This window comes from Eriocheir sinensis, chromosome 42 (assembly GCF_024679095.1).
Source record: "Eriocheir sinensis breed Jianghai 21 chromosome 42, ASM2467909v1, whole genome shotgun sequence".
Lineage (NCBI taxonomy): Eukaryota > Metazoa > Arthropoda > Malacostraca > Decapoda > Varunidae > Eriocheir > Eriocheir sinensis.
The window spans coordinates 4,329,977-4,402,065 of NC_066550.1; the positions used below are offsets into that span (position 1 = coordinate 4,329,977).

Below are 72,089 nucleotides of genomic sequence, written 5' to 3' on the forward strand. Positions count from 1 at the left end.
CACTCACAACACTCAAACACGACGAGTGAATGAAGTCAAAATTTCATTGCGCAGAACATCCCATTCTCAGCAAAGTGTTATTTTTAGAGGATCTAAATTATGGAGCCAACTCTCCGAAGAGATAAAAAAAATAAACCTATTCCTTTTTAACAAAAAAGGAAATAGCATTCGGAAGCTGTGATGCTGAGTAATATAGATTATTATTTATTTATGTACCTATTTATTTTGTTTCTTGGCAGTAGTTTGTGTCCGTAAGTGTTGTATCAAAATCTGCTTGTAATGGCTATTTCAATTTGTTTAATGATTTTTCAAAATATTGCTAATGGAATTACCAACAATTATTGTTTTAATTATTAGTATTATCATTGTTATTGATATTTACTGGTAATGTTACCATTGTTGTCATCAATTATTATTACTGTCACTTATTGCTATTTTCATTATTAATCAGTGGTTAGCACAGTCGGCTCACAACCGAGAGAGCCCGGGTTCGATTCCCGGGCGGAGTGGAAAAATTTGGGCGGCTTTTCCGATAACCTACGCCCTGTCCACCCAGCAGTGAATGGATACCAGGTATTAATCGGGAGTTGTGTCCCGTCTCCTGGGATCTGTTCCCTTCTCCTATAATTCCTTCCCCTTCTGTCTCTCTCCGGCATATGACCACAGATGTTGCGCCGACTAAACGAAACTTTCCAACTTTCATTATTAATAGTATTTGTAATTTACGTATTGTAATTTACAAGTTACTATTACTATTATTATTATGTTTACAATGTCTATTACTGCTTACTGTATTATTATTATTATTATTATTATAATTATTTTTACTTGATAAAGCAATTTCACTTAATGTAATACATATGTATTTGTCAGTGTGTGTACAGTATATAGATGCGTATTTGTTGTGTAAGGATAGATGTGCATGTATATATTTATATATTTGTGTATGTGTGCGTGAATGACCTAGAAAGTAGAAATGAATGCTGTAAATTGCTACAGTTACGACTATACAACGTAAAGAGCATATAAACTATCAGAGAGCAATAGCTCCACTGGCAAGGGCTTATTATACTTTAATTGTATTTTGTTGTAAAGGTTATTCTTGTAATGTACTTAAAGGGCCAATCAATCAATCAATCTTGACCGAAGTCACTGAAGTTAGGGTTGCTTGAAGACCTGGATAGCATGTGGGTAATCTTCCGCCACTCGGCGGTAGGACTTAAACCTGTCCCCGGCTATGTCCGCACGCTGACCACTCGGCCACCGCATGCCAAAAATCCCTGGTTCAATCACACTTGTTTTCGTGCTATCAAGATTTAGAGGTAGTTTACAAAAGGTACATGAGTATTCAAACTCTTGCTAATCATGTTATATTTATTTATGTTCGGAATCGTGTCAAAGCTATTCTTTGACTCCCCAAAAACTCTAAAAAAAAAAAAAAAATCAATCTTGCCAACTCTATTTTTTAAGGAGACGATTGGCACCTGGCTAAAAATATCCACTGCACTTTTACTACATCTTTTCCACCACTCCCTAATTCTGATGGTTCAGGTGTCACACATCTGTTTCTATGGATAAATGTTTCACTCAAACTCTCTCAAAGAATTCATCTCTGGTGGGTTAAGGGCATATCCCTCCTTATTACAAACTCTGGAAGACTCCTTCGCCTGTATTTTCTCTTTCCTATGACTTTAACTCTTTCAAGATGGAAGAATCAAGACACCTCTCAAATAGTTTTGAATAATAATCTTAAAATTCTTTACCACTATATTCCTTTTGAGGAACAGTAGTTATATGGGTTTTATTCCCAATTTTAATGTTTGCCCTCGTATTCTTTCTCTAGTTTGAAAATGGGCCATACTCGTGTTTAACTCCCGTTCTTATTTGCTCTTCAGGTCTTCACCGATCAACTCTTTGGAGGAGCTGCTTGAACGCAACCTTGTGCCCGCCATAAGAATGTTGAGCAGCCCTTACAGTTTCTTTCTGGTGGGTGTTAATGTCCATCTTACTTTCTAACGTTTGGTCACTCTGCCAATCTACTGCCACCCTTCCACCACTCGGATCCTCCAGCCTTACAATGTTCCGTCATTCATTGTCATCCTATTAACATTCTGAACCTCTTTCACTGTCCAGTGAGTCCCTGTCACTGCTTATATACAAATGGCTGAAATATTACCTACTCCCCGTCAAATCAAGCGCCCCCACGGTGCAGTGTTTAGCGTTCCTGACTAAGAATCTGCGGGTCTGGGTTCGAATCCCGTCCATGGCAGTCGGTGTGCAGCCCACTCAGCTGTTGTTCATCCTCCCTCTCGAGGTGATCGATAAATGGGTACCTGGGGAAACCTGGGGATGATAAACTGTAATAACCCGGGTGTTACAATGGCCCTGTGTCGGGTTGAGGGTTATCTCCCACCACAGGCTCCACAGGAAGGAGATGAGCACCGCCGCCACGCGCTGCTATAGCGTATGCTCCCAACTTTACATTTTCACACGTCGAATCCATTCATTGTTCACACACGCGTGGATGAAGTGCTGCTTTACCTCCCGTCAAAACATTGCTGTCTCACAGCATACATACGTGTGGGTTGAGTACTGCCTTACCTCTTGTCGGATCCTGTCATTAATGATATACATGTATTTGATGTTTTTCCTTTTTTACTGAAAAGGTGGCAGCTCAAGGGAAAAAGAGACGATACCAAAACGCACGTTGGCATTGTTGCTCCAAATAGAGGAATGACAGTCAGATTCGGTAAGATGTGTCTTGATATTTCCATTTTGAAAGTATTCGAGTAGTAGGCAGGAGGAAATACAGTTAGAGCAAAGCTATTCTAGGGTTTACCAGCGAAAAGGATGAAATAAGGATGTTGGCTAATTCTTGTATAAGGGATTTGGATAACATAGGAATGAGCTTAGGTAAGAAATTGTGCGCAGTGAGGCTTCAGGAGGTGTGTTGGCATGTAGTAGTCATTAGCATTGAAATACCAATATAAGACACAATGAGAGACAACATTGTGCCGGAATTTAAGAGAAAGATCTGTAGGAGGAGGGGAACTGATGGTACAAAAAGCTTTTAACTCTTAAAAAAAAGGCGAGTGCGCGCGTGTGCGTATAAACCCCACACACATAAGATGGATACTCCGTACGAGGGAGGACAAGGTCCTTGTATATCAATAGTGTCTTGGAGAGGGGAATACTCTGGTGAAGACGATAGAGAACACCTAACCCTGAAGAAGTTGATTCAACAAGAGATATGAAGATTTCAAATGAGAATTTGGGTTAGGGATACACCGAGTATGATTAGTGCAGAACAAAGGGACAGGTATTACTATTATTATATTATTATTATTATTATTAATTATTATCAATTATTATTATTATTATTATATTATATTATATTATTATTATTATTATTATTATTATTATTAATAATAATAATAATAATAATAATATATTATTATTATTATTATTATTATTATTATTATTAATATTATTAATAATATTATTATTATTATTATTATTATTATAAGTGACGAATCAGTTAGAGAGAGAGAGAGAGAGAGAGAGAGAGAGAGAGAGAGAGAGAGAGAGAGAGAGAGAGAGTGCAGACACTAAACAGCCTGTCCAGGAGCCCTAAAGCACCTGGCACGCCAAGAGTGTGAAAGTGAAAGCAATGAGAGAAGTAGGAAAAGGATGAGATAATTCAGAATTTATATCACCGGGAAAATGACTGGAATATAAATAAAGCTTTTTCCGATGCGGACCCATGATTGTCAAATAAATTTATTAAATCTAGCAATGCAGTTGCTATCTTACGTTCCACAGTGTCATGAAATTTTACTATGATGGCACATACTGTATTGGTGGAACAGTCCGTTGTTTCATCGATTATGATGCTAAATTTGTTGCTTTGCAACTTCTCACTAAATTTCCCTGCTACGTAGTTCCCGAAGACATTGGCTTAGGTGGTGCACTTGGTGTTGGTAAGCGAGTGTTCTACTGCTAGTTGGTCCACGGGTAAAGGAAAAAACTACCAGTCAAGGTTATTTTATTACAAAATTTACATAGTCATTGGGATAGACGAAACAAAAAAGACATTGTTCTGTGTATATGCATTTATGTGAATGTTGTGTAGTGTAAATGACATTGGGGTGTTGGTGTATGTGGTGTACAATATGTGTGTGAGATCTGTAGCAGGACGTGGACAAACAACTGAAGATTAACATTTAACGATTAAGATAAACAATGAGGACGCCACGGGACAACAGGGCGCACAGGACAGGGCAACGATGAAAACATTAATGACGAATTATGAGTGTGCTGCCACACCATTTTATGAGTCACCGGGGAAGAGCAAGCGACCGTTTTCAGCGGTGGCTTGCTACACACTTAGTCCTTTTTAATGCCAAGTGGGCCGCTATTTGGGAGTTCGGAAACATCATCTTGTTAAGTTCCATGATGTCTTCACAGAAACTAAAATAAGGAGAGGAAATAGTATAAAAGTAGTTATGGTTTTAGGACATTAGATGCATTTTTCTTGAGAACTATGTAGCAACAAAAATTATACAATATGAACCATGCTGGCATATTCTTTTGACTTTATATATAAAAATAAATTTGCAATTATAGATATGTTACGGTGTTTCATGATTTATATTACTTTTACACGCAGCACGTAGTAAATCAACAATTACTTTACCTGAATGGTAAGTTGTGTTTACTCATAAATACCAAAATGAGAAGAGTTGCATATGCAACACCAAGTGTTCCAGCATCGCGGTGTTGAGCCATGGATGGTTCACCCACATGAGCATCCACAAGTCCTGTGCCTCCACGTTGACGTTTGCAATGTGTATCTGTAGTATTATAATATAATGTTATATGTGTAAGATATTATCCGTTTGTAAGTACATAACAAACAACAAGCAGGGGCGGATGCATCGTGGAAGCCTGCCGCGCGGTCGGGTCCCCCCGCTAGAGTCCCTTTATAGAGAGAGTCCCGACATAGGCGGCCCTGTGCATAAGGGAATACCGGTCAACTCGGCCCATTGCCAACTCGGCCCATTGCCAACTCGGCCCATGACCAAGTCGGACCATTACATACCAACTCGCCCATTACGTATTCAACACAACGAAACACTTGCTAGAAATTACAGTAGTTAATGAAATTTAATCTAATCTCTTCAAGTGCACAATGCCTATTTACACGGTACAGTAAGCTGCATTCAGTTGCTAAAACCAAAAGTAATAAAAATAGAATAGAGATATGTATAACACATACGCCATACCTTCCCATCTGAGAGGAGACGCAATTGCAAAGTTACTAGTTTGGCCTCGTCACTAGGTAATTTTATGAGTAAGTAAAAGCTAAGTTGTCCTTTGCGCGCCTTCCTATTTAGCCTATTATGCCAACCTTCCAAATCGTTATTTGTACGGATACTTCTACCAAATACGCACCACGCTCTGGGAGGCCAAATGTCAGAATGGATCCAGGTGTTTTTTTATAAAGTCTACAAGACTTATGAGGGCGTGAGAGTCGTTTGCTTTCCTGTAAAATCTTAAGGTTCTTCAATATGCTCTGCAGGGACTTTCCTGAGATATTTATGCGTTTCAACATCATTTGTGTAAGGTACTTGTAGGCCCATTTCTTGAATTTTTCCGCCACACTGCCTGCCCACAATGAAAGCTGCATCCTCGAATTATAACATCTGGCAGGATTTTGGGAATCGCATTCCAAATGCTTGCCTCAGAATCAATAGTAATTACCTTTATTTTCAATTCCCCACCTTAAAGATCTTTAGTTTTTGCAAACACCTTTTTGTAATCTCTACGTCTTTTCCCAGACATTAGTGCAAACAGCAGTAACACTTGTTTTAAGTTCTTGTCACTTTGTACGAATGTATGAATACTACAAAGTTGAGTAATGGGGCGGCGGACTATTTTATAAGTTGCATTTGCGTAACAATGGTTTGCCTTGCTTAACAGGGATAGTTGTTCTTCTGTAGCAAATATTAGATGCCGTCGGCCACCAACAGAAATGTCATACCGAAGGAAATTTTCAGGAATGTGAGCATGACTTATTTCAAAAGAATCGAGGTGATGGTCCGAGTTGGTATTGAAAAATGGTCCGAGTTGGTTCACCGGCCGAGTCGGTAATCGTGAATGGTCCGAATTGGCAATGGGCCGAGATGGACGCACACCGCATCAGGCTGCTGGGCGCCATTTTTGGCTCTTCGAACACCGCACCGACTTTGAACTGAGGTAATAAAAACATAATTTTACCTATTTTGGAAGCGGATTCGGCTGCTTTTTAATGTAGCAATGCCTTGCTGCCTAGCCTTCGGCTGTAGCAACATGCCACAGAGGGGATACAAAGTGTATAATTTAACTGCAAGGCCGCTGATAAGACAGATGTGTACTAACAGTCAGTCGTCTTGGGAGGAAACCATCGGTTATGACAGCAAGACACACACACTGCCATTGTGTGTGTCTTGCTGTCATAACCGCCCTCCCTTTGTACTATCTATGGAAATCATTGTGAGAGAGGCACAGCTACAAGGACTGAAACAATCGTTCACATCGATCAGGTCCAGCCATCGAAGCTGATGAGGGAAGCTGTCGCCCTTATGGCCAAAATTATTGGATGTGATCTCTCCTACAGGGCTCTAGCTGTTATTACAGACTTACAATGGATATTTCACACTCATCAAGGCCACAGTCTAATAGACTGGACGTGTTACAAGAGTTTAATGAACAGAAGCTAGCTTTTTTTTTTTTTGTTGTTGTTGTTGTTGCCTATTGCGCCGGTAGGCATCTTCCTGGTGGGGCCTGATGGTCGGCCCAAGGCGTCTTCCAGGTGGGGCCTGATGGTCGGCCCAGCCCGTTCTGGCGCAGGCGAGTGTTTATAGTGGCGTCATCTTGCATTGGCTCATGCTGCCCCCCCGGAACTCGTTTTTGATTCGCTTGGACGGCTTCCTCTAGAGTCCGGGTTGATGGGTGGTCTTCAGGACAGCATGTGGGTAGTTTTAAGCCACTCGGCGGTGACTGAAAAATCCGAGTGGTAGCGTGGGGATTCGAACCCGCGTCGTCCATCACGCGGTGAATGTGAGCCCAGTACGCTACCACCTACGCCACCGCCTACCCTAAGGTGAGCCTACCTGTCCTGGTAAAACTCTAGAATCACACCCAACTCACTCTAAAAGTTAACACATTATTTGTTTAGATTGTATTTGCTAATCATCACTCTGGTAACCGTTTCCATTATTATTACTCGTTTATGAGATTATAAAATGCGGAGAAATATTACTTATTCAGCGGTGATAAGTTAGGTTACTATTTGCTCATGTGAAGGGTCTTCAGCTAGAAACTCCTCTAGCTTGGGTTATAAGTGCATCTTTATTTAATAGCCTAATATATAAGGTTGCACAGTGGTCATTTTCATGGGTACCGATGTCATTATAATATGTTGAAGATATGTGCATTTTCCTACAGTATTCTCTAAACCAAGCTATTTTGACCCTCATGCAACACGTTTACATGGCCTTAGTATTTTACTGTATTTTTTTCAATCAACAATAAGTATTTAAATTAAATTAAATGTTATTGGATTATAAACAATACCTTGGAATCGCACAGAACATTTATTGCAGCAATAGTGTGTGTGTGTGTGTGTGTGTGTGTGTGTGTAATTTACCTCTTGGTTTGCTGCGGGTCTCTCTCGAGACAGCCAGCCGTTCCCCTACGGAAGAGCACAGAGTTCATAGTACCGATCTTTGGGTAGGACTGGACCACTCGCACACAACACACCGCGACAATGAGGTCACAACACCTTGCCTGATGTCGCGTACCTACTCACTGCTAGGTGAACAGGGGCTACACGTGAAAGAAGAGAAACCCAACTTATCTTCACCCGGCCGGGGAATCGAGCCCCGGTCCTTCTGGTTGTGAGGCAGACGCTCTATCCACTGAGCTACCGGGCCGTGTGTGTGTGTGTGTGTGTGTGTGTGTGTGTGTGTGTGTGTGTGTGTGTGTGTGTGTGTGTGTGTGTGTGTTAAATGGTTAACACAATAAAGAGAGCAGCATGGCGAGTAATGGAATCAGGGCCCCCTCCACCCCCAGATAATTAGTTTACACTAATTTTCTCTCCATATACTAAAGTTTACTGCAAGCAGGTAATGGAAAGGAAGCAAAGTGCCTTTGCAATGATGGAGCTTGGGTAGTGTCAGTCACGTGGCCCATGACAAGTATATCAAGGCTCATGACGTTCAGGAGGCAGCGTCCCTCCCTGCAGGCAAGGGTCAGCTAGCGATGAAGGGATATGCAGGACATAGAAAGACTTCCCCGACTGCTGCCGATAATGTTTTACAGCGATAAGTATTGTTAAATCCATCCATGTCGCCATGGCCAGCACTCAAAGAGAAGCACCCAGACTTGTGTGAAGTCTCTCAGTATCCTCTGAGCGCTGCCGCCTCTCAAGGTCGTCAGCACCCCGCCTTGACGCGCCTATATCACAGGCTACATGGGTTACTGAGTGCCTATACTGAGACAGTGGCTGATCGTAAGGCTAATAATAATCTCCTGTCACCTTCTTACGGCACATCACAACTGCTGGTGACCATATTATGGTAGAGTATAAGGGCGTAATGGTGGGTTGGCGATACCTATGGATGTAGACACAAACTGTCTTTTATTTATTTTCCCAGAGATCGTTGGCTGCTGGCTCCCTGCTGGTTGTTAGAGGAAGGTGTGCAGGTCTGACACAAATGTGCTCAGTTTCATTGGACGACCCGTATGGCTGTGAAACAAATACAAAAGAGAGCGTGTGCTAGCGTTTAAAAAGCGCGGCGAAAACAGGGCCAATAATGGCGTCCAAATCTTAGGTTGTCGGGACACGCTCTATCAAGGGACTATCAAGGGACTCTTCCTCCAGCAAGACCGGATCGGGGTCGAGGCTCACGCCCCGACCACGACCTCTAGTTCTTAATTTGTTTTTGGCGTAGGGTAGTTTTTTTTGTTGGGGAGGGGTTGCAAGCCCCTCCCCCAACCAGCCCAGATCAGGACTGCTCGCCATAGGGCAGGGACGCAGGACCCCTGGCGTGATAAATCCCCCGGTTACCCAAAGAAAGAAGCATGGACAGAAGAGAAAGAGAAAGGGGAGGAAAGACAACTCTGGGGAGGTTGAGGGCGCTGCATTCCTCATCCAGATAGATCTGTCCCTAACCTTTTTGACATAGGTATACATAATAAGCAAAAAAGTGAACTTATACATAATAAGCAAAAAAGTGAACTTAGACTAGACATAGAGCCATGAAACTTAGTGTTGCCGAATGGTGGGTGATCATTTTACCAGTAATAATCTCAACACGCAAAAATCCATATATTTTCGCGATTTTTGCGCACCATCCCCACCATCCTGCTAGCAGTGTAAATACACGTGGGTGAAATACTGCCTACCTGCCGCGCTCTGTGGAAGCTCCGTTCCGAGCCTCCCTCTCAAGCTAGCACTATACATTGCTGCTGGTGTCACGACATGGATGGGCAGAAGGCTCGTTGGCCTGAGACGACATGGATGGGCAGTACTTTGAGCAATTTTTCATGGCGGACCTCTCCGCGTGCAGCTCCTAACTGCTGGGTTACGAATAATGAATGGTTCTTTTGACAGTCAGAGACTGTGGTACGGATGAGGGGTAGAAAAGCAGCTGTTTTTGTAATATCATTACAGAGAGCTGCTCAAAGCTGGAGGTGAGGCCAAGATCCGTAGGTTGCATAAGTCTTGACTGCCGTACGGCACTCTGGTATCATTCCTCCTGCCTGGAAAATGGGGCTGGTCATCCATATCTTGATCTTAATTTATAATGCGCAGGGCACCCATTCAGGTGCATAACACGCATTTGTGTTGGCTGTTGGGGGGACGGTGGAGCCGGGTGTGCAGGGGAGGGAAGTGAATCTGGTGTAATTGTTAGTGTTGGTGTGTTGTGGTGACAAGTGAGTGTGTATTTGTTTTCTGAATGAGTCTATTGTACCGCAGTCTAAAATCTGTTGAGGGAGGCTGTTCCAGTTGCGTATGGTGCGTGGAAAGTATGAGTGCTCGTATGCGTCAGTGTTAGTGTGATATATTTGGTATTTATGGATGTGTGTGTTACGAGTACGTTGACTGTTTGCCTTGTGTAGGTATGTTTGTGGGTCAATGTCAATGTGAGTGTTTGTGATCTTGTACATAAGTGTAAGTCTGTGTGCTTGTCTGCGTATGTGAAGAGGGTCCATGTTTATCTGTTGTTTGATCCGTGTTGTGATTCCAGGCGTTCGAGTGTAATTGTTTGTAATGAACCTAGCCGCCTTGGTGTTGATTTGTTCTATCCTATCAATGTTTCTGTGTGTGTAAGGATCCCACACCGTGGAGCAGTATTCCAGTGTTGGTCTCACAAGTGTGTCATGAGCTGTGTGTTTAATGTCAGGTGTTCAGTTATGTAAATTCCTCCTCAGGAACCCCAGTGTTCTGTTGGCTGTGGCACTGATGTGGTCTATGTGGGTGTTGAATTTCAAGTTAGTTGAAAGATGGATGCCAAGGTACTTGTGTGTGTGAATTGATTCTAAATTTGAATTGTGGAGAGTGTAGGTGTGATGGATGGGGTTGTGCGCTCTGGTGAATCTTAAAAGTTTGCATTTGTCTGGTCGGAAGTGCATCTGCCAGGTGCGTTCCCACCGCTCGAGGGCGTCCAAGTCGTTTTGTAGTAGTCTGCAGTCGTCAGTAGTCTTTACTGCTCTAAACAGTAAACTATCGTCGCCAAATAGTCTAGTGGAAGAGTTAGGCGTTAACAGTGGAAAATCGTTAATGTACAGGAGGAAAAGAAGGGGGCCTAGAACGGTGCCTTGTGGGACACCTGAAGAAACAGGGACAGTGTCAGATGAAGATCCGTCAAGAAGAACACGTTGAGTCCGGTTAGTAAGAAATGCAGTGATCCAGTGTATAATAGGTCCTGAAATACCGTAGTATTTCAATTTCAATGTCAGTCTTTTGTGTGGAACTTTGTCGAAGGCTTTGGCAAAATCTAAAATAATAGCGTCAACTTGTTTGATGTCACGTCGGTCAAGTAGCCTCGCAATGTCGTCATATGTAGTAATGAGTTGCGATTCACATGAGCGTTTGGGTCGAAAACCGTGTTGTGAGTCAGTAAGGATCTTGTTTGTGTCAAGGCGATTCATTATGTGTTTGTGTATTATGTGTTCGAAAATTTTACATGGAATCGATGTTAGGGAGATGGAACGATAATTGCCTGGGTCAGTCCGGTCACCTGTCTTAAACAATGGATTAATGTTTGCCAAAAGCCAGTCAGAGGGTAATGAGGTGGATGATAGGGATTAGGTGAATATGGCCTGAAGGATGGGGGCAAGGATGGGGGCAAAGGTTTCAGGGATGAAGGCGGGAATGTTGTCGGGGCCAGTGGATTTAGTTGTCAAGTCCTTCCAGTAATTTCTGTATTCCGTTAGTCGTAATGTCGAGGGGGGGTATCGGGGAAGGGCTGTGGCATGTTTGGTGTCAGGTTGTGTTCTTGTGTACACCGATTGGAACTGTGTTGAGTATTTGTGCTTTGTGTTGTGAGCTGGTTACTAATGTGTTATTGTTGTTCACCCGTACTGTGAGGTGAACAGCCTTTGGTCTTCAAAACCTTCACTCACCGTATTGGGGCACACTATATCCGGCCCTGGTTCTCGCCGGCTTAGGACTGTGTAGGAGGCTACCTATGCCTAGTTAGGCTCATCACGCCCCACCATGGCCACCCTCCACAGGGTGAAGGTGAAATATAAACTCAATGATGGAGCAGAAAAAACAGCCATAGAGAGAAAACTCCTTGAATGCCTAGCCAACCAGAACATCTTGGTGGCAGACATAAAGGAGAGCTATGGGGGCTACTCCTTGTACGTGGCAGATGACAAGTCATTTGACCACATATATCTGGACACAACAGCCAAAGTCCTCGGCGACGCGGGCTTCACCCTATACATCCCCCCAGAGGTCAAATGCCGCAAGTGCATTATCATCAAGAATGTACAGGGCTTGGCTGACCATGATGTGCTTCATATCAAACAAGATATTGAACGCATACAGAGCTGGGCATCCGTCACGGAGGTCATTCGCTTCCCGAAAGGCCACACGTATAAAGTCATGTTCAGAACACAAGACATGGCTGCCACGGCATGCAGGCAGGGACTGAAGGTCCTAAATCTCAGCCTTACGCCAGCCCAGCTGGAACAGTTTATTCCACTCACCGTGTGCTTCAGATGCTACCAGATTGAAGGACACACAACAAAGGAGTGCACAAAGCCACAAGACTACAAGGTGTGCTCAATCTGCGCAGAGACAGACCACACGTGGCAGGAATGCGACGCAGGGAAGCAGAACAGGAATGCGACGCAGGGGAGCAGAAATGTGTCCTGTGCTCAGGCCAGCACTCTTGCATGGCCATGAAATGCCCCAAAAGAAAACAGGCACTAAAAGTCAAACGTGCCAGGGTAAATGCCAGCAAGCTGAAACCTAAGCAATTGTATTCTTATGTAGCCAACAACAATCATACTTACCTACAACCCGGCTCATTAGAAAACCAACTGAAGGTTGCAGCTATTACAGCTACTGCCCTATCTCAAGAGCAAAGAACGCCAGGCACATACCAGGATGTCATAAGGACACTGAGCATTGATAATGGCCTCCCATCACCGGCTAACACGAAATCAGCAAACACAGCCTTGGCTGAACTCGCTCAGACCCTTCAGGCCCTAGTCCCAAGTCTATCAACAACGGCCATTCAGACCCGCCCCCCACCCCCAGCGGCAGGCTCGGCCCAGACTGTCACCCCAACCCAAACAAACGCTGAATCACCTCGTGGAGAGGTACCACACCAGGACCAACACAGAGGTGCCAACAGAGCAAGCACTCGCTCCGGGCTGAGGAGCGAGGCAAAAGGAACAACAAAAACTGGCCCCTAATATTCACAACCAAGTCATTCACACAACCTACCAATGAACTAAAAATACTACAGTACAGTGTCCACCATTGGCACACCAAACGCATCAATCTAATAAACACGTTCACACATGAGAACCCAGATGTAATCCTTATAAATAGCCATGGCCTCCCCAACACCCATGCTCTAAAGATACCGGGTTATTCATGTTATCAGCGGAACAGAAAAGGTGAACAACACGCTGGAGTGGCAATAGCAGTCGAAACAGGAACCCAGCACAAAATATATGACGACTTCCACTACTACGACACCCTTTCAGTTAAATAAATGACTACCCTCGGTCCCAATAATATTGCCACTACTTACATCCCCCCACGAGAGGGCTGCATCATGTCTCCTGACTTCTGTAAACTGCTACGCATACCTAAACCCATGTATTTCCTAGGCGACTTAAACGCATGCCACACCAGCCTTGGCCATTCCAACACAAATACAACTGGACGAAACATTATGAAAATCATCACCACCTTCGGAGCCCAGCACATAGGTCCAAATTTCCCCACGTTTATAGGCCACTCAGCCCTCACCACGCCTGACGTGATTCTAACGAATGGGAAAACATACAACAACACCCACGCCAGCCAGGGGCCACTAACAAGCAGCGACCACCTCCCAATACTGTTCACCATCTCAACCACTCCCGTTGTCGTGCCCTGCCCACAGCGGATGAACACAAAAAGGCGAATTGGGAGCAATATAAGAACATTATAGACTCAGAACTACCTGACCTACATCTAGAGGGGAAAAACACAGATGATATAGAAACCGCTGTCAACACCTGGTATACCGCTGTCAAAACTGCCCAAGCACAAGCAATACCCCTCACAAGGCACAAAACACTGTCATACCCCCACCGCAACCAAGAGATTACGGACGCACAGCTACGTTTTACCAACATCCTCCGATACGCCGGGCGGCTGCACCATTTGGTGCACTATTATCCAACGCGACATCAGCAAGGCGTTTGGTAAAGTCTGGCTACAGGGCCTGCAATACAAAATACTTTAACTCGGACTGCCAGAGCTAACGGAAAAACTGTTATGTAGCTTCCTTGATCAGCGCTCAGCTTCCATTCGAGTTAAGTCAGCAATATCCTTCCCGTTCCCCCTGCACAGCGGCGTGCCACATGGCAGCGTGTTATCACCAACGCTCTTCATCACCTACACCTCTGACATGCCCCGGTCTGATAACAGAAGCTGTATGGATATATATTATGCTGACGACGTGACACAAATAGTGACCTCCAAAGGTACCCTAGACCACCATGACGCCCTGGTCGAGTGGGAGGCGAACAGACTTAACACATTTGAAAAAAAATGGAAGATCAAAACAAACATAGACAAGTTCGCTGTGGTCGCACTCGGCAGGAAAAAAATAAATGACATACAAATACAGGGCAACACAATCTCCCACCAAAAACAATGCCAGATATTAGGCCACACAGTGACATCCACCGGCCTGATCGTTAAACATGTCAACGACAAAACCATGAAAGTTAAAACAGCCCTCACATCTCTAAACAAATTTTGGCACTTCACAGAGCGGCTCAAACTGTATCTGGTAAAGACTAAGATACTTCCTATACTAGACTACTCACCCACCCCGACACACATGGCTTCCCACACCAAGATGTTACAGCTTCAGAGGATGCAGAACAAAGCGCTGAGATTTGCCACCGGACAGAAATACCCGTACACGGAAAACACAGCAGCGCAACACCGCAGACTCGGAGTACAACTAGTCAGGACAAGGCTACGGGAGGCCGCCGGAAAGATATGGGAGAAACTAGACCAGCAAGACGACGTGAACTACACCCACGTCAAGGAGCTTGGCGGCAGCACGAACTTGGTCCATCCCTGGTTTCCGCGCAGCTTGAAGTCACTTCGAGAACAACCGCCCACACATCACTTCACACAAGTGACGCCATAGCTTAGCTTAGCTCTCTACACACAAACAATTCAAACACACACACACACAGCACGCCGGGGGTATACAAATAAGGTGCCCGATAAACAATAACTACACCAGAACAACTAACGAACCTACACCATACAACTGTACGCTCCTACTGTCTTTCCTATTCCCCACCTGTACCTTCACCACTAACCCACTTCCTCCTCGTACTATACCCTTGATTTAAAAAAAAAAAGAGAGAGAGGAGAGAGGAGAGAGTGAATGAGTGAGTGAGGGAGGGAGGGAGGGAGGGAGGGAGGGAGCGAGCGAGCGAGCGAGCGTGCGTGCGTGCGTGCGTGCGTGTGTGTGTGAGACACTGCCAGCGAGGCAGAGGAGGTGGGCGGAGTTTGAAAGCCAGCCGGCAAATCAGAGAGGAGCGCGGCGCGGGGCTGAAAATCTGTGCTACTTTTCGTGAATATGCGATCCGCATACCCATGATACGAGAGAACTTATTAACATACTCACTTTAGGTTTGATGGTGTTTGTAATATTTTATAATATTGTGAAAAGTAGTGTTTGTTTTTATTTTTATTTCTGGATCCCTAACCAAGACCGCCGAGCTGAAGTAAACACTCGCCATGACCACCTTCGCTCCTAGTTCTAGAGTTCATTGGTCCTCCGGTATTGTGTACTCTTTAATATCTAGAGAGTCGGGAACCATCCCGAGTTGTGGGACCACAGCCATCCACATTTATGTAAGTCTACGCTGGAGAAAGTTAGATGGATTGATCTATACACCATGGGTCTCCCTTCTCTTCAGCCATGACCGAATTCAGACTGGTCTTTTCTTATGCACTCGTTGAATGACGGCAAGTAATGCCGTCACAGCTGCAGCTCAAGGGCACACAAAAAAAGAAAACAATAATAAAAAAAAAAAGCCCGCTACTCGCTGCTCCTAAAAAAGAAATAAAAGAGGTGGCCGAAAGGAAGATCAAATACGGGAGGAGAGGTGTCCTGATACCCTCCTCTTGAAAGAGTTCAAGTCGTAGGCAGGAGGAAATACAGATGAAGGAAGATTGTTCCAGAGTTTACCAGCGTGAGGGATGAAAGAGTGAAGATGCTGGTTAACTCTTGGCTAAGGGGTTTGGACAGTATAGGGATGAGCATGAGTAGAAAGTCGAGTGCAGCGGGAGGAGGGGAGGCATGCAGTTAGCAAGTTCAGAAGAGCAGTCAGCGTGGAAATATCGATAGAAGATAGAAAGAGAGGCAACGTTGCGGCGGAATTTAAACAACAACAACAACAACAGCAGAGCATCAGAGCTTCGAGCAGCTCTGCTGTTGTTGTTGGTGTGACTCTTCCAGGACGTGCCACCGCCTTTTATTACGCTGGGCATTGACCTGCCATGAGTGGCGAGACTACCGTGTGCAGGTGTGTGTGTGTATGAGTGTGTGTGTGAGTGTGTGTGTGTGTGTGTGTGTGTGTGTGTGTGTGTGTGTTCCAAGACACTGCATTATGCATGCATTGTATCATAGACTTCACAATCTCTTGACGGGAAACGGGGCGCGGGGCCGATTCGCAGGGGGCCGATTTTCAAAAATTTAAAATTTAAATATTTTCAAAACCAAAGCAGCTAGCGACCTGAAACTAAAACAGGCACCTCCCTTAGGCATATATGAGTCTCCATGAGCAGCGGTATCAAAAAATTCAAAGTCGTTCCCTAATAAAATCCAGATTAATTGTTTTTTATATAAGTATAACAAAACTTAAAAAGGCTATAAAATCCTCAGATTTTACGCTAGATGCACAAACATCACCAAATGCAGAGATAATCACTTATATTTTCAGAATCAATAGCAATATTTAGCATATCTTATAAGTTTTTGCCCGAAAAAGTTTTTAACATCTAATAAATCACTTAATTTTCACATTAGAAACTTAATACTTGAGGAAAGCATGCAGAAACATCTTAATTTTACTCAACAAAAGCAAAATATTCATTTTTCTATATACAATCACAACTTATTTTGGTTGAATTCCGATGTCACTATTGCCGCAGCACGTCTTGCCGGCTATCTGGCCCTCGTCCCTGAACAATCACTTTAGCCTTTTGGCCAATGACTTGTGGGCCCCGGTCAGTTTCCTGGACTTGTACACGTCCCTGTTCCTCGCCGTCTCCTTCCTGCCCTCCTCGATACTGCTCCTCTTCCTGCCGGTCGGCTGCTTCAAGGCCTTGTTCTTCCTCGCTTCTGAGGTCACGTCCTTGGAGAAATTAGCACCGAAACAGTTGAAGAGGGACCTGCTGATGTGCGGCAAGATGGTGTTGGCCAGGTTGTGCCCCTCCTGGCACCTGTACCCCTGCAAGGTCGGGTCTGAGGCCGCCAGGAACTCCAGGAGGTGCCTGAACCCGTCCCTGTGGCGCATGGCAAGGAGAGGAACCTCAACCTGCGCTCCTTCTTGTCCTCCCTGCACATCAGGGAGTCCCACAGCGACATCCCGAAGGACGCCATGTGGGCCATTGGGAGAGATGGCCGCTTCAGGACCGCCCGGCCCGTCTCCAGCTCTCCCCTGTCGACCAGCTCGACCAGGGCGTCGAACATCACAGAGGGCGGGTCGCCCCTCTCGAGCTCCACGGTAATCTTCATCTCCTCCTGCTGGGCAAGCTCCTGCTTGCAGCACTCGGCCACAGAGGAGTTGGCCTGGACCTTCCTGGCCAGGTAGCCGGCGTAGTTGCCGACCGCGGCGAGGAGCAACTCGTCCGTCGGCGGGTCCGGCTGGTCGTCGGCCAGCTCCCTGGCAAGCTGGGCCAAGATCACCTCGTCGTCCTCCTTCTCCTCTGCCTTGGCCCGGTCCAGGTCGGCCTGCACGTCCCCGGGGAAGAACCCGACGAGCTTCAGCAAATGCAGGCGCTGGGCCAACCTGTTGCTCACCATGAAGTTCTGCACGCTCGTCCAGTAGTTGGCGCCGCACATGGTGCGGCGCTTGCCGAAAGAGTGCTCAGTCGGGTCAGAGTTGGCCTTCCCCATGCACACATACTCGACCCCGTAGGACGTAGTGAACAGCCCCCTCACTACCACACTGCACTGAACACACCACTGCACTGCACACAACACTGAGTCACTGCACTGATGGCGTAGTACGGCTCCTCCACAGTTTACTCCACGGGGTCGCGGCGTCCTCATATCTTGTCTCCTCCGTCACTTCCACTCGATCCACTGCCTTCTGTGTCTTCTTGTATCGTCCTCTGGATCCTTGCAGTTGTGGGGAAGGGTACAGAGACGATGAATAACTGTAGGTCCTTTACTTGGAGAGTAAACAGAGGCAGGACAGCGATAATCCTTTACAGAGGGGAAGTGCCCAGCTGACTGCGTGCCTAAGGCGAGTTAGGCGACGCGGGAACTGAGCTGAGTTGCCATGTAGGCACTAACTAAACGTACATTTCTTGTTTCCTAATACGTAAAACTGTGGACTTCACTATCCTTCAGTTATCATTCATTTTACGTAAAGATTTCAACCTAAAGTTACGCAAATTTGCCATTTTTTACACAACGTTTTCAAAGTGCACGCATGGTGCTATTTTATATGTTACCTTGAATCCTCGACCAAATCACTCTAGAGACACTCCTGCCTGCTTGTATGCACTAAAACTTGAAGATTTCGTCCTGTTTCCACTTAAATTCGGAGTAAGAACGCAGAGTGTGTTTGAGTTGTCGCAGTGAAAGTCGCCATAACAATCGGCCCCTTACGCGAAGCCAGCGCGCCAAGACTGAAGAGATTTCCCGTCAACTAGTTGTGAAGTCTATGATTGTATGTAGAAAAATGTTATAGAAAATCACCTATTAGTCACCGGAAAGATGGGGGTAAGGGAGGTCCGAGAGTGCATGATGTAAGCTAGGGCGATGACATGTGGGGGAGGAGGAGAAGGAGGAACATGAAAACATGTTTTCTTGCTACTGAGAGAGAGAGAGAGAGAGAGAGAGAGAGAGAGAGAGAGAGAGAGAGAGAGAGAGAGAGAGAGAGAGAGAGAGAGAGAGAGAGAGAGAGAGAGAGAGAGAGAGAGAGAGAGTTTGTATTTCATTTGAAACTATTTCAGTCTTGCACCAACAATACATCTCTGCTTCATTGTACGAAACTGTTCTGCTATGATGAACATTATTTATATACCTCATTTTCAACCAGTCCCTCCCTATTTGTTATATTCCCTTCACCCTTCGTTATCTTGTATCTTGCTCTTTTCTCTCGCCTCCTCCTCACAAACATTCAGAAGAAAAGTATGACAAAAGCAAAATGTTTGGCAGCTGTCGTGTTTTGCTTTCGTTCTTTATTATTATAGCTCTGGTGCGCAGGAGTTATAACTATTGTTATTTCACTTATTGCCAAAATATTGTAGTATAATGTAGCGGATAACAACATCGCATATTCTACGCACATACACTGGTCTTCATCTCTCCCTCCCATCCGCGGAAAGGGAAGGGGCTAAGCAAATATCCCCCATGTGGGTGGCGTAACGTCTTCTCCCAGATACCGTAGTGTTATCCATTTTCGCTCATGAATTACCTCCCCATACATTTTCCTATGAAAAAGTCAAAGTGCGACATGATCAGTGAATCCAGGCGAAATGACTTATCAAAATCACTAAACAAAAATATATGGTGAGTTTTATATTGATTGAGTTTGACCGCACGAATACACACGATATATATAGAGAGCGAGCGAGCGAGAGAGAGAGAGAGAGAGAGAGAGAGAGAGAGAGAGAGAGAGAGAGAGAGAGAGAGAGAGAGAGAGAGAGAGAGAGAGAGAGAGAGAGAGAGAGAGAGAGAGAGAGAGAGAGAGAGAGAGAACCTCCCTCCTATTTCCTCTGTTTTCCTTCCCTATCGCACACCCCTCCCCATCCTTATTTTATCACGAGAACTTTACAATAAGATAGGTCTTTGCCTGGATTGTGTTGGTGTAAACATACGCATACACAAATCCATCACCCCTGGTGGTTATCGCCTGGAATTTTCATCGATATGAGGTTTTATATTATCCAGGGGTGGACCTCTTCCTCACTCTCCAATTCCAGACAACCATATTCCTTATCTACTCTTTCCTTCTCTTGGTGCTTGTCTTTCCTCTTGCTCTTGTACTTTTCCTCTTTGTGATTCTCTCTGGTCTGTTGTCACTAGTGCTTGGTGCTGGATCACGACTAGTAGAGGGGTGATCACGAGAGGTTGGTGTAGGATCACGAGAGGTTGGTGATGGATCACGAGAGGTTGGTGTAGGAGTGGTAGGTGTCGCTTCACTTGTACTTGGTGTTGCTGCTTCATTCCCATCCTTGCTGACTTGCCTCGCTGTTGTCACTCTTTCTGCCCCTTGTTGTCTTGCCTCGCTCTGTGGCACACCCTCTTGATCGTGCCACTCGTTGAAGTGTTTCATGGAACACAAACCAGGCTTCTCAGGACAGGCTGGACAGAAGTAGGGGGTGTCTCTTCTTACCGGGTGACACATCCTACATCTTTTTCTTTTGCCAATTTTTTCCCATTTGACAAAATGGTGTGAAGTGATGGTGGCTTTCTTTTTCTCCTCTTTCTTAGAAAAGACTGATGCTCCTGGGTTGTGCTCTAGCAAGAGTTCTCTTGCTACAGTTTCTAAGAAGGGCATGAATCCTGCTGTGGAGTTGGTCTTATTTTTCCATGCAAGATATGCATTTAGGGCAATCCGCAAAAAAAAATGAATTCCTAATTTCTTGAACCAAGCCAAGCTCTTACGTTCAGAAGCATATGGCTCAAGAAACTGGTCAGCCTTGTCCACACTTCCCATCATTTTATTATATTTATCAATGTGGAGGGGCTTGTTGTAAAACACTGGCTGGTGTCCAAAGTGCTCCCTCACTCTTTCTACCATATCAGCCTTGTATTTTGTGGTCAAGACTGTTATGTCTTTTTTATCCTCCCATCTCACAATCAGAACATTGCCTTTCCTTGCAAAGATTGCCTGGTGTTTTTCTAGGGGAAGCTGGCTTATTTCTCTTGGGGGGCCTCTCCCGCTTCTCACTACACCGGTGATAGTGGTGTTTCTGTCCTCAAGGTAGGTTGCCAACCTCAAGCTCGTATACCAGTTGTCAGTAACAACGTGGCGTCCCTCATCAAGCAGCCCTGACATCATGTATACAACAATTTTTTCTGATTTTGAGAGGATTTCTGCTCCTGGATCATCAAACTGATATGAGTTTTTTCCATAATAGAGCTCAAAGTTCCAAGAAAATCCTTGCCAGTTAGGGTCAGAGGGGCACAGCACAAATATTTTCAGTCCAAACCTGGCTCTCTTGGACTTGATATATTGTCTGAACCCTAGTCTTTCTTTCCAGAGCACTAAAGCCTCATCAACAGCCACATGTTTGCCAGGTTCAAGTATGGCCTTGCACTTGTCGCGAAGCATGGAAAGGAATGGCTCAATTCTGGTCTGTGGCTTATTTTTTTCCACGTTTTCTGGAGGTGAAAAACGCAGAAACTTTAGGATGCTAAAAAATCTATCTCTACTCATGACCTCCTTGCAAAAAACAGGCGGCCCACACACTAACCAATCCTTCCTCCAATACTGTGCCATCACTGGGAGCTTCACTAGTCCCATGGTAATCAATAGGGCTATAAAAGAGTACATATCATTTTCTGTCACTCTTCCACTTCACTGAGTTCACTTTGCCCATTTTTTCAGGATGTTCAGTAAAAAACATTGTAGCTCGCTTGTTGGCCCACTCACACAGCTTCCCTATTATGTCTTTGTCAAGGAACTGTTTGAATGCACCACTAGCACTTGTAAATTGATGTTCATGAGCTGCACGTATGCCACACTGATTACTCATATATTCAGGCAGCGGGTCTTCACGACTGTCATTGAATATGTCAGCAATGAGCCTCCATCCTCCCTCCATTTCTCTGGCTTCAGTATCACTGATCTCTTCGTCGTCCTCAGATTCCTCTGACTAGTCGTCATCGCTGTCGTAATCCTCAAAATCAGGAACAAAATCTTCGTCACTTGAGGACTCCATAGCTGACTTGGCAGTGCTGTCCAACTCTGCTGCTGTCTGTCTCAAATCTGAACCTTCCCAAACGGGGCAAGTTGACCCTCCCTGCCGACAAACGGATGTCCGATGGATATCCTTCATACATCCGGTTTGTCCTCCTGTGCGGACATGATTCGACAAATGTGGACGGTACGGACGGGACCTTTTTTTGTCCACATTATCCATCCTTTGTCCACAATGTCCGCCTGTCTCTTAATCCGTCTAGAATCCGGAATATCCTCCTGAGTCTGAATCCGCCTTGCGGCCGCACTATCCGCCTGTTCCCGGATCCTTCTAGCGTCCACAACAGCCGTATGCGTATGTTTCCACCTACTATTTTTTTTTTTTAGTAGCTGCCTCAACGTCCGCCTGATGACGGATCCGTCTAGGATCCGGTACATCCGCCTTTGTCTGGAATATCCGCAATATCCACTAATCCCTGATCAGTCAAGGTCTAGGCTAACCGTGTAATTTATTTTAAATTTTTACTGTGTAAGCTATAGTTTCAGCATGTAGTCTGTGTAAATCATAATCTATGTTTTTAGGTTGTTAGTCTATAACATTTAACTTACAACTGGTATTTGTATTCCAATCACTAGAAACTCATCCACTACATCCGTAAATAAAATAAAGTATAAGATATTCCACTTAAAATATAACAAAAAGTAAAAATATTTCACTTATAGTTTATTTCATAATGGGAATACTTTATCAACTAAAGTTTTATATTGATGAGACCTCTTAAAGGTTAGACACCAATTCCAGTTGCAGTCATGCTACAAAGTTTGTTGACATAATGCAAATAATAATAATAATAATAATAATAATAATAATAATAATAATAATAATAATAATAATAATAATAATAATAATAATAATATCTAGCTCACTTTGATAATTATTGGAATTGAAACTGATTAAAACTATATTTTTCTTTATTGTCACAAAAAGATGCAGTAACTTTACCATACTAGAAATTACACAACATCGCTATAACTGCATTGACATAGATGCCATTAAAGGTTAGTATGAACGTTAGTATGCCAGAGCGATACTGGCGGTTAGTATGTTAGTTATATAGAATGTGTTAGTAAAAGAAAAAAAGAGGCAGAGGAAGTGAGAAATATGTGAATAAGGAAGAATTAAACATTATGTCATTGCAGTACCGAGATTACTGATACATTAGGACTTAATACATTTATTCATCATCAGAAAGCGTCGAGTTTGCATCCGATACACCACTCCTGTCGCTGTCACTGTTTGCTACAATACTGTCTACGTCTCCATCTGAGTCACATGGGCCCTTATCTAAATTACTTGGAGAACCTCTAGATATAGTGGTATCTGTGCTGTTTGAGGCAATAGCAATGTCATCACGTATGTTGTCTGTAACAGCGTTTGGTTCACCATTTCGTCCACCTCGTGTTTTTTGCCCGAGGCGTTAAACGGAAGCCAGCTCGGTCGCTTTCTTTCCGCAACGCCTCGGCAAGGTGTGGAGGCGACATTCTCGTCCACCCCCAAATCTTCATCACAACTACCATGATGATTCTGACGAAGCGATGAAGTTCGTCTTCCATGCTACGTTTTCTTGGCGAGTGCCCCTTGAGACAGTAGTGCACCCAGACACTTCTGGGGGCTAACTTGTGGATAAGCTGTCGAATGCAATGTGTCAAGCCACGCTTCGTCCCAGCATTTGGCTTGGAGCACAGTTGCAAAAAGGCCTTCCTCAGTGCCATCCTGTGGGATTTGTGTGGCTCAGTGTTGGCCTTCCCATCGAAGAAGTGTGAGTGTTTAGCCAAGATCTGCAAAACATAAAGGGAGAGATTTAATTGCATGCATCTAATCTTAATATTACTTCTGCTGTTTTGTTTGTCACACACACACACACACACACACACACACACACACACACACACACACACACACACACACACACACACAAACAAACAAACAAACAAACAAACAAACAAACAAACAAACAAACAAACAAACACACACACACACACACACACACACACACACACACACACACACACACAAACAAACAAACAAACAAACAAACAAACACACACACACACACACACACACACACACACACACACACACACACACACACACACACACACACACACACACACACACACACAAAGCTATACGTACCGATGATAAGGAGAGGGAACGTCTGGCTTGTGATATGGCCTGAACTTGACTGATGCAAACTTAAACGGCCGGCGCCACGCACGGTCCACCGAGGCCGAGATGTTGCGACCTGCCTTGACCTTGTAGTAGTAGTAGTAGTAGTGTACTGTTGCCTCCAATTTAAGAGGTAGAAGACTATCAGTATGAGGAGGAGAGCTGATGAGACGAAGAGCCTTAGCCTCCACTCTGTCCAGAAGAGCTGTGTGAGTGGAGCCCCCCCACACATGAGATGCATACTCCATACGAGGGCGGACAAGGCCCCTGTATATGGACAGCAACTGTGCAGGGGAGAAGAACTGGCGGAGACGGTACAGAACGCCCAGCCTCGAGGAAGCTGATTTAGTAAGAGATGAGATATGAAGTTTCCAGTTGAGATTTTGAGTTAAGGATAGACCGAGGATGTTTAGTGTTGAGGAAGGTGATAGCTGGGTGTTGTCAAAGAATAGGGGATGGTTGTTTGGAAGATTGTGTCGAGTGGATAGGTGGAGAAACTGTGTTTTTGAGGCGTTGAAGGACACCAGGTTCTTCTTGCCCCAATCGGAAATAATAGTAAGGTCTGAGGCTAAGCGTTCTGCAGCCTCCAGCCTTGAGTCGTTAAGTTCCTGAAGGGTAGGTCTTCTATTAAAAGAAGTTGAGTAATGCAGAGTGGAATCATCGGCGTAGGAATGAATAGGACAGTTTGTTTTGGAAAGAAGATCATCAATGAACAACAGAAAAAGAGTGGGAGATAGGACAGAACCCTGTGGGACACCACTGTTAATAGATTTAGGGGAAGAACAGTGACCGTCTACCACGGCAGAAATAGAACGGTCAGAAAGGAAACTGGAGATAAAGGTACAGAGAGAAGGATAGAAACCGTAGGAGGGTAGTTTAGAAAGCAAAGATTTGTGCCAGACCCTATCAAAAGCTTTTGATATGTCCAGCGCAATAGCAAAAGTTTCACCGAAACGGCTAAGAGAGGATGACCAAGAGTCAGTTAAGAAGGCTAGGAGATCACCAGTAGAACGCCCTTTGCGGAACCCATACTGGCGATCAGATAGAAGGTCAGAAGTGGAAAGGTGCTTTTGAATCTTCCGGTTAAGGATTGATTCAAAAGCTTTAGATAGACAAGAAAGTAAAGCTATAGGACGGTACTTTGAGGGATTGGAGCGGTCACCCTTCTTAGGTACAGGCTGTATGAAGGCATACTTCCAGCAAGAAGGAAAGGTAGATGTTGACAGGCAGAGGCGAAAGAGTTTGACCAGGCAGGGTGACAGCACGGAGGCACAGTTTTTAAGGACAATAGGAGGCACTTCATCAGGTCCATAAGCCTTCTGAGGATTGAGGCCAGAGAGGGCATAGAAAACATCATTTTGAAGAATCTTTATAACAGGCATAAAGGAGTCAGAGGGGGGATGAGTAGGAGGAATATGCCCAGAATCGTCCAGAGTGGAGTTTTAGAAAAGTTTGAGAGAAGAGTTCAGACTTAGAGATAGTTTAGAAGGTAGTTTTGCCTTCAGGACTGAGGATTGGATGGAAAGTTGAAGAAGTGAAGTTGGAGGAGATGTTTTGGCTAGATGCCAGAAGTCACGGGAAGAGTTAGAAAGCAAGGTTTTGACATTTTCTGTTAATGAAAGAATTTTGGTTAGTCGGAGAATAGAGTTGGCACGATTCTGGGCAGAAATGTAAATTTCATAATTAGCATTAGTTTGAAGGCTCTGGTACCTTTTGTGAGCTACCTCTCTATCACTGACAGCACGAGAACAAGCGTGATTAAACCAAGGCTTTTAGCGTGAGGAGTAGAGAGAAAGAACGAGGAATGGATGCCTCCATTCCAGAGACAATCACCTCTGTGATGCGCTGAGCACACAGAGGGGTCTCTATCCTGGAAGCAATAATCATTCCACGGGAAATCGGAAAAGTACATCCTCAGGTCGTCCCACCGAGCTGAAGCAAAATGCCAGGAGCATCGCCTCTTCGGTGGGTCCAGAGGGTGTACAGGAGCGATAGGACAGGATGCAGAAATAAGATTGTGATCGGAGGAGCCCAACGGAGAGGACAGTTTGACAGAATAAGCAGAAGGGTTTGAGGTAAGGAAGAGGTCTAGAATGTTGGGCCGATCTCCAAGACGGTCGGGAATACGTGTAGGGTGCTGGACCAACTGCTCTAGGTCGTTGAGGATAGCAAAGTTGTAGGCTTGTTCACCAGGATGGTCAGTGAAAGAGGATGAAAGCCAAAGCTGGTGGTGAACATTGAAATCTCCTAGGATGGAGATTTCAGCGAAGAGAGATTGGGTCAAGATGTGCTCCACTTTAAAATTCAAATAGTCAAAGAATTTTACATAGTTGGTAGAGTTAGGTGAGAGATAAACAGCACAGATGTATTTAGTAATAGAATGAAAATGAGGTCTTAGCCAGATGGTGGATACCTATGAAGAAACAAGGTCGTGGGCACGAGAGCATGTGTTGTTATTGCGTACGTTGACTCAACATCAAGCTTTGAATTGAAATTTAGGATAGAGAGTAGGAGGGAACAGAGTAGAGATTACTGTCAGCAGCCTCAGGAACCTGTGTTTCGGTAAGGAAGAGAAGGTGAGGTTTAGAGGAGGAGAGATGATGTTCCACAGAATGAAAATTAGAGCGAAGACCGCGAATGTTGCAGAAATTGAGAAGAATGTTGCTCATCGGGTATTGCTTTCTCTGGCGCCTGACAGGCTGCAATGTGGCTCAGTCTCGAGGAAGCCTTTGTGAAACCTACTTTTCCATGTATGTTTGTCAGTATGCTGGTTGAATGGGCTAAAAGAGCCCACCAGAGACGTTCGTTAAAAGAATTTCTCAGTGGTGGTGGCCAAAAGATCGGCTACACCGGCTGACATCAGGAGCCGTATGTTGAAGAAGAAGACTGCCGTACCTCTTGCATCGTGAAGGCAAAACGATAGTTTTAGGAAAGTCAAGGCACCGCGATCGGCCACGAAAATAAATGAAGTATCTGAGGTAGACCGACCTCTAAAACCTTCATCTAAGTAATGTACAATAATTGTTCTACTCATTGCAGAAGCTATTTATTTCCTTTGGTAAGAAAGTAGTCGTCGCACTGATTAACCCTTTTATAACTGGGTATTAGGCAGTATTGTGAATCAAAGTAATCGAGCAGCATCAATAGGCACACCTAACATAACCCTAGCCGATCCAGGATTCAGTACGTTTCCTAGCTTGTAGGCGGTAATGTTATAATTGCATTTCGTAAAGAATCCTTATAACCAAAAACTAACTAAATATGAGTATTCTTTTTCTTGAGCAGAACATTGAATAAACAACAGAACAATAATATGAAAACGTTCATATTTTATACGACAACTTTGGGCCGAGGAAGCAGCGCACGCCATTTTGCGGGTATGAGCTACCATAAATAAGCATATTTTTAATGCAAAAATCAGGTGATGTCACTTATTGTGACTTCCTGAGCTTTTATATTTCTCTATTTGTGTATATTTCATGGAGGCATAACTTACATTTACTAGTGACACGAATTTGTGACTTTATCTAGATAATCACACTAAAATTTCACTCGGAATCAGAAACCATAGAAATATTACCACTGTGTGTATGAATGAATACAAAGATAAGCACATACTTTGATTTAACTTCAGGATGTCTCTTGGATCATCTATAAATATAAACAAAAACGGATAGGCTACTCTTTAGCCCACTACCATTCGTGACACAAAAACAGTCCCTCCGCCAAGTTTGAACCTCACATTTGGCGATGTGGCGATGCAAATGTCCGACCACGTTTTTGCCGATGATGCAGTAATGCTCAGAGTCGCTGGAGATACTGGTGGTGGCTCTCAAGGCGCTGCACGGGATAGCGGAGCCATTGAGATTTCAGGTGGCTTGGGTCAAGATCGAAGTAAAGGTGTTTGAACGTTTAATGGATGAAACAGCGTATTAAGAGATCTTGGAAAATTTCACATACTTGGTAGCAGAGGGCACAAGAATGGTGGTTCTCATTAAGAAGTCTTACGATCGATTGGCTTCACCCCTGGGGTGATGGACTCCCTCAGCACGAGAATATGGTGTTCTCGATACCTGTGCAAAATAACAGATATGAATCGTCAGGTCGATTGTGTTCCCTGTCTTGTTGTATGGTTGAGAGACTTGAAAAGGCGAATTGATGCTTTTGGTAATAATTGCCTCCACAGTATTACGGAATATCACTGGAAAGACTGTGTGTCAAATCGGCGATTATTCCATAAATGTTATTCCATAAATGTTATTCCATAAATGTTGGAGGCCACGACTACTGTAACCACCATTATTTCCTTGCCAGACGGAGGACTCGGGGCAGCTCGGGGCTCAGGTGCGGAAGGTGATGGTCGTGTTTAGTGATGAAGAGGTGACGCAGTGGGAGTTTCTGAAGAAGGTAGCAGACGGTACATACGGCTTTATCGGTGGGTGGTGGTGTGTGTCTCGGTGTTGTTTGTTTGTGCATCCAGGTGTTGTTTCGTGCATCTGTTTTGTTATGAATCAATGCCATTTTTTTTATTAGTATTTTATTCATTTTTCTAATATGTACATTTGTGTATTAATTTATGCTTCTGCGTGTTCATCAGTGTGTCTAATATCGTATTATCTGTTTTACTTAATGCATATTCATGTGTTAAACTTCAGTTTATATTTTAGACATCATTGGGTGACTTTATACCATATACCACCAAACATCAGTTTTCTTTTTCTTTTTAAATACTAATATCACGATAAGCCGCAAAAAACTTGCACGATTAAATGAAATGTAATATGAATTGAGGTTAGGGACATTTGGTTACAATTAAACTTGTGTTTTAGCGGAAGAGTAAGACATGTGAAAATATATAAACGTCAGGATACCGAAAGATAAAAGAAAGTTGATACATTCTCACAATTAATGTTAAATCCCAGCATCAGAGCCAAGCAATCAAAGAGCTTGCAGTGCTATCAGACAAGGGAGTGGCAATAGAGATGCTGGGCATTGGTCGCGTCTCCTCATCGCTGGCTACAGCTCCCGTTCTCTCCTGTTCTGTCTGACAAACAAAGTTTTACATGGAACGATTTTTGCTTCTGAATCACAGACCCAACTATGTGCCTAGCGCTGGGCAGTACATGAATCATCTTTTCTTCTTATGCAAGAAAATTTGGCTGAATTTTACTTGTGTAATTCGAATATTTATGTATAGAGCAGATTCGTTAATGATAGTCGAGTTTTCCTTCTCCTGAGAGTCATGTATCTTATGATAGCTGATCGGAATGGAGCCTTACCTTTTTTTCATTTTGCTTATGGTGAATATTAATTTATGAATTCATGGCGTTCTCAACATTTTTTTCTGCATAAACACTTTAGCAACGATATGATTACTTTTCGGTATTACTTTTCGGTAGAACCACATCTCTCCTTTCTCACAAAAATCCTTAAAACAATAGAAAATCTCTCCAACGGACTTCTTCCCGTTGCATCAAGGATTTGTCACATCGTTTCTAATTTAGCTGCTGGAACATTAACCAATGGAATACAAATGTTACTTAGCCACTCGAGCACAACTGTAACCCGACGCCAATTTGAGGGGAAAAGTTTTTTTTTAAATTTATAATAACTAACTATATATATATATATATATATATATATATATATATATATATATATATATATATATATATATATATATATATATATATATATATATATATATATATATATATATATATATATATGATAATAATTTAACTTTCAGACACGGCGAGCTCAGCCATTGGAAGGTCTGGCCAGTACGAGAAGGTGGGAAAGCCGTGTCTCTTTCACATAGGCCGTAACCCCGTCAGGATGGACCTTGATGCCTTCGCTTACCCTAAAAACAGCCCAGTGAAGCAACAGTTTGATGAAGTGTGAGTATGAGTGTGTGTTTTTTTTTGTTTTTTTTACAACAAAGGAGGCAGCTCAAGGGCACACACAAAAAAAGAAAACAATAATAAAAAAAAAGCCTGCTACTCGCTGCTCCTAAAAGAGAAACAAAAGAGGTGGCCGAAAGCAAGATCAGATACGGGAGGAGAGATGTCCTGATACCCTCTTCTTGAAAGAGTTCAAGTCGTAGGCAGGAGGAAATACAGATGAAGGAAGATTGCTCCAGAGTTTACCAGCGTGAGAGATGAAAGAGTGAAGATGCTGGTTAACTCTTGCATAAGGGGTTTGGACAGTATAGGGATGAGCATGAGTAGAAAGTCGAGTGCAGCGGGGCCGCGGGAGGAGGGGAGGCATGCAGTTAGCAAGTTCAGAAGAGCAGTCAGCGTGGAAATATCGATAGAAGATAGAAAGAGAGGCAACATTGCGGTGGAATTTAAGAGGTAGAAGACTATCAGTATGAGGAGGAGAGCTGATGAGACGAAGAGCTTTAGCCTCCACTCTGTCCAGAAGAGCTGTGTGAGTGGAGCCCCCCCACACATGAGATGCATACTCCATACGAGGGCGGACAAGGCCCCTGTATATGGACAGCAACTGTGCAGGGGAGAAGAACTGGCGGAGACGGTACAGAACGCCCAGCCTCGAGGAAGCTGATTTAGTAAGAGATGAGATATGAAGTTTCCAGTTGAGATTTTGAGTTAAGGATAGACCGAGGATGTTTAGTGTTGAGGAAGGTGATAGCTGGGTGTTGTAAAAGAATAGGGATAGTTGTTTGGAAGATTGTGTCGAGTGGATAGGTGGAGAAACTGTGTTTTTGAGGCGTTGAAGGACACCAGGTTCTTCTTGCCCCAATCGGAAATAATAGTAAGGTCTGAGGCTAAGCGTTCTGCAGCCTCCAGCCTTGAGTCGTTAAGTTCCTGAAGGGTGGGTCTTCTATTAAAAGAAGTTGAGTAATGCAGAGTGGAATCATCGGCGTAGGAATGAATAGGACAGTTCGTTTTGGAAAGAAGATCATCAGTGAACAACAGAAAAAGAGTGTGAGATAGGACAGAACCCTGTGGGACACCACTGTTAATAGATTTAGGGGAAGAACAGTGACCGTCTACCACGGCAGAAATAGAACGGTCAGAAAGGAAACTGGAGATAAAGGTACAGAGAGAAGGATAGAAACCGTAGGAGGGTAGTTTGGAAAGCAAAGATCTGTGCCAGACCCTATCAAAAGCTTTTGATATGTCCAGCGCAATAGCAAAGATTTCACCGAAACGGCTAAGAGAGGATGACCAAGAGTCAGTTAAGAAGGCTAGGAGATCACCAGTAGAACGCCCCTTGCGGAACCCATACTGGCGATCAGATAGAAGGTCAGAAGTGGAAAGGTGCTTTTGAATCTTCCGGTTAAGGATTGATTCAAAAGCTTTAGATAGACAAGGAAGTAAAGCTATAATAGGACGGTAATTTGAGGGATTGGAGCGGTCACCCTTCTTAGGCACAGGCTGTATGAAGGCATACTTCCACCAAGAAGGAAAGGTAGATGTTGACAGGCAGAGGCGAAAGAGTTTGACCAGGCAGGGTGAGAGCACGGAGGCACAGTTTTTAAGGACAATAGGAGGCACTCCATCAGGTCCATAAGCCTTCTGAGGATTGAGGCCAGAGAGGGCATAGAAAACATCATTTTGAAGAATCTTTATAACAGGCATAAAGGAGTCAGAGGGGGGATGAGTAGGAGGAAATGCGCCATATAGAGGTTAGGATAAGATATTGTAAGATGTGGATTTATTGTTCATATACAAAGGAAGCCGAAGGTTTTTAATACAAAAGATTAAGAAATAAGGTTAGTGTACTTATACAGAGGTGTAAGAACTTTTTTTTTGGGGGGGGGGGGATGCTGCCTATAGCGCCGGTAGGCTGAGATGAGGGGACAGTGATGTGGTCCATTAGATTAATGACAATTTAAGTAAATAAATCAGGAAGGTGAGTCAAATGTGTGAGAGAGAGAGAGAGAGAGAGAGAGAGAGAGAGAGAGAGAGAGAGAGAGAGAGAGAGAGAGAGAGAGAGAGAGAGAGAGAGAGAGAGAGAGAGAGAGAGAGAGAGAGAGAGAGAGAGAGACTGACAGACAAAAATACAGAGACAACGACAGGAGAGACTCTACATGTTAAGTTCATTGCAGGATGCGATGGCTTCAATATTTCGGCATCATTGAACACTTGAAGAGCCAGTACTACTCGAAGGCGTGTGGTTTTAGTCTTACCACGGAGGGGCCGAAGCCAATTAGTCTGAACCAGGTGAGCAACTATGATTCTTCCGTGCTGTTTATTATCTATATTTTCATGCTAACCATAGTTTTAAACTCACGACATAGCACAGATTGGCATTATGGGCCGATACTGACAAATAATGCATGAAGACTTCGATGTATCGATCGTTCCAGTATATATCTCCTAAATCGGGCCACAAAGGGACTCTGTACATATCTATTGATGTTATAGTGCGAGTTCTGGACTGCTAATACTGACTCAGTGTCATTATAATAATTCTGAGCCGATGAACAATGGTCGGTTTTGTAATTTATATCATACTATGGTCGCAGAGATTTGTATATGGAGGAGGTGATGTATATAAAGGAGTGAGGGGCTTAACACCGCCTTCATGCATTTACAGAATCTCCTCCTTTCAGGCACAGGGAGCATTTTATGTCCTTGGTGTGGGCCTCACCGCCGCCTTAGCCACGCTCATGTTGGAGGCAACACTCTCTCTGACCTGGTGCACTGCTTGAACCATCCAAGGAGTTTAACGCAAAGAACTCACAACTGATACATATGGACGAAAATGTTGATTCTGGTGCTCTGGTACTGAAGGGGAGCGTGTAGTTTTTGAGACACTCGTCAGTTATATTGCGGTACGAGATACCATTCCACGCTTTTTCCTTTCTGATCAGATGAAATTCAAGAAAATAGAAGATTAACACTTATATACAAATCAGTGTCTACCTGTTATGAATATCACTCGTATCTTTGTGCCATGCTTCAGTGAATTTGCACAAAATCAATGTATTTTGGGTGTTGTTTTCTTGTCAAAGTAGTTTTTGCTATCTGATATTTATTGTTGGGTGATGACTGTCAGTTATTTTTTTTTTTCACATCAACAAGCATTGCATATAAATCTCTTTTATTTTCCTGCACGTACCTACATTCCAAAACCTTCATTGCTACGGAAACAACCACTGCAGGAGCCGAGCAGACATAAGGAAAGGATAGTGCTGGCAGGGACACAAGTAGCTTATGGCCAGGGCCGCGTTTCATCGAAGACCATGAAGTTTTTTTTTTTTTTTACAGCACAGAGCAATTCAAGGGCAACAAAAAGATGTAAAAAAAAAAAAAAAAGCCCGATAACTGTCCAAAAGAGAGGTCAATTCCGGGTGGAAAGGTGTCTTGATACACTATTCTTGAAAGAGGTCAAGTCATAGGCAGGAGGAAATACAGACGAAGGATGTTAACGATTTTTAAGCGTTATTTTTAAGGTGGCGAATGTTATGTGTCATTTTTAAGGTGGCGAATGTTAAGTGTTATAGTTAAATGTTTAAGGCGCGAACTGTTATCTCACGTCAGGGCCGGTGTACCATTGCCTGCTTTCTCCAGTTGATTGAAGTCGTTGCGAGATCACACGATAGCCTTTTCGTTGGCCGAGCGGTTGCCGTTATAAGTTCACCTTAGTTCACTTTAGTTCTCTCTCTCACAGGGTAATACCAAGACAAAATGTAATTTTAACTATATTAAGAATTGTACATAAAGTTTACAGTTTACGTGAACGAGTCACACGATTTGAGATCCAGCCACACCACAGGGTGTGGGGCGGCAGAGCAGCGCTCGCCTGCCCGTCACCTGTCTTCTCTCACTTCTTCTCCGCGTTGTTCGCCCGTTTTATTTGCTTGTAGTTCGTCCGGAATGGTGTGGGTTCCGGTTCATGACTGCTAATGAAAGTCATCATTTGCTGATCCTAGTGTCAGTTCATCACAGCTTCCCACGGCCAAAAGCACGACGTGTTGTTAAACATCCTGTTGTGCGACACCGACCGGGTGTCGCCACACGTACAGTCATACATACACATGTACATTATAATATACACATTACATCGCTCGGTTCCCTAAGAGTCGCGACCTCGCGACTCACCCGACCTTTAAAAGCAGTGTACCTACCCATGTTACAGTCGCACAATGTGTACTAGTTAAACGTGGTCTCGTTACAGTTGCTTTAAAGATTATCACATAAGTCCCCGTCGAAGGGGAGTCACCTTGTCGTGGTGACGGGGCTTGAAGCGAGGTCGGCGGCACCACCTACCGTTGTGGCTTACCCACCTCGATAGGGCTCGATGGTGATGCATGTTGATGTACAGTCATCAAAACATTTTTCGTTACCTTTTTGGTGTGATACAATTTGACACAGCGCACGATGATTTCTGGTATAAGCACTGGGGTATGGTGCAAAGTTGGTTGCCTTGCTGTGCTGCGTTGCCAGTTACTGGGGGCCCCCACTTAGCCTATGCGTATGTCGCAATACCAATTTATGTATTCCCCTCCTGATTCTGTGTTATACACTAGGCTATACGTAACTGCAGGGGAAAAAAAAAAGTTTACCTACGCAATAACCTGCAAAGAGAGGAATGGGGAGGAAGAGAGCGGAGAGGAGGCAGGGAGGCGTACCAACTTCCACACGCTTTCACGGCTGCCGTGCAAGTATTCGTTGCGGCCTATATCGGAGCCTTGGGTAACGAAACTTTTTTTTTGGTACCCATCAAAACATTGTTCGTTACCTTTAGGACGTGATACAATATTACACAGCACACAACGATTTCTGACATCACACCTGTGGTATGTTGCGGGGTTGGTTACCTTGTTGCAGTGCGGTTGCCAGCTACCGCGGGCGTAGAGAATGCGCTCCATGAACCAGAATATGCTCTACAGAAGGAACTCAAACAACTACCCGTGTTAACACTAACACGATTATTTAGACTCCCAACAGACGACATTAGTTAGGTAAACAACCTGCAGGCAAGATCAGTATAGTCTCTCTCTCTCTTCAACCCACCGACAAAACACCGGGAAACAGTAACGTTGAACATTTGTGCGTGCGAGTAAACATTGCAAAAGTCAATTTAAATATATCTGTCACCTACAGACCTCCCGGGCAATCACTCGATGACGACCTTGAAATGTACAGCGTCTTAAGGCAGTCACTTAATAACAACGACTCACTGATATTAGGAGACTTTAACCTCCCCCATATCGACTGGGCGATACTGTCAGGTACAGAAGGCGAGTCACATAGAATGATCGAATTTCTAGAAGAAAATTATCTAAGCCAAATGGTTTCTGAGCCAACTCGACAAAATAATATACTCGACCTTGTTATAACGACCCAAGATAACCTTGTCAGTAGTGTCACGGTAGGAGAACACCTCGGTTCTTGCGATCATAAATTAGTGCGCGTCGACATTAAAGCTCAATCATCAGTGACTGAAAATAAAGTAAAGGTGCCCAATTTCAAAAGAGCTAACTTCGTAGAAATCCGACAAAAACTAACAGAAATACAACTATCAGATGACGGCAACGTAGAGGAAGCCTGGCTAAGCCTTAAAATCACTTACTCACTCAGCACACATTCGTCCCCTTGTGCGAAGCGAATTAACACTAATCAAAGCCCACCATGGTTTAATAGCGAAATTAAACAATCAGTCAATGAGAGAAAATTGTTTTACAGGTTAAAGAAAGAACAAAGCACGCCCGAGAACATTAGACTCTATAATGATGCCAGGCGACGAGTAAAAAGACTAGTAGGTCAGGCAAAGCGTAGATATGAAGAAAATATTGCAGCCAACTGTAAAATAACCTGAAATCTTTCTTCAGTTACATAAACAACAGAAAGGCGATCAAAAGTGGTATTGGACCTTTAACAAACAGCGACGGTGCACTAGTGACTGACAGCCAACACATTGCAAACCTCTTAAACAATTACTTTTCCTCGGTGTTTAATACTAACAGTCTTCCTCTCGCTACCACCAACACCAGTACTATTGTAAATCTCGAGCATGCATTGCCTAATTTTGAAATAACAACCGATGAAGTCCTTAAAGCTCTCCATTCACTTAAAACAAATAAAAGTCCTGGACCTGACAAAGTATATCCAACTCTGCTGAAAGAAACGAAGAGCGAAATACTCTCCTCCTCACAACCGTATTCAATATGTCCTTGCGACAAGGCATCGTCCCTTCAGATTGGAAAAAGGCTAACGTGACACCAATTTTTAAGAAAGGAGACAAAAAGTACCAGGTAATTACAGGCCCATTAGTCTAACTTCGGTTGTAGGTAAGCTACTTGAGGGCATAATTAGAGACAAAATTGTGAGTTACCTTGAAAGCCACTCATTGATTGGGGACTCACAACATGGCTTCCGAAACAAAAGATCCTGCCTATCAAACCTATTAACCTTCTATAACGACCTCTTCACTGGTTATGACGTAACCAACTCACTGGACTTAGTCGATCTTGATTTCAAGAAATCGTTTGATAAAGTCCCGCATCATAAATTACTTTACAAATTAAAGCAAATAGGTATTGACGGTCAAGTAAACCAATGGATCGCGAATTGGTTGAGCAACAGACAACAAAGAGTAGTGATTGACGGATTTAACTCAGAGTGGGCGCCTGTCACTAGTGGCGTCCCTCAGGGCTAGGCCCAGTGCTCTTCATTATTTACATCAACGACGTGGATGTTGGACTCAATAACCGCATTAGTAAATTTGCAGACGACACAAAGATTGGTAACTCGGTTCTCACTGACGAAGACAGGCAAAGCCTCCAAGAGGATTTGCACAAAATTTCAGCTTGGTCGGATAGATGGGAGATGCCCTTTAACGTAGACAAGTGCCAGGTCCTTCAAGTTGGAACGAGGAATAAGAAGTTCGAATACGAAATGCGCGGCGTTAAACTCAAAAGCGTTCAATGCGTCAAAGACTTGGGGTCAAAATCGCGTCAAACCTCAAATTCTCACAGCAATGCATCGATGCAGCAAATAAAGCGAACAGAATGTTGGGCTTCATTAAAAGAAACTTTGTATTCAAGAATAAAGATGTAATACTCCAGCTCTACAACAGTTTAGTCAGACCCCACTTGGAATATGCGGTACAGGTTTGGTCCCCCACCATGCAAAGGATATTGCTAAATTAGACGGTGTTCAGAGTCGGGCAACCAAATGATCCCTTCCTTGCGCAACAAATCCTACGAAGAAAGGCTTTCTATCCTTAACATGTTCTCTCTTGAGAAACGTCGCCTCCGAGGAAAATTGATCGAATGTTTTAAAATACTTAATGGTTTCACGAATGTAGACAGATCAACATTGTTTATGATCGATGACAGTCTGCGCACGAGGAACAATGGCGTAAAACTCAGATGTAGACAAGTAAATTCAGATTGCACCAAATTTTTCTTCACCAACGTTGTAGTGCGAGAATGGAATAAGCTTCCACCATCAGTGGTCCAGTGTAACACGATTGACTCCTTCAAAAATAAGCTCGACCGTCACTTCCTTCAACTTAATATCAACTAGAGTAGAAATGCAACGTTTTGGAGTCTTCTGATTAATGTAAAATCACTTAGGTTTAAGGACAGACCACCAAGTCTGGACCATGGGGTCTGTGTGGTCTGATTTTCTATGTAAATCTATGTAAAATCTCTCTCTCTCTTCTCTCTCTCTCTCTCTCTCTCAACCTAACGTCTTAAATATAATTTATTGTGCCAGGAGCTAGTAGTAGTATTCTGAAGTAAAAGTAGTAGTAGTAGTAGTAGTGGTGGTGGTAGTACGATCATGTCTTTCTTACGGTTAATTTGTATGGCAGGAAAAGAAAACATTCTTCTCCAAGATGTTAAACATTACTTTTATTCAGTAGGGAGTGTAGCTACCCCCTGCTGCTAGGACACAGTTCAACCTTCGTGGCATGGATTCACACACTGTTTGAATCAATGCCTGACCAAAAGGACCTCTCATATCTTCCCATGCTGTCCTGGTATGAGCAATTACCCCTGCTCTGCTCCGGTCAGGGATGTCATGGAGGTGACGTCTCTTGCCAAGCTCTGCCCACACGTTTTCGATTGGGTTTAGGTCTGGTGATTTCGGAGGGTGTGGGACGAGGGTAATGAATGGATGGTCATGAAACCACTCCTTTACCACATTGCTGGTGTGAATGGGAGAGTTGTCCTGGAGCAGGTGGAATGGCATGTTGTCAGGGTAGAGTAAGGCTTGCACAGATGGAAGCAGGACCTCCTCTAGTATTTCCACATATCTACGCCCAGTGAAGCGGCCTGGACCAACATCTGCCAGCTCACCGACACCACCTGAGTGTATCCATCCAAATACCCCGGCAGTAACTCGGCCACTTCTTCGGGTTCCAACAACATGCCTGCTGTCGTACCTGGAAAAGCACAGTGAGCATTGAGAGTCAACATGACTTAACTTAATAGTAACGTGATTTTTGTTTCTATTTTTGTTGGAATAGAGAGAGAGAGAGAGAGAGAGAGAGAGAGAGAGAGAGAGAGAGAGAGAGAGAGAGAGAGAGAGAGAGAGAGAGAGAGAGAGAGAGAGCTACACCATAGGTGCTGTGTCAGTAAAGGGCATTATTATATGGCAACCACCCTACAAACCATTTCTCCCTGTAATTACACACACACACACACACACACACACACACACACACACACACACACACACACACACACACACACACACACACACACACAAACTTACCGTTCGTTCTTGTGGCGCCATACTCTTGTCGTCGTTCTCTCATCAGTGGAAAAGGTCTTCTCGTCACAGAAGACAACGTTGTCCCAAAACGGGGCAGGCTTCTCTGCATATTCCAGTGCATACTCCATCCGGCGTTCTATGTCCAGGTCGGTCAGCTTCGGCTTCTTTGCTGGCACACGAGCGTGGAGATCCCGTTCGTGGTGGCGGTTTCTAATTGTCTCCGATGAGCAGGGCAATCCAGTTTGGTGACGGATAGCTGGGGCCGTAGTAAAAGGGGCATTATCTATGATGTTTGCGATCGCTGCGTCTTGAGCAGGCGTTGTGCAACGAGGCCTGCCTGCTCCAAGCTTATGCTTGGTATCTCCTGTTTCTATGTAGCGCTGTATCCAACGAACTACAGTTGGCTTGGACACGCCTAGTTCCCTGGCAATGTAGCCATTGCTGAAGCCCACTTCGTGGAGCGCGATGATCGATGAACGTGTCTTCTGTGAGGTCGCCATCTTCTGATGCAGATGTGTTTCGACAAAAAAACATAACGGTTCCCATTGTTAGTTTCGAAGCTTCATTCCATGCAGGCTTCATCTGTTTCGCTCCCAAGTATCATACTCATTTTTTGTGCCAGCGAAACTTCCGGTGTATGTCTGTGGTGGCACTGATGTGTTATTTCAATACCAATCACACCCCCCCGTGGATTTACGGACCTTATGCATTGCATTTACTAACCTTTTGTTATATCTCATGTTGAAACGCATTCCGTGTTTGCTATTCACCTCATGCGTCCTGTTGCATCACTCTTACAATAAAGCGTTCGCATCAGTGCATGTGATCTTATATTACATATTGCCAATCATTGATATTTTGTCGCGAGTTACGTCTGCTGTTTCATATCCTAATGTAAAACATCCCGACATGGCACCCCCATTTCTTAGTTGGTTGCCTGGTCAAAGTTATATAGTCTTGCGTTGGATTACGAGTATTATCGGTATATTACACGGGTAGTCATAAGCTTTTTAAGTATATCGTACTATCAATTTATGTATCCCCAGTGCTGTGTTACATACTACGCTACACGTGACTGCAGAACACACACACACACACACACACACACACACACACACCTGTAAAGAGGGGGGAGGGAGAGGAGGGGTGGGTAGAGAAGGAGACGGGAAGGAGTACCAACCTCCACGCGTCATCCCGGCGGATGTGATAGTGTTCGATGCGAATATTTTCGGAGCCTAGGGTAACGATAAATTTTTTGATGGCTGTACATGCACCTCACATTGCTTCGCCGAAGTCCGCCAGAGGTATGAAGAAGCGACATTGCGGTTCTACAGATTCAGTTGAATCTGTTCCGCCAACTAAGATTACTGTAGGTATACATGATTCTGGAGTCTCTCAGGTGTCATGGAATTTTACTTAACCTGTTTGAGTTTGGTCTTCGTGGCCGTCTCCCTGTTTTTATTCAGGAGTTTTTATCTCATCGTCTTTTACGGGTTAGAGTGGGGAGTACTCTTTCCGAGGTTTGTCCACTTGAGGATGGTGCACCACAGGGAAGTATTCTCAGTGTTACGCTATTTGCTGTGGCTATTAATGGAGTCGTTGGTGTCCTGCCTGATGGAGTTCATAGCTCCTTATATGTAGACGATTTATCCATTTCGTTTTCTGCGGCAAGGATGTCGTTAATTGAACGAAAACTGCAATTGACTATTAACAGAGTCGCAAATTGGGCAAATACGCGCGGCTTTCGATTTTCGTCCTCAAAGACAGTAGCTATGCATTTCTGTCGTCTTCGAGGCGTTCATCCGGACCCTGACTTATACCTTGGTAATAGGCGACTGTCCTGTGCAGAGACGACTCTTTCCTCGGTCTGTCATTTGATAGCCGCCTAACCTGGGTGCCTCATTTACGTTACGTTAAGGCGGCTTGTCGGAAAGCCCTGTCCCTCCTTCGTGTTTTAGCTCATACCTCTTGGGGTGCAGACAGGGACACGCTATTCCTCCTCCACAGAACACTCATCCTTTCCAAGTTGGAATATGGCTGCGAGGTATACTCCTCCGCCAAGGAGGCTCACCTACGCGTGTTGGACTCAGTACATCACGCCGGGGTCCGCTTGGCTACTGGTGCATTCCGGTCTTCACCGATACCTAGCCTCCTCGTGGATGCTGGCGTCCTGCCTCTGGATTTGAGACGCCAGTCCTCTCTTTTCCGTTGCTGGTTCCGCGTCCAACGCCTTCCAGAATCAGTTCCTTGTGTGTCAATTTTAAGGGATTCCCGTTCGCCTACATATGATGAGCGACCTAGTCTCCCTAAACCTTTTGGGTTTCGGGTAGCGTCTGCCATGACACCGTTGTCTTTCCCTCCCATTCCTATCTGCCCTTATCGAGTACCTAGGGTTGGATACTGGCAGTTGTCCGGTGTATCCGTGTGTTCTCCCACTATAGATAGTAAGAGGGATTTACCGCCATATGCGTCCCGAGCCTTATTTTTAGAGCATTTCACTGAACACTCCATCCCTGTCTTTACTGATGGCTCTAAATTGGATGCTGGAGTTGGCTTTGGTGTTGTGTTCCCCTCCTTCTGTCGGGGAGGTAGTCTTTCTTCTGTTGCTTCTGTATTTACTGCAGAGCTGTCTGCAATAGTCCTCTCTTTACAGATTATTTTTATCCTTCCTGTGGACTCTTTTATGATTTTTAGTGATTCTCGTAGCGCTCTTTCTGCGCTGGGCTCCTTTACTCCCTCTGTTTATCCCCTAGTTTTATCTGCTCTCGAGTGGCTGTATTTGCTCAGCAACAGGGGATATCGCGTTGGGTTTTGTTGGGTTCCAGGACACGTTGGCGTACACGGGAACGAACGAGCTGATGGACTTGCAAGGGAGGCAGCAGCTAGAGCTGCCCCTCCTAGTGCTGTCCCATATACAGATATGTTTCCAGAGATTCGCAAGGCAATTTTTGCCAGTTGGCAGGAGAGGTGGAATGCTCGGGGTGCGACTTCCAAAATGGGAGAGATTACCAGGACTGTATCTCGTCCTTGGTCATACGAAAGTGTCCGTGACCGTCGCTCGCAGACAGCCTTGACCCGTCTTCGGACGGGTCATACGCGTCTAACACATGGTTACCTCATGTCCCGGGGAGTGCAGCCTTATTGTGATGACTGCTTGGTTCCCCTGACCGTGCGGCACTTGCTGGTCGAGTGCCCCAATTTGGGGGACCTGCGAGTGAGATACCTGTCGCAGTGTCGGGGAGAAGACGGATCATTCCGTCTCTCGCTGATGCTGGGAGGGAGATGCCTTTCCCCGGGACATGAGGTACTTCTCTTTATGGAAAAGGCTGGCCTTCTCCATGAGTTATGACCGTTTTCTGTGTGATTTGTTTCGTCTCGTTTTGTTTGGCTTTGCTCTTAGTTTATTTTTTTAGGTTCCTTTTTCAGCCCTTTTAGTTTAGTTTTTTTTTCCTTTTTTTAGTTTTTAACCCATTGAATGCGGCGCCATATGACCCTGGCTGTTGCGGCGCCTAATTTAAATCAATCAATCAATTATCACCTAAGTCAGAGCCCGCCTAACGATACAACATCGGGAAATGCCAATGATAATAATCATGGAAGTAACAAGAAATGGGTAATGCACATACAGGCTGAGGTAAACAGGGCTAGAGTCATGGACGTGGAAGCTGAGTTATATTCCGAGAAAACAAAATAATAGCTCGAAAAATTATTTACATGATACATCTTTGTAAAATTAAATTGACTAAATTGTCATTAGGATATATGGTAATGGAGCTATTTGGAATAGTAAAAAGAAAAAGGAACAATCCTTGAAGAAGATCTGCTACACACTGAACCTTCGAGTCACACCGGGACACAAAACTGTCGCAGAGAAACACTCATCCGTTGCGTGACAATTAAATTATTGCCAGTGTCGTTCCCTCGGCACGCCTTTGAGACGGGTGGGGTTTACAACACTAGATAAGGTTGTGTGAAAAGAGGTAATGTTATCCGTATTGTCTCCTAATAGTTACAATGTGATAACAAGTACAAATCTGGAGAACCTTAGAAGCATCGGCAGTCAGCACCACTAACGCCTAATACTCAGTTTGTCAGGTCTACAGTACTGTAAAAGAAAATCCTGTCACCAAGTTGTGAAATCACTGTTGTAACAAATCTCACTGAAATATATAATTCCAGCATAAGTGAGTAAAGTAATTCCAGCATTATAAACATCAAATTAAAAAGACAAATTTCCACCTATCCCTCGATCGTAACGAACGTGGATGACTGACGTCTGTGACGCCAAAAATAATTCCCGTAACGGGTAACAGTGGTATGTCAAGCAAAAGGGTAAGCAAGACTTGTCTGCTTACTTCCAAAGTTTACAGGTATTCACATGCTGGTTACAATGAAAGTTAGGGACAGCATCTGCTCAAGTTTAGTTAAGTCTGTCATTGCAGAAAAAAAGTATGTTTTAAGCAGAAGCACATGAGGTTCAAGGTTAAATTGTACCTATCCCTATGTTAGTCTACACCCTCGGTTATTACGGCTCCAATTTAATTAAGAAGACTGACTGCCTTGCATCAACTCAAAGAAAATAGTGGGTTAGAGTGAAAAGTATTACTCAAGCACTCCCCTTTTGCATGAAAAAAAGATGCAGGCAAAAGCTCAGGAACCAAACATAAATTAGTAAATGTGAGGATGCAGGTTATAGTCGTGTGGTGGAAAAATAGACAAAGCAGCGTCTGGCTGAACCTCAAGCCGGCGCTAGTCTTTGAAGACGATCACTATGCACCATTATTATGTGCAAAAAAAGATATCGTAAAGCTCAAATTTCCAACCACCTATTTATCTGACTATTTCTGCCTAAACTACGGGTAAAAGAACACACCAAGGAATTTTTGATTACCGCTGGTGACACCCAAAAAGGTTTAGGTCAGGGGGTCGCGAAGGCCCCCCTCCCCGACGAACGTGTCGACGGCAAACGAAGCTTCAAAAAGGACCCAGAATTATTTTAAATGCCATATAAGTTGGCTGATAAAACCGTGTAGGTTGCCAGTGGGGCTGTAGTCAAGGGATACTGCACTCCTTCGAAGAGGAACTTTAAGGACAATCATGTACACAAGGAACTCTAGTAATAATCCAGCATTAGCTACAGAAATGGTTTCTCCATCTGTCCAGTTTCCTTGTTGAAAAAGTGACCGAAACGCATCATAATCCTTCCGTCCCGCGAACGCGCTCCTGTTTATAAGGGCCGTGCCCCCGTTCCCGGGATTGACCTTCGAGCGGCTGAGAGATATTTTATCTCCCGGATTTGACACGAATGAAATGTTCATGACAATCTCACTTTGAAACAAGAAGTCCCTGGCCGACTAATCTGCCTCCCTTGCTACCCTGCGAAATGCCTAACTGCTGTTGCTGTTAGCGGGTGATTAGGGGCAGAAGCCATTGTGGGATTAGTAAGGTAAGGAAATACCTCTTGGTTGTTCATGCAGCATAGAAGAAGGAGGAGGCACCCTTTGAAGACTGCTACAACTCCTTACACGAGAACAGTTACCGTTATCCTTGACGGCACTGTCATTTCTCCCTACCCACCCCTCATAGTCCTCGGTGAGAGCTTGTAACTGCGGGTCAGGTTTCTCTGCCATTAAAAGAGTTACTAGTAAAATGAGGAGTAAAATGGTAAAAGAAAAAAAAATATTGCTGCAAAAATAATTAAAGCAATAATCATTCACCGCTAAGTATGTGCTCACTCCTCCCCGATGCTTTTAAAATGCATAATAAAAGAGGAAAAAGACTACTGAGTACTCGAGGCTTAGCAAGACAAAACTTCTCCACTGTGCAATAAAACACACAAAAGAAAGGAGAAAAGAAAATGAATGATTATACATGAAATGCGTAACTATGTTACTCAAGAAAAATATTAAACTTCTCCACTGTGCAATAAAATACACAAAAGAAAGGAGAAAAGAAAATGAATGATTATACATAAAATGCGTAACAATGTTACTCAAGAAAAATATTAAACATCCACACGCCAGAAAAATCAACAGCTGAAAAATCTAATAGGTTAGATACGGCCCCACATGCCTAAACACGTGAACATATTAATAGTAATGCACCTGAAATCATGTTACAAGTGGTGTAATTACTGAAACCATATCAATGAGTGTCAGCTATAATGTGTTAAAAACCTCGATACCACACTGCTCAGCACGCTCGCGTCCTTAGCCTCGCCGGTGACAAGGGCAGGGCTGCAGGGGTGGCAGGGTCTGCCGTCCCCCGTCTGGTAGCGGGGAGGGTTTGGCTCGGGCAGACAATATATGGCCACCAGTCACCCTCAAAGGTCCGAGTTGCCTGGCGAAGAAAAGTGCGCACCTACGACTGGTTGTGTCATAGGAAGAAACAAGTGCCGAGACACCTCCGAGGAAACTTGGTTGTGCGAGGCGGAGCGCGCAGGTTGTGTGGGTTGTGCGGAGCGGGGTGCGCAGGTTGTGTGGGTTATGCGGGGCGGGGCGGGGCGTTGCCCTCGGGTATGGCTGGGTGCTGACTCGACGCTCACGGAGCAGGAAGCTCGCGCGCTGCCTCAGCAGAACGCTTCACTGTCTCTGCCCTCACAAACTTTCACTGAAGTCACGGTCGAGAGAGGTACAACAATTCGGAGTAGTTCGTAACCACGCTGCACATCATTTATGTTAACGACTTTTAAGCGTTTTTTTTTAACGTGGTTGTTGTTTTAAGTGTCATTTTTATTAAGTTTAAGGGGGGCGACCAAGGGTATTATTTTACGAATATATTTAAAATCGGACAAATACGTTTTTTTTCGCTCAGCATGACCGGGATAGCCAAAACTACCATGTGGTGAGGTTTGTTTTCGTAAAATTAAAGCCCCTCACCCCTGGAAGCCATATTTAAATGGCCCGCGCCAACACACGCTGTATCATTCAGTGCTTGTATGTACGTAAATTTTGCATTAGAATATTTTTTTCTCCGTAAATTTTGTCATCCGTCATTCCTCTCGTGCCGGATCGCAGGGAGGGTGTGAGTTGAGGAGAGGAGCGTGGTGGAGCTAGTCTCTACCCAGACAACAACGGGGAACGACACGCAACCTGTTCGTTTGTACTCCAGCTAAATAAAGGTCTTTAGAAATGACGTACAAACGCAAGTTGAATAGTAAGAGAGCCATCAACATGAAGAAGGCTTATTGAACAAGATGGAGCGGCCAAGACCAGGAAGGGAGCAGTTTCAGAGCTTATGAAGCGAGTCGTGATCCTGCCACGCTCACCCGCCGCTCATCACCACCACCACCTGCTCCACCACCAGCTGATTCGCCACTCCCTACACCGAGTACCTCATCACGCCCTTCTCCACCACCACCTACATCACCACCAGCTGCAGAATCATTGCCACATGAAACATCACTGCAGCTCCAACAACAAATTCTGCACGAGGGGTTCAATTGAACCCTCCTCCTTCTGATACAAGCGAAACTTTCATCACCGTGTCGCTTTCCCAGCTACAGACACTCATCGCGAGACAGAAGTGCCCAGTACGGTCGTGCAGGAATACCTTGACCGTAACCTCTTCTACAATGAGGAAAGTGGCGCCTTCTGACACCCTCACCTGCGAGTGAGTAATACTTTTTTATAAAGGGGGACCAGATGCCTTAGCATTCTCCAGTAAGTCAACAAGGTATACACAATCATATGTGAAAATTTCATGCCAATCAGATAAATACAAATGGCAAGATATGGATAAAATGGAAAAAATCTTTAGGAGCCAATATATCTGAAAGTAGTTTTTTACACTTCAAAAAATTTCACATAATCAGGAAAAAGTCTGTCCGACTTTTGTTTGGTACCAACTAAAACTACAACTAAAGGGCATTTTTTTGTATTTATGAAATTTCAAAAATGTAAAAAGAAAACGGGACACAGTAGAGAAAATTGTAAGTGAAAAAAAATTGCAATTTTTTTTGCTCGTAGACAAAACATATCATAATTTTAAAAATACAAAATGTAGATATGTAAACAAAGTTTCTATGTTTTTTTCACAGCGATTAACTGAAAAATCAAGTCTGTGAAACAAAAACAAAAAAAAATCACTTTTATATATATAAAGAGTATCCCCTATACTTCACCCGAATTTCATGAAATTCACAGAATGTCATATATTTACAGAAACAAATAACATACTAAGATTTTAAACCTATTGGACGTACCATATGGGCAGGAGGACCCCCCTTGGTCGCCCCCCTTGAGGCGCGAACTGTTATCTCACGTCAGGTCCGGTGTACCGTTGCCTGCGTTCTCCAGTTGATTGAAGCGATTGAGACAACACAATAGCCTTTTAGTTAAGTGATGTGTGGCCGAGCGGTAGCCGTACGTTATAACTTCCTCCTCGATGCTTCTCATCAGCAAATGATGACTGCTAATGAAAGTCATCATTTGCTGATCCTAGTGTCAGTTCATCAAAGCTTTCCACGGCCAAAAGCACGACGTGTTGTTAAACATCCTGTTGTGCGACACCGACCGGGTGAAGCATGTAGTCAGCAAGTTCAGAAGAGCAGTCAGCATGAAAATATCGATAGAAGATAGAAAGAGATGCAACATGGCAGCGAAATTTAAGAGGTAAATGGCTATCAGTAAGAGGAGGAGAGCTGATGAGACGAAGAGCCTTAGGGTTGTATTATAAGACATTTCATCGCCCAAGAACACTAATTTGACAGGGCTTTCGTAGGTGTTGTGGGCATTTCCAGGAGTTGTTCTATGACCCTGGTGATGGTGTGACCCTTCCTCTGTACCATGAACCTGTAGAAACACTCATTAGAACCCGATTGACCCCCTCTTTGACCTTTAGAAATAGATAATGTGAGAAGCGAAAGTGTCTTGTAATGCCTCCCTTAGACTCCACTCTGTCCAGAAGAGCTGTGTGAGTGGAGCCCCCCCACACGTGAGATGCATACTCCATACGAGGGCGGACAAGACCCTTATATATGGAAAGCATCTGTGTGGTGGAGAAGAACTGGCGGAGACGATACAGAACGACCAACCTCGAGGAAGCTGATTTAGTAAGAGAAGAAATGTGAAGTTTCCAGTTGAGATTTAGAGCTAAGGATAGACTGTGGCGGGCGAGTCCCCGCTGAAACCAGTTACCAGTGACGCCAGGGAAAATTGAGTGCTACAGCATATACTCTGTTTTTGTCATTAATGTTTTAATGTTCTTGTCTCCCGTCGCGCTCCGTTTTCTGCGTCGCGTCCTCATTGTTTATCTCTTGTTACTTGTTTATCTTCGACTGTCCGTCCACGTCCTCCTGTTGTCCTCTTCTACATATTGTTTGCCTCGTACACTCACACTTCAATGTCAGTTACACTACACAACCTTCGCATAAATGCATACACACACATAATATTATACCTTTTCTGTGTGTTTTGCTTGTGCTAATGACCTGTTTGTATTTTTGTGAAATAAACAACCCTGACGGATATTGACTTTTCCCTATCTGTGAACCAATTAGCAGTAAAACTCACTTACCACCAACAATTGGTGATCCTGCAGTGTTGCTATGGTTCAAGGTGGCTTTTAACCGGTCCCGTTCAAGGGCACTTTCTTCCAGAGCGGTGGACCTGAGTCGGAACACCCGATTCATTCGTCCGCCTTCTCCTGGGGCAATAAACCTCACCTCCACTTGGGGTTCGTGAGGTTGAGCCTCAGGTCAGGAGAAACATTACGCCCTTATGGCGTATTTGCCACCTTCAGGGTTCTCCCGGGGGGCTTTGTGGTGCAGTGGTTAGCACACTCGGCTCACAATCGAGAGAGCCCGGGTTCGATTCCCGGGCGAAGTAGAAAAATTTGGGCGGCTTTTAAGATGCCCTACGCCCCTGTCCACCCAGCAGTGAATGGGTACCAGGTATTAATCGGGGGTTGTGTCCCGTCTCCTGGGGTCTCTTCCCTTCGCCTATAATTCCTTCCCCCTCCTGTCTCTCTCCGGCATATGACCACAGATGTTGCGCCGACTAAACGAAACTTTCCAAACTTTTTCAGGTTTCTCCCCCGTCCTCCCCGAGGCACCCTCTGTGCCCGCTCTTCAGGCGTCTTCCGCGCCTGCTATAGGTGCCTTCTGCGCCTTCTCCAGGCACCTTCTGTGCCTTCTCCAGGCACCTTCTGTGTACCTTCAGCGCCTTCTTCAGGCACCTTCAGTGCCCCCTTCAGGCACCTTCTGTGCGCTCCCCCCTCCCCCCTCCTCCTCCTTGCCTTTCTGCTGGTACTACGAGTGAGCTCCTGTACACTCCACCTAGACACTCAAACAGGGCGACACATCACCCACCAAGACATGCACAGTGCCACATCAGACTCAGTGTAACACGCAAACAGTGCCACACAAGACTCACTGAGACACGCAAACACATTGTGACACCTCACTGGAATTACTAGCTGCCCCCTGGATTAACCACCACCTCCTGGATTTATCACCGCCGTTTTGGATTACCTTACTCTCCTGTGGGATCCTTATGTACAGTGCAGTGTCTCCATCAACAGTTTAGTGCAGTGAGTTCCCATCAAAAGTGTCACAATAATACCTACCAAGGGTGTAGTGTTGTGTTACAGTGCCTTCTTGGACACTGGTTCGCCCCCTGAGCCACTGAGGTCCCTGGCACACGCCAGCACCTAAAACACGCAGTGGTTCGACGTCCTCACGGACTGCCGAGGCCCCTGGCAGCTGGCGCCTTTAACACACGCAGTTCGTTCTACTCTCACGGAGTCGTCAGCGTATGAGTGGATAGGACAGAGGAGGAGGGGGTAGAGGAGGCCTACTGGTGATGTTGCCTGCGCCAGCCCTTTTACCACCAAGGGCAGGGCTATTGTCTCCCCATGTGTTTGCCGTGCCTGGCGTCCCATATACCCCCCGTGCCCTCTCATCTGGGAGTTGAGTCCACCGCGGGGCAGGGTGTAGTTCCCCTCGGTGAGCAACACGCTCCTTTGGTGGGAGGGTTGGGCTAAGACGGGCGGTTCAGTGTGGCCCCACTGAATCAATCGGCTAGTCATGTGCTGGCTAGGGCCATGCGATGGCTAGGGTCAAGTGGTCACTGCCGGGTGGGCGATCGCAACGGTCCCGCGGCCGCAGTTAAACGCCTGGCAGTGGATGCGTATACTTCCCCATTACCCCTGGGGCTGTTGGGTGCGGTCTGGCCCCAACATCCAGCCTCCCCTTGTTGGGCTCCGTGGTGGGTGGGAGTGTGGGGGAGTGAAACACCTCCCCTGTGTATGGGTAAATTTCCCTTGCCTCGGCCTGCCTCTCCCTGACGTCCGCCTGTCCCTGGAAACTCTCATACGGTCCTCTCTCATCGCCACCTTGGAACCTTTCACTGCTTATGGTGGTGCTTCTGGGAAGTCCCTACCCCCTAGAGCAGGGGTTCCCAACCTTTTTGTTCATCTGTACCCCTTGGGCATTTTTATAGGTTCCCGTGTACCCCTAAAAATTTTGGATAAAAAATTATGAAATTGTAATATTTTGATATTATTTTGTTATGAAATCTGTATGTGTAGACTGATGATATAATTTAAATAACAGTTTTGCTTACTAAATTGAGGAAATTGAAAAAAACAAACAAACACGACATTATACAATTTGAATGCAGATTACTACACCATGTATTGTACATTAGTGGTTATTCTCTCGGACCCAATGTACCCCCTGAAAAGTGCAAATGTACCACTGGGGGTACATGTAACCCAGGTTGGGAACCCCTGCCCTAGAGGGTCTGCTCAAGACAAGTCCGTGCGACCCAAAAGTCCACGGAATAGTTCGCGTAAACCTGGAAACTCCCCAGTTTCCCAAATAGAAGTTATGCCTGGTGTATATGAGCCTGTTTCTTTTGAAAAATATATAATAGTAAAGTCTGTGGACGGCTGCTCAATAAACGACCTTGACATATTTCCAGTATACCGTTCCTTGGTCAAGGCTTGCGGCCCAAGATCATGCCACAAGGCGACGGGAGCTTGCTTGTTGAAGTATCGTCACCTGCGGAGAGCTCAAAGCTCCGCGCCCTTACCTCTGTTCCTGGTGCATCAGTGTCCTGCTCTCCCCATGCCACCATGAACCAATCTAGGGGAGTTGTCTTCTCACGGGACCTTCTCCGTTATTCAGAAGAAAGACTGATGACCGAGCTTGAAAACTACGATGTCACATCAGTGCGACGATGGCAACGGAGAGTACGTAGACGGAGTACTCACACCTACCCCAACCTAGTTCATCACCTTCAACCGTCTAGTACTGCCCAAGACCGTCAAGCTGGCGTGGCTTACTCTCAACGTGAAGCCTTACATCCCCAACCCAAGAAGATGTTTCCACTGTCAAGCATATGGTCACGTCACACAGACTTGTCGTCGCTTGAAAAATGGACTAACAAAAGTATGCGTGTCCTGTGGCCTGGATAACCACGGTGAAGACTGCCCTGGCCCTGTGCGGTGTTACCACTGTGGTGACCCTCACCCTGCCTCATCAAAGGACTGTGAGCGTTACCGCTTTGAAAAGGAAGTATTCAATATACGCAATCAAGAAAGAGTACCCTTTGCGGAGGCGAAGCAACTTGCCCTCAACAAGATGTCAATTCCTGGTATGACATACGGCGCTGTCCTTAACACCCATGCCAATCGCCGTCGTGCCACTACCAAGCCTGTTGCTCCCACAACCTCATGTTTGCCTGAAAAGGCCGCCCAGACGCCTGCTGATGGCCGCAGTGAGCCCCATCAGCAGAAGCGCAGTCGCAGCGAGGAGTCCCTCAGGGAAACCCCTCCTGCTAAAATGCCTTCTCCAGTTACCGCTTCGGGGTCGCTGGAAAAAACCCGGGTGCCGGCTGCAGCCGCCATCCCCGCACTAGCGGCCCCGGCTGTCTCTGAGCCGGTGACTGCTGCTGCCAAAGGTCAAGGTGCAGCCCTGCCGGCGCCCGTGTCCTCAGCCTCCGCACAGTCCATGCCGGGGGCTCCATCCGTGTCCCGCTCCCTTGCCGCTTCTTCGGGGTGGCGGAAGGTTGAGGGGTGCAGGGTGAGGAAGCCAACGGCAGGAGGTGGAAGCCGGGGAAACTTAGGTGTTCCCCGACCCGTCACATCGGCCATTGGACCGATAAAGAAAACGCTAGTGATGGGGTCAACACTCCAGGGAAAACCCGGTGCTACGACAGGGAGTTCCGTCTCCGGGTACGCCCAGAAGAAACAAAGATAAATTCAAGATCTTGCAGTGAAAGTGCCGAGGTCTAAGAGGAAACTGGGAGGAACTCCAGCTCCTAATTAAAGACTTCCAGCCACAGTGTCTCTGCCTCCAGGAGACGCCGTTAGGAGCATACGCTCATCCTCCCCCACGCAATTACAGTGCCATATACTCGCCAGCAGATCCCACACAAGCTCCTTCGGGAGGTACGTGTATTCTCATCTCCAACGACATAGCCCAAACTCCCCTCTCACTTAACACTCCATTGCAGGCTACTGCTGCCCAAATCCACATAACACGTACCTACACTGTATGCTCCCTGTATCTCCCACCCAGTGCACCACTCGATCAGCAAGACCTCCTGACACTAGTACACCAGTTGCTCTCACCCTTCCTAATAGTTGGCGATTTCAACAGTCGCCATACTCTATGGGAAGATACCACCAGCAACCCGAGAGGAGTCACTGTGGCATCTGTAATTGAAGACTAGACCTCTGCATATTGAACACCGGTCATCCAACACACTACCATATGCAAACAGATACACGGTCAATAATTGACCTCTCACTCAGTTCCCCCGATGCATACCTGGACTTCATGTGGGAAATATCAGAGGATCTACATGGCAGCGACCACTACCCTATCTTCATCTCCCACTCCACTTTTCAACCGTCACCTCGATTACCACGTTGGAAACTTGATCGAGCGGACTGGGAGCTTTTTCGGACCATGACTCACACGGAGACATCAATTGATGACTTCGACACTACCGAGGATGCAGTTACCTTTTTTACGGCGCACATTCACCGGGCTGGAGAACTCGCAATCCCACAGACAACGGGACATACATCACGTCAGCCTGTGCCTTGGTGGTCGGACGAGTGCAAGCAGGCAGTGGCTTGCCGACGCCGGGCCTTCAACCGCTACAAGAGGCAGAGGACAGAGTTCAACCACATCGCCTACAAGAAAGCACGGGCACAAGCACGCCGAACTCTGAAAGAAGCACGATGGTCCTCATTTACCAGCTATATATCCACACTTGCTTCACAGACACAAATGACACAAGTGTGGAAGAGGGTGCACAAAATAGCGGGAAAGTTTTCAATAAGCCCACCACCTGCACTGAAAATTAATAATAACATAATATCAGGGAGCGCTGAAGTCGCCGACGTCATAGCCAGTACATTTGCTGCTGTGTCTCAGCGCGGCTCTAGACCTCCCGCAGTACGCCAACTCATGGAAGAACAAGAGGGACAGCACCTAGACTTTTCATCCCTTAACACCGAAGTATACAATGTTCCCTTCTCCATGCGGGAACTACAATCAGCTCTTTCCCTCTGCAACGACACTACGCCGGGACCCGATAACATCCCATATGCCATGATCCGACACCTCAGTCCTACCACCAAGACCCTGCTGCTCCAAATATACAATTCAGTCTGGCACACTGGCTACATACCAAGTGAGTGGCGCAAAGCCATTGTACTTCCCATACGCATACCTGGGAAGGATGGTTCACAGACCTTACACTACCGGCCCATCACTCTAACATCCTGCCTCTGCATACTCTTTGAAAAGATGGTAAACTTCCGCCTAATACACTATCTAGAGAGCAGTGGCCGCCTGTCTCCTTACCAGTCAGGGGTTCGGAGAATGAGATTTACAGTAGACGTCCTTGTACGTCTCGAGTCAGCTATCTGCCGCTCGTTCGCAGAAAGACAACACATGGTCTGCATTTTCTTTGACCTCGAGAAGGTCTACGACACGACATGGAGGTATGGGATTTTAAAGCTGCTTCATAACTTTGGTCTCCGTGGACGCATGCCAAAGTTTATTGAGGGATTTCTTGGAGAACGGACCTTCCGCGTCAGAGTTGGTACCTCCTACTCACCACTCTATGAACAGTAGGAAGGAGCTCCCCAAGGAAGCGTTCTGAGCTCTTTGCCGTGGCCATAAATGGAGTTACAACAACGTGCTGTGCTGATGATAATTTATACTACCTACTTCCTAATGTCTTTTTTCCAGGTATTGTACTGTATGTCCGCTGTTTGAACGGAGCTGGTGTCATTGATGTAGTTCATACTACAGCAGGGTTGGCAAAAACCAATGTTTAAAAAAAAAACGTTTTTATTTGGTTTAAACCATTTTTTTCTGTTTAAACCATGTTTTTTTTTGGTTTAAACCATTTTTTTTCGGTATTTTTATTCCAGTAATTCTATCCGTATTTATATATATGAGTTTAAAAAGGAATTATTTATAGATTTAGAGATGGATTTAGCAGGCTTGGCAAAAACCAATGGTTTAAAAAAAAAGTTTTTTTTTGGTTTAAACCAGTTTTTTATGGTTTAAACCAGGTTTTTTTTGGTTTAAACCACATATATATTTTTTTCAGTATTTTTATTCCAGTAATTCTATCCGTATATACATATATGAGTTTGAAAAGGAATTATAGATAGATTTAGAGATGGATTTAGCAATATATTCATTTTATCTTCATACAGTCTGTAAAAGAGGCAAAATGCAGCTTCTCTAACATGCTTTTTTATTGCAATGTTAAAGAGTAGTAAAACGTGAAAGACCTCTTCTAATTTTCCACTTGCATGCTACAAAAACAGTTGTAAGAGAGAGAGAGAGAGAGAGAGAGAGAGAGAGAGAGAGTGGGGGGGGGGGGGCTTTTTCCTGGCTATATCCCGCACCGCATACTGCTGCTGCATCGCGCTCCCTGGAGTTAGGGGCGGTGTTATGATGACTCGGAACAACAATGGCCGCCTTAGCATACACGGACTGTACGTATGTACAATTTACAGTCCACAGATGCCAGTGTCACCATGCAACATGGACAGCATGCATCTAATATCTACTGTGCTAGAACCTAAGTAATACTTATTCTGAGTTATTAATGAGAATAGAGTCACTAGGACTGAAAATCATTAGAATAGTGGTCCTGGCAATTATTCAGGCGACGATTACCATTGCAGCTTCCAGGACAGCGCCCCCCCCTTTGGTGATGACTGCATTCACGATGCCCCCCTACAATACCTAGTTACACTATACCTCGCTGCTACAGCAATACACTACCGTTACACAACACTATCATTTTGCACCTTGCTCCCGACCGCAGCTCGCAGCTCTGAATGACTAGAATTCCCTTCTGGAAATTTAGTTTTATGCCTAACCTCATTTGGCATATTTTTTGGTATATTCAGGGGTGTTTTTAATATTATTTCATTTATATTCATAATAAGGTGCTGGAAGTCAAAGACGTTGACCAGATTCTATAATATATCTAGTGAATAAAACATCAGAAAAAAGCATTATACACATCAGATGAGGGTATCGTTCCTCTTGGTACAGTTTCAGGACCTAAAGTTCCTGATCACCGCAGAACGCGTAATGTTCGTGTTCGGTTACTAGTCTGTGGGTCTGTGCGGGAAAGGAGAAAGTGGCCTCCGCTGCCCAGCAGTGCCCAGGATTGTACACTACTTAACGAGGACTTACGCTATCCCAGCTGTGTTATTGTGTCTTACAAGTGGACTTAAGTATCAGAGTGTGCTAGGATCCGTTCCTGACCCACAGTAAAGGCTACAAGTCGCAAAAACTTGGAAGTATTTGTGGCGTGCTTCTCGGAGGCATCGACGAATATGGAGGAAACGCTGCGGCATCACATTTTTATGTGCTTATAAAGACCCTGAGAAGCCATTTTAACGTGATTTTAGGAGTAAATAAAGCCGTTCGTATCGTATTCTCCCCTCACAGTGTGGCATCAAAGAAAGGAAGCCAGAAATCTTTAAAATGTGCTGATAGGCGTCGGTTTCTGAGTCAAAGAACTCCTCTGCATCTTTGTAATCTACTGCTGCACACATTAGTTACAGGGGCGTCGGTGATGCAATGGTGTGGAATGTGGAGGGAGTGGACAGTGCATGAATGGAAACAAGATATGAAAGACCAAAATTGTGTTTTAACTAAGCTAGAGTGAGGGAGGCCGCTGTGACGGACGCGCAAGTTTGACGCGAAAACGGGTCCTATGTAACGGGTCTTGGCTTGTAACTCCCAAGAAAAGGCTAAGATAATACGCATTTGAAAGATGTGCAAGTCTTAAACGTGTTGAAATAATGCAACGTGTGCGTGTGTCTACCATTACAGTGCTTGAACAGTGCCATACAGTGAAGGTGATGTGAGGGTGAGTGGGAGGATAAGATGACGCGCTAAAGGATTTTTTTTAAACAATTTATCTGCTATTTAGTGAAGTGGCAAATATAATATATATATATATATATATATATATATATATATATATATATGTATATATATATATATATATATATATATATATATATATATATATATATATATATATATATATATATATATACACAAAATTATGTTTTCAGTTACTTTGAAGTTACAGCATTTGAATAGAGATTTGAGTTTACCAACTGACGTTTTCATCCTGGTGTTAGTAAAATGACTGCATAATAAAAAAATTAAAACCACATATAATTAAACCCACAATACCTGATGAAACTAAAATATTCACAAAAAATGCTGGTTTTATTGATGTTTTTTTGGTTTAAACCAGGAGTGTCAAACTCATGGCCCGCGGGATAGTCATAAATGGCCCGCGGTATCACGGTAACTTCAATCTTGTCAATGTATTTTCTACCCTGTACTGGAGGACTACAAAACCAGGAGGATTACCCTGCCTTCTACTACAGACCGCTAAGTGTTCTGATTTAGTATTTACTTAGTTAGATAGTGATCCACAGTTACTCCTAGGACAAGTGTATTAAGCTTCCCACATCTGCACTAAATTCAACATTCTTTCACGCCAACCCAGTGCTACACGGTTTTATATTGCTTTTGTGTTTTTTATATTGCTTTTGTGTTTTCTTCTCCTTCTATTATTAGGATACTTTACTGTGCTGTGATAATAGGACTACGTGAATCAGGCGCGCCAAGCTACGTTAATTTCTAAGTCCACACAAAACACTAGATAATCCACTTTCCGCGCAAACCTAGTGAACACAGTTATTATCTTCTTTACATAAGTGATTTCTCAGTATATTAATATTGGCCTATGTTTTGTCTTGGTGGGTAGAAATAACCGCGCCTTTATACCCGAGACACACCCTTTTCCCCGGGGAATTGACCTGACTGCGACCTCACAGCAGCTGTTGGTTTGTTTTCCTAGATACACATTTTTGACCTGACGACCTCACCGCAGCTGCGTACTTTGTTATCGTCTTAACGCGCCTAATTGTTTCCGTTTTGCCTCGCCTATATCTTCACCATGACGTCCCTCAAGCGTTGTTCTGGGTGTGGCCTTCGCATGGCCAAGCAGTACTTTCTTTCCAAGGACGTTTGTAGGTTCTGCGTTAAGACTCAGAAGGATGATCAGAGGATCATAGAGTTAGAGAATAGGGTTACGACTCTCGCCGCCCAGGTACACTTACTGGTTAGTGCAGCAGCAACAAGCCCCGCCTCCTCCTCCTCCCCTTCCTCTTCCTCTTCTTCTTCGTCCTCCTCCCCTCAAGTATTGTCTTCACCCACACAGCAGCCCCTCCCATTCTCCTCCTCCTCCTCCTCGACCATCTCCGATCTCCCCGCTTCCCACCCCTCCTTCTCCTCTTCTTCCTCCTCTTCCTCTTCCTCCTCCTCCTCGCCTTCCTCTTCCGTCCCCCCTCTCCCCTCTCCCCGCCCACCCTCCTCCTCCTCATCCTCTCCCTCTTTCTCCTCCTTGTCCTCCGCCTCTTCGCTCGTCCCTCCCTCCCACACCTGTCCTTCACCTTCCCCTTCCCCCTCTTCCTCCTCCCTCTCCTCGTCCGTCCCTCCCTCCCCCACCTCACTCTCCTTTCACCTACTCCTCCTCCTCCTCCTCCTCCCCTCCTCCTCCTCCGCCTCCAATTCCTCGCCTTCCTCTTCCGTCCCCCTCTCCCTCTTCCCGCCCACTCTCCTCCGCCTCCTCCTCCCCTCTTCTCCTCCTTGTCCTCCGCCTCCTCGCTCGTCCCTCCCTCCAACACCTGTCCCTTACCTTCCCTTTCCCCCTCTTCCTCCTCCACCACCTCACCCTCCCTTTCTCCTTCTTCCTCTTCCTCCTCCTCCTCCTCCTTTCCACCTTCCACCTCTTCCACAATTTCTCCTCGTTCTTCACAGCAGGTCCCTCCCTCCTTCCTGCTCTCCCCTCCCCTTCACCCACCCCTCCTGGCCCCCTTCCGACCGTCGGGTTCTTGTCGTTGGTGATAGTCAGGTTCGTTATGTTGACAGGTATTTTTGCTCCAAGGATAAGAACAGGACGAGGGTGTGTTTCCCAGGGGCAGGGGTGGGCCATATATCAGACAGGATTGAGGCGTGTATGGCAAGCGAGGGATCGAACCCCATTGTCTTTCTCAGCTGTGGCGGAAACGACGTTTCTCGTGTGCCAAGCGAGGACCTTCTCAGGCGTTTTAGAGAATTGTTAGGCAGGATACGTGACGCTGGTGGGTCGCCAGTAGTGTGTGGCGTCCTGCCAAGGAGGGGCGTTGGCGATGGATGGCTGTCCAGGGCGATAGCAGTGAACAGCAGATTTGCTGAGCACTGCGGGCGCAATGGGTGGCTGTTCGTCGACAATTGGGACCTCTTCTTTGGCAACGACGCCCTCTACGCCCGTGACGGGATACACTTGACGTTCAAGGGTGTTGAGGCTCTCTCAGACTCCCTTGAGCGAGCACTTGGTACCCTGAGGATTTTTAGTAGAGGGGAGGGGGGGAGGAGTAATGGGAGCAATGGGAGGAGTAATGGGAGGGGACATCTAGCTCATAATATAACCAGGCAGCTTAGAAGTAATTCTAGGGGAGTAACAGAGGACGGGCTAAGAATCTTCTTTACTAACAGCAGGAGCCTCAGAAACAAGATAGACTTACTAAGGGGTGAAGCTTGTTCAGAAAATTTTGACATAATAGCGATCACTGAGACATGGATAGACACTGCTAAGAGAAATTTTAGATCAGAATTTGAAATAACGGGTTATCAGATGTTTCACAAAGACAGAAGGGGCAGAAAGGGAGGTGGAGTTGCGCTATATGTTAAAGACTCACTTAAATGTTTAGTTAACAACTCAGTCAAAACTAACATGGATTCAGAATCAGTTTGGGTGGACGTTTACCAAGGAAAGAAAACTAACTCTAGGAGTTATATACAGGCCACCCAACCTTAACAGGCAGGACACGAGTATATTACTACAGGAGATTGGCAGGGCGAGTATGAGTAGAAATGTCTGCGTAATGGGGACTTTAAGAATAGGAATAGAGACTGGGAAGATCTAGTGGGGGACCTGGAAGCCGAGGACTTTCTTGAAGTTATACAAGATAATTTCCTTAAGCAGGTAGTTACTGAGCCTACCAGAGGAGATAACATATTAGACTTAGTCCTAACCAATAATGGGAACTTGCTACGTGAGTTGGAGGTGGGCGGAGAGTTAGGAAATAGTGATCACAGAACGGTTCGTTTTAGCTTAGACTGGGCGGTAACCCGAACCAAACCCAGTGTTAGTGCCAGATTTTAGAAGAGCAAACTACGAGGGCTTCGAAGACATCTTGAAGGGGTAAACTGGGATAATTTAGGGATTCATGAGGGCCAGAACTGCGGATTGGAGAGCCAGGAGAACCAGGTAGAAATGTCTTACAATAATTTAGTTAGAGTAATAGTAGAGGGGCAAGAACAGCATATACCACAGCGAACACTTAGAAAAGAAAACAATGATCCTAAGTGGATGACTCGTGGACTAAAACACGAGATTGGGTTAAAGAAGGAATTTATCAGAAAATAAAGAATGGGAAACACATCTCAGGGGCCTGTACGTCGAAATATCTAGATTAGTTAAGAAAAACACCAGGATAGCAATAAAGAACTATGAGATCAAAGTAGCAAATGAGGCGAAAAGTAATCCTAAGGGCTTCTTTCAGATGTATAGAACAAAAACACGGGAGAAAATTGGACCGCTGAAAACAAACACAGGGGAGCTAGTAGAAAATTACGAAAATATGAGCACATTGTTGAACGACTACTTCCTTTCAGTATTCACACAGGAGGATCGAACGACTATACCGGAAAGAGTTCAGGTGTACGAGGGCGGGTATGGCTATAAATTGAGGGATATAATCATTACCAGGCAAGTAGTTCAGGATGAGATAGATAAGCTTAAGAAGAACAAGTCGCCAGGTCCTGACGGGATATTTCCGAGGGTATTAAAGGAGTTAGGTGATGTAATCAGTGACCCACTAACCGACATCTTTAAGATGTCGGTAAATACTGGCTATGTGCCGAGCCTATGGAAAGTAGCTAATGTGACGCCGATTTTTAAAAAGGGGGACAGGTCAGTTGCCTCAAACTATCGCCCAATTAGCTTAACATCGGTTATAGGGAAGATGCTGGAGTCCATAATAGCCAGGAACATTCGGGAGCATTTAGAGAAACATAGCTTAATTCACGACTCGCAGCATGGGTTCACATAAGGTAGGTCATGCCTCACCAATCTCTTGTCCTTCTACAATAAAGTATTTGAGGCGGTTGACAGAGATGAAAATTATGATGTAATCTATCTTGATTTTAGTAAAGCGTTTGACAAGTTCCTCACCAACGACTGTTGCTTAAATTACAGGCTCACGGAGTAGAGGGTAAAGTTTTGAACTGGGTCAAGGCGTGGCTTAGCAATAGGAAGCAAAGAGTGCAAATCAATGGTAAAAGATCTGACTGGGGATGTGTTACGAGTGGGGTCCCACAAGGTTCGGTATTAGGTCCACTTTTGTTTATTATTTATATCAATGACTTAGATACAGGAATTAGTAGTGATGTTAGTAAATTTGCAGATGATACCAAGATCGGTAGAGTAATTGAGTCGGATCAGGACGCTAGTATTCTCCAAGGTGAACTCAACAGATTATATGACTGGGCGGATAAATGGCAGATGGAGTTCAATGTAGGGAAGTGCAGTATTCTGAGTGTAGGTAGGAACAACCCCTCACATAACTATTGCTTAAATGACACTCTCATAAGTAGGTCTGGGTGCGAGAGGGATTTAGGGGTCTTAGTGAGCTCTGATCTCCGTCCAAGGGCACAATGCATTCAAGCTACTGGGTACTGGGATTTATTTCAAGGAGCGTAAGCAACAGAAGCCCCGAAGTCTTCCTCAAACTATATTTAGCATTAGTTAGACCTCATCTTGACTATGCGGTTCAGTTCTGGTCATCTTACTATAGAATGGATATCAAAATGTTAGAATCGGTGCAGAGGAGAATGACTAAGATGATTCAGGGGTTGAGAAACTTGCCATACGAGGGAAGACTCAAAAAGTTGAACTTGCATTCTCTAGAAAGGCGAAGGGTGCGTGGAGACATGATCGAGGTTTATAAATGGATGAAGGGCTTTAATAAGGGAGACATTCATTAGGTTTTGTTGGTAAGAGAACCGGGTAGGACACGAAGTAACGGGTTTAAACTGGATAAATTCAGATTCAACAGGGACATAGGCAAAAATTGGTTTACTAACAGGGTGGTGGATGAGTGGAATAGGCTTAGCAGTCATGTGGTGAGTGCCAATACAATTGTCACATTCAAAAATAGACTAGATAAATTCATGGACAGCGATATTAGGTGTGGTTAGATACACGGGAGCTTAGGGTCAAAGGAGCTACCTCGTACAGGCCTACCGGCCTCTTGTAGACTCCTGCGTTCTTATGTTCTTATGTTCTTATACCCTTGTTGGCCCCCATGACGGCACTTCAGAGCATGAATTGGCCCTCGGAGGGTTTTGAGTTTGACACCCCTGGTTTAAACCGCCAACCCTGCTGTACATAATTAAAATCTTACATATAGTTAAAACCACAGTACTGATGAAACTAACAAAGATACACACAAAAGAAAAGAAAAAAATGGTTTTATTAGTTGGTTTAAACCACTGGGTTTTTTATTGGTTTAAACCATGGTTTAAACCATGGTTTAAACCATTTGGTTTAAACCGCCAACCCTGTACTAAAGATTACATTTTGAACCCATATAGGAACCCATATAGGTACCAGTAGTTTGAGCAGTTCGTAGTTTATTGTGCAATCTGGGAGTGTAGCTGTGTGTATTTATCTTAGGTGCATGGTGGTGAACGCAAACAGGTCCCGCCCACATTTTTTTTTCGCTCACTGTAAAACTCCAGCCCCTGATGTTTTTCTCTTAGCCCCGAATGTTTTTGAACCCTAGAAACGCCAATGATGAGTATTGGCCGGAGAGGAGGTTACGTCGTGCTGGAAATAACGACGGTCAATAGTCAGGCGAGGCAGAGAGATGTTGGTTAGAGGTGAGCAACGTATGCAATGTGTGTGGGTACGAGAGGAGGTTAGAGGCTCAGGAATGCATAATACGTGCATTGAGGAGTGAGATGAGGGAGCTGAGGAAGAGATTTAACAGTGCTCAGGAGAGGCAAGTCCTGGGGGCCGGCTGGCAAGGGCGGTGGACAAGAGAGAGGCAGGTGGGAGCACGGGTGCCTGATGGGGGAACCAAGGTATGATATTCATGTATGTGTGAAAGGGGGATGACGATGTGATTGAGCACATGCTGGCCTGCTTGAGTGATGTATGAATATAACAGAGAAAAGGTGATTATGGTAACAGTAGTAACAGAATGGAATAGAATGTTGGAGAGGGATGTAAAAAGGGTGATTAAATTCTTATATTCATGCAGTATTATTTCAGCTGAGGTAATTTTCAAAGTTGACAATTGTTGTCATTCAGTAGATCATGTCATTCTTAATCATCAGAAATCATTTTCAAGACTGTCAATTCCGACTTGTCACATTGCATAGATCTTGTCATTCTTAGTCAGTTGGTCATCTTCAACCCGAAAAAAAAAATTCATTGTTCAATTCTTGTCATTTTCCATCTTTTGTTCCTCATATATATTTTGCAAATTGATATCAGATTTATTTCCATTTATTTAATTTTGGTAGCAGGCCTTAGGTCAGGTTATGTTAGATTACCTTATATTAGGTCAGATCAGGTTAAGTTAGATTTAATTTGGTTAGGGTAGTTAATTTTATTTCACGGGTAGGATAAGGAAATTGAGGTAAAGAACAATTAGTTATATAATGTGTACTCGCCATTGCCAATGGAGCTTGGGAATAATCACACATGACAGTCATTCACTTGTTTTTATTAGATTGACCTGTAGTTTGAGTATTACAGCTTGATGTAGCATGTAACAGGTATAATACAGCACAACAGATAAGTAATTACTGAGAAATCATGTATACAGGAAGGTAGTTGGTGTGGAAGAGAAATGGCTACTAACTCTGCCCTGTGAGAAGTGGTGCCACAAGAGATGCTCAGGGCTGAAAAATGTAAATCAATTAGGGGTCATTACAGGTGCCTAGTTTGTGAGAGAATGAACAGGAAACGGAGAAAATAGGTAATCTGCACCTTGACTTGGGGTTCCCAAAGGTCCGTTCGACAACGCATTTTGTCCTGCGATGACTTGTTGTATCGTTCCTCCCCAGGTGTTGTCGGGCGTGCAACTGGGGTCATCAGGAATGGATCCAGAGGATACACACTGTCTCCTGTGAAATTGAAAGTTCATTAATCCATTATGGATTTAGCATAGGAAAAATTTGAGTATGGGTAGCTGTTCCTTGGTATTGTCGATAATGCTAAGAAATTGCAGCGATCTTTTGTTACTTTTGTATTGATGATAACCCTGCTGTGGCTGGCTGATTATGATCACTAAGAAAGTTGTTGAACTGCCAGACCCTCATTATAATGGACCCCACTACCATTTACTGTTGACATTATGTATAGACGAGCTTGGTAAGTAACATGATGTGGCATTGACAATGTGGTTTTATGCGAGTCAGTCATCATTATGAAATGCATGAAAACTATCTTAAAAATTCTATTAATATCTATTGCTGTGGTTGGCATCTTTATCTCATGACTGGCCTTTTCACAAAGTACTTGAGTTACTTTATCAATGGCCCTGCTAACAATTGATTGGTCCATTCCGACAATGTCTCCAATAACACTGAAAGCTGCCACTCGCAAAAAACCTTAGTGCAGCCAGAACCTGGGTGTGTGTTGGGAGTGCATGTGCCCTCCTGGTTCTCCTTTCCAGGTGGGGGCGCAGCTCATCACAGAGCCTGATGATTTCCTGACGGGGAAATATACACCCGCAACAGGTGTTCATCACTGACGTGTAGTGGGTCCCGATATCTCCTTTCCCTGCGCAGTCTGCGATTGAAAATGTATGCCGCAACAAGCTCCATCTGTAAAGCACAGAAATAACTACATTACTAGAGAGGACTAGAACTACGGTTATTATTTGACATAATTGTAAACTAATTAAATGGTCCTTTTAAGGAGAAGAAATACCAATGTTGCCGTTATCTAAAAATAAATGAGGACCTAAAGCTAATAACAATAATAATAAAGAAAAAAAACATGTTTAAAGACAAAGTCCAGCATGCAGCTGTTAACACTTTTTGAAGCTACGTTGTGGGGGATTGCTTGATTGTATGGTGGAATCAGGGAGGGAGGCTGTGTTTCCCCGTGTAGGCGGAAACAATTGCTATGTTGTCGGTGCTACTTATCCCCATGTGTGCATATTAGTTTAAGGTGTTATGTTAACCTGTGTTCAGGGTATTTACAAGTGTAATTAGTGATGTAAGATACGAAAGTTAATCTCAAAGGGTCGGACCCTGTCCTTTGACCCTTAGTTCACCATCAGAATCTCTTAACAAATATATTTACCTCAAATAATATTCTTAGTCACGCTACCCATATTATTTGGCAGATGGTAATCCTGTGGGCGATAACGGTGCCTTATAAGACTTGGTAAATAAACTACTAATTTTACTCTCTGGTTTAAATGATCAACCATTAATTCTACTTTGAGGTATAATGAACCTACATAATTAAAGGGTGCCCATGAACGGCACGACACAAATCATGGATGAGCGACGTTCCTGTGACCCCTGCCACGTTGAAATAAAGCTATTCACATGTATGGAGGCTATTACAGCTTCATGGGATAAGAAATACTAATCCAGGCCACCCGAGCCAAAGCCTAATTTTTCCACACCTAAATCTCCACAACTAAAGCAGAAATCATGCATGAGTGACGTTTATGTGACCCCTGCCACGTTAAAATAAAGCTATACATATGTATGGAGGCTATTACAGGTGCATGGGATAAGAAATATTAATCCAAGCCACCCGAGCCAAAGCCTTCTTGGCTACACTTAAATCTCCACAATTAACGCACACATCATGCGTGAAAGACGTTCCTGTGAACCTTGTCACGTTGAAATAAAGCTATACACATGTATGGAGGCTATAAGAGCTTCATGAGAAAAGAAATATTGGTTGAAGTCACCGTATAATCGGGTAGACTTATATCTTCCACAACTAACCATACATCATGCGTAAAAGACGTTGCTTTGATCCAGGCCACGTTAAAGTAAAGATACATCTGTAGGGAGTTCAAACACGCACCTTATATTGTGTATAGAGGTCCAGAAGTTGCTGATGAAGAGATTCACTCTAAGTATGGCGGCGCGCTAATACTGACTAGTCCTGGCTGCGGTGCGACAGTAACGTCACAACATGGTGCTCAGGACGTTTTGAGCATCACAGACGGCAACCATTAGGACCGAAATGGTGGAGTTAGTCCCCAATGGCGGACATGGGACCGTTTGAACATACCCCGCCAGATGGGCAGAGAATCAAGGCTTCCGATTCTCACCTTCCAAGTCGGTTGCCATGCACTTTTGCTGCATGAGAGGCCACCATCCAGACCCTGACCTTATCATGTACGGTTCACGTCTACCTGTTGTGGAAGAACACAAGTTCCTGGGTTCACCTTTGACAGGCGCCTCACATGGCTTCCACATCTAACAGAGGTTTTTAAGTGCATGAGATCCCTAGATCTCTTCCGTGTGCTTTCATGCACTTCATGTGGCGCTGACCGCACAATACTCCTACGCCTTTACGCACTCGTTGGGTCGAGACTGTCCTACGGCTGCGAAGTATACAAGTCGGCAACGACCGCCCGCCTCCGCACACTTGATGCAGTCCATCACGCGGCAGTCCGACTGTCAACAGGAGTTTTTAGATCATCCCCCATATCAAGTCTTTTAGTTGACGCAGGAGTGCCACCATTGGACTTGCATAGAGACGAACTCCTAATTAAGTACTGGTACAGACTACAACGCCAACCTGCATACACCGTTGCCCTAAACAACAACTTAGATATAATATACAGAAATAAACCTCTCCTACCTCGCCCCATTGGTTTCCGTGCCCGGAATGTCATTGGGGACCTCTCGCTACCATACTTCCCTGTAGCAGTTTACCAGGTACCCGCATCACACCGTGGAAGTTCCCAAACACATATTTCTGCTGGTATTTCAACTTCAACAAATCAAGCATCTCGACAGCAACTGCTCGGCATCTTTTCCTGTCACACACAGCTAGTCACGCCAATTCTGTACCGGTATATACGGACGGCAAAATCCGATGCTGGCGTCGGATTTGAAGCTGTCTTTCCAGACTTTTCCCATTCTGGAACTTTACCTGTCTTAGCCTCAATTTTTACCGCAGAACTATCTGCTATTCTTTAAGCAATTCGCACAATCTTCACTGTGCCCGTCAGTATTTACACCATATACTCTGACTCACAGGTAGCACTGTAAGCAATGGAAAATTTTAGAAGCACCCACCCTATAGTTTTAGATATTTTTAGCAGGCTGGTTCTGGCCAAAAGGCGTGGCCACGAAATATTTTTATGCTGGGTACCTGCCCACGTCTCTGTGCGTGGTAATGAGGAGGCCGATGAGGTGGCGCGGGCCGCTGCTTCTCGTCCTCCCTCACAGTGCGCTCTTCCACTTAGGGACTTGCATCCCACCGTGGGGTCTGCACTCAAGAGTGTGTGGCAGCGCAGGTGGGCGGCTGTGATTGCCAAGGCAAAGATGGGGGAAGTCACGACCAGGGCTGTGCGTCCCTGGTCGTATTCCCATATTAGGAATCGTAAGAAGGAGACTACTCTGACCCGCCTTAGGGTGGGTCACACTCGATACACACATGGTTTCCTCATGTCCCGAGGAGTTCAGCCTTACTGTGATGACTGTTTGGGCCCCCTGACTATTCGGCACTTGCTGGTCGAGTGCCCCAGTCTGGGGTACCTGCGAGAGCGGTACCTCCCCCGTTGTCGGGGCGGAGATGGAAGTTTCTCTCTCTGGTGCTGGGGGAGAAGGCACTCTCCCCGGGACATGATGTTTTTAGGTTCCTACAGGAGGTTGGCGTCCTTAACCTCCTGTAGGTTTTTATTAACCCTCTATTGTTGTTTTATCATGTCTAATTTTCAACTTGTTTTATATAGTTTATCATTGTTGTTTTTATCATGTTTCTAATGGCCAAGCCCACTAACTCAGTCAGCAGTTGCCTGATTCACCAGACAGAATAATATTTCACAGACAAGTTGGACAACTGGATCTCTATTTTCTATGTACTTTGTTATCACTAAACGAAAAGATAGAATAATTACAACACTTTTACGCATTACTCCATGGTATAAAGACTTTAATAATGGAAATAATTATATATAGAAGTTTCATGCTCTTCGTACCGTCTGTTTTCCTGGGACAAATTATTATTTTATGTATTGATGGATTGAACTCAATGTTTTTTTTTTATATATTTTAAAGGAAATGCATTTACACAGAACCCATAAATAGTTTACTTTCATCATAAAATTAATGGTGATCTTGATCTTGATCTTGATGTCACAGGTGGCTCGGGATTTCTCCCCAGCCAGACCTTTATATCGGCAGCTCCTGTGAAAAGAAAACAAAACATGCGGGAAGTCAATGTTCTCGGGGCAAGATATCATTCCCTACATCTTTCACGCCACATGCCCTCCAAGAACTCTTTCACTGCCTCAATCACTCGTCCACTCGTCTCTCCACTCAGCACCAGCAGCACCATCCACTCCCTTCCAGTCCTCCCGTTTACATCACGTCCCATCTCGCTCAAAAACACATGCATCATCTTCGTTCTCTCCCTGTCATACTTCTTGCATTCCAGCACTACATGCTGCACAGTCTCGTCCACACCCCTGTCACACATCTGGCATACTTTGCTGCGGGACTCAGACCATCTATAGTTCCTTGCATTCACATCCAGACACTGCGCTCTAGCACGAAAAAGATCACCTCCCAGGCTTCCCTCATACCACACCTCACACTTTGGGGCCTCTTTCTCCCTATACCAGTCGAGAGTTTCCTTTCTTTCCATCTCATTCTTCCACTTGCTCAATCCCTCATCTTTAACTGCCATATCTATCACATTCTTCCACTTTCTTACATCCCACTCAAACCCCTCTCCATTTCTGTTTGTTATTCTCCATTCAAACACATTCTGTCTATCTTCAAAGGGTCGGTACACCCACCTACTTAGCATAACATTCCTGTCTATCATTCGCCCACATTTATTCGCCCATTTGCCATCTCTTATACTCCACAAGTATACTTTCCTTGCTAATCTTGCATCCTCCATTTGTTCCAGTCTCACTTTATATCTCAAGGTTGCCTTTACTAGTCTTTCCCTAAACGTGCTCCATCCCATGTCACCCCTAAGAGCCTCTACTGCTGCAAACCTTGGTGCATTCAGTGCCATTCTTGCTACCCTATTCTGCCCCACTTCCAATTTTTCTATCTCACTGTCATTCCACGTCATCCATTCCATACATAATGCTCAGGACAGCCACACTCTTCCAAACCTCACGGATGACATCATACTTGCTCGCTCTCATCCTCGCTGCACTCCCTAAACGGCCTGCCCACTGGTTTGCCATACTTATCTTTACATTCTTGGCCCTGCTGCATCCATTTACCTCCATCCACACCCTAGATACTTGTATTCTTCCGTCCGTTCCAACTCATTCCCTTCCAGACTCCAAGTTGTTTCTCTCTCCTCCTCTTACCTATTCACTATCATTACTTTGCTCTTCTCACTACTGAACCTAACCCCCAAATCCCTTCCATAACCCCCTACCACATCTAGAAGTCTCTGTAGTTCTTCAGCAGACTCACTCATAACCACCACATCATCCGCATATAACAACACACATACTGTATCCTCTCCAATTCTCACTCCTGCATTCATTCTCCTCATCCTGACTGCTAGCTCCTCTGTGAATAGACTAAATAAAGTTGGTGATAGTATACAGCCTTGTCTCACTCCTCTCTCACTTTTCACCCAACCTGTCTCTAGATCACCTAGTCTATACTTCGCTCTTGTACCTACATACATACTTCTAATTATGTTAACGATCTTATCACTCAGACCAACTTTTTCTAGCACTCTGCACAATACATTTCTATTCACCCTCTCGTAAGCTTTCTCTACATCTAGGAAACCTAAATACAGTTTCCCTCCTTCTCTCTTTTTCCTTTCAATCAGTTCATTCACAACAAACATAATATCTTCTGCTCGCCTGTCCACTCGGAACCCATTATGCTCCTCACCCAGCACCCTGGCACTCTCAATCCATTTACACAACCTTTCATTCAACACAGTACTAAATATTTTTCCTATTGAGTTTACCAGAGAGATTGCCCTATAGTTTTTAACTCCTGCTTGCTCTTATTTCCACCCTTATGGATCAGAGTAACTCTACATTCATTCCATTTGCTTGGCACTCTCTCTCTCTCTTTCCCACACCTGGTTAAACAACTCAGTCATTCTCTCAATCACAGCCTCACCCCCATTTTTATACAACTCATACGGGATCTCATTTGGTTCTGCTGCCTTACCATTCTTCTGTCTTTTCACACATCTCTCAACCTCCTCCCTACTGATCCTTTCATTCAGCTCATTTGCATCTTTCCTCTCCATAGTTACACATCCTTCTCTCACACCAAATACTTCCCCTACTCCTCCTATTTCTTCCCAAAATTCCCTAATTGACTCCCTCATTTTCTCCTTATCTGTAATTTTTTCACCATTCACCTTCAGACTTTCCACATTCTCACTGTCACTCATCCTCTCACCTCTCAGGAATCTATACCACTCACGACCTCCCTCAAGCCCTGTCTCTCTCAGGGTCTGAATCACACTTCTTTCACACTGAACCTTTGCACTCATGATCTTCCGCTTTGTCAGTCGTTGGTGTCTCACGTAGCTTTCCCATGCATTCTGGTATTCACCCTCAGCTTCTTCGCTTTCTTGCCTCCTTCTCCTTATTCGTCTACACAGTCTATTTAGTCTCTTTCGTTCTTTCCTAGCTGTCCCAATATAATCGTTCCACCACGGTTTCCTTACACGCTTTCTACCATTCATTCTCACATACCCTACATGTTGGACTGCAGCTCCTCTCACATTCTCTACGAGCCTTTCATTCAAAGCGTCCACATCATTCAAACTACCCGGCTCCCAATTTCTTTCACTCAAGTCTACCTGAAAATTTTCCCACCCTACATCTCTCAGTCTCCACTTCTTCTTCTTCCTGTCCTTTTCTTTCATTTCATTTCTACCATTCAGCCCGCACTCCACGGTCAACATATTATGGTCAGACACAATATCAATCATTCCCTCTTCATCTATCCACATACGAGACACACATTCGCGCAATCTCCCATTTACCAGTACATAATCAATCGCAGACTCCTGATTTCTTGCACTCCAGGTCACACGTCCCTCAGCCAGAGTTTCATTCAGGTTCTCTAAGTTCATTTCACTTACAAACTCAGCTAGCATTTCTCCATTCCGATTTATACGTTCACCTAACATACCTGTATGTGCATTCATATCACCCATAACAATCACTCTCTCTCCTGCATGCTCTCTCACAACTTTTCTAAGAATATTGTACTTTCCCCTGTTTTCCCTTACTGCTCTTTCACCTTCTACAGTCATATACACAACAACCATAACTACTCTTTCTAGTCTGCCCTTTTTATTCTTGCATTCCACACTCACGGCCAATACATCTTCACTGCTAGCACTGTTACCTACATCTAGCTCTTCCACCTTCAGATTCTCATTTTTGCGGTGGAGGAAGGCTACGCCTCCTCCCATAGTCTCCTGTTTCTTTCGCCCCTTCCCAATCATCACATACTCACTCCCCTCAGTCTGCACGTCACCTCTCAGGTGTGTCTCAGTCAAGCCTATTATATCATACTTCCATTCATCCAGTTCCTTACTCATGTCCTCAAGTTTGCCCACACCCCAACCTCTCACATTCAAACATCCAATCTTCATACTTTCACTTGCCTGGGTTGTGTATCCACTCCTCCGTGCTAGGTCATTTATACCCGTTCAAACTGTCCCCACTGCATACAGTGACTTCATCCGCACCCATTCACGCAGGCGCTCCCCCATTCTTATGTTCCTGTTGCCGCTCAGGTGCACGCCATCCACGTCGAACGCTGCATCTCCCCTCAGGACTCCGTCCATGTCGATGAAGCTGACGTCGCCCTTCTTCCCTCGCGTCCATTCAATCTTCATCTTCATCATTTCTTCTTGGATCCTCTTGTTTGTAGATCGGCGCAGTCTCTCGTACTGTGGTCCTTCCCTTGGGCGTCTCATAATTCCCACAACTGCAACTTTCATTCCTTTTCCTTCCACTGCCTTCACAGAGTCTACTACGTCCTTCACTGTGTCTTCCTGTCCGACGTACTCCAGGGCGTTCCCACCACCCTGGACGATCAGCAGTCCGTCTTTCAAGTCGGCCGCATCATGCTGCACTCTTTTCTTGATGTTCCTGATCTGGGCACCACTCATGCTGGTGCAGCCACTGCCGTCCATGTTGCACTTAACGTGCCAGTGCGCATTCTTCATCATACAGTCTCCAATGATACGGATGGGGGCCCTCTTCACCCTCATTTCTGTTGTCCGTCTAGGCCTTGCTGTTTCTGTCGCTTGGTCTGGTCTTTCCTTGAGGGTCTCAGCAGTCTGAACCTCTCTCTCCACATGGTCCTCCTTGGGGGCAGCCACGGCTGTTGTCTGGACTCCCCTGTCCTCCAGGGTGTCCTTGGGGGCAGC

General features: G+C 44.8%; 2 protein-coding genes across 2 annotated transcripts; both read left to right on the plus strand.

The window, feature by feature from the left end:
* The first annotated feature begins 1,870 nt into the window (after positions 1 to 1,870).
* Positions 1,871 to 33,180, plus strand: LOC127009837 (uncharacterized). Its single transcript, XM_050883203.1, has 5 exons — positions 1,871 to 1,986; positions 28,460 to 28,580; positions 29,895 to 30,045; positions 32,223 to 32,337; positions 32,730 to 33,180. The coding sequence occupies exons 1-5, from the start codon at positions 1,957 to 1,959 to the stop codon at positions 32,826 to 32,828; spliced, it is 516 nt and encodes a 171-aa protein (XP_050739160.1). The 5' UTR covers positions 1,871 to 1,956; the 3' UTR covers positions 32,829 to 33,180.
* An 18,253-nt stretch (positions 33,181 to 51,433) lies between these two features.
* On the plus strand, positions 51,434 to 52,401 carry LOC127010199 (nischarin-like). Its single transcript, XM_050884077.1, has 3 exons — positions 51,434 to 51,874; positions 52,152 to 52,242; positions 52,373 to 52,401. The coding sequence occupies exons 1-3, from the start codon at positions 51,434 to 51,436 to the stop codon at positions 52,399 to 52,401; spliced, it is 561 nt and encodes a 186-aa protein (XP_050740034.1).
* The last annotated feature ends 19,688 nt before the right edge of the window (positions 52,402 to 72,089 follow it).

Coding starts and splice junctions, on each gene's coding strand:
- LOC127009837 (XM_050883203.1), top strand. CDS start 1,957: ATGTTGAGCAGCCCTTACAGTTTCTTTCTG. Junction 28,581..29,894: donor CGGTACATACGGCTTTATCG/GTGGGTGGTGGT, acceptor TTTAACTTTCAG/ACACGGCGAGCTCAGCCATT. Junction 32,338..32,729: donor AGCCAATTAGTCTGAACCAG/GTGAGCAACTAT, acceptor TCCTCCTTTCAG/GCACAGGGAGCATTTTATGT.
- LOC127010199 (XM_050884077.1), top strand. CDS start 51,434: ATGTCAATTCCTGGTATGACATACGGCGCTGTCCTTAACACCCATGCC. Junction 51,875..52,151: donor GGAAGGTTGAGGGGTGCAGG/GTGAGGAAGCCA, acceptor CTCTGCCTCCAG/GAGACGCCGTTAGGAGCATA. Junction 52,243..52,372: donor CACACAAGCTCCTTCGGGAG/GTACGTGTATTC, acceptor TCTCCCACCCAG/TGCACCACTCGATCAGCAAG.